Source organism: Ovis canadensis, chromosome 22 (assembly GCF_042477335.2).
Source record: "Ovis canadensis isolate MfBH-ARS-UI-01 breed Bighorn chromosome 22, ARS-UI_OviCan_v2, whole genome shotgun sequence".
Lineage (NCBI taxonomy): Eukaryota > Metazoa > Chordata > Mammalia > Artiodactyla > Bovidae > Ovis > Ovis canadensis.
Window position 1 is genome coordinate 39,894,978 of NC_091266.1, and position 61,827 is coordinate 39,956,804.

Below are 61,827 nucleotides of genomic sequence, written 5' to 3' on the forward strand. Positions count from 1 at the left end.
ATGTCTATTTTACTTGCACATTTTTAACAACAGCAGGAATTGAAATTGAGCATTTACCAGCGCAGGCACAGTGCATAGGGATTTTTTCCATTGCCTTTAGTCCTCGCCACAATCCCCAGATCAGGACTTCAAGGACCTTGACTTCATCATGAAGAAACTGAGGCTCGGAGAGGTTACCCGCCCAACGTCAGAGAGCTGATAAATTCTGGATCCAAAGCAAACAGGCATCGCATATTCTTCCCTCCCACTCTATTCTGGGGCTCGTTTGAGAGAGAAAAAGTCCAGATCGGGGCAGCCCAGCTTTCACTCTTTACAGATTTTCCCAGATCCAGAATGGAGGCAACATCCGCTAGCACAACCAAGAGGGTAGTGCGCAAAGGGCAACTCCGCCAAAGCCGTGGACTGACATGGATTTGGGGCTTGGAGGGCAAACCCCGAGGAACCATCAACCCGCTACCCGTTCTATAATCCACATCGCACCGGGAGCAGGGCGCCCGCAAGCCTCTTGGGCAGCCAGCTTGCGGGACTCAACGCGCGTGCGCGGGGCCAGAGGTGCCACCCCCGCGCGAGCGCGCGGAGAGCCGAGCGCGCGGCCGGGGGAGCTGGCGGGCGCGCTGCGGCGTCGGCGTCGGCGCGCGCTCAAGGCAGAGGCTGCGTGGGCTCGGGAGGGAGCGAGGCGGCGGCGGCTGCGCCCCAGAGCCCAGGGGACGCGCGGGCCTCGAGCCGCGGGAGCGGACTGCTGCAGAGGAGACCCGGGGCTTCCGGCCCGGGGCGGGAGAGCTCGGCCAGCCGACTGCTCGCCTCAGAGCCGCCAGCTGCGTCCCTAGCCCGGAGTAGCCGCCGCCCCTGGAGACTCGCTTTGACAAGGGCCTAACCGCCGCGGCCGCTGGCGTCCGGACCGCTCGGACCCGTCGGGCCGGGCCGGGTGGGGACGAGCGTCGGGGCAGGTGCCGCCCCACGAGGGCCGGCCGGGGGCCAGGCGTTTAAGCCGTGCAGCTCGCGGGCCGGGCTCGGCGGAGGGGCCGCCCGCGCAGCGCCCCCACCCCGTGGGCCGGAGGGGGAGTCGCGCCCCGCCTTCCCCCGGGACCGCCTGGCCGGAGCGGCGGGAGCCCGAACTGCCCGCGCCCGCCGCCGCCCGCCGGGCTCGCGCGGGAGACGAGGGAGGAGAAACTTTGCCTCTTATTGTTTTTGATCCTTAAGTGTGAGGAACTCTGTTGGGGAGGAAAAATGTCCTTCTTCAATTTCCGTAAGATCTTCAAGTTGGGGAGCGATAAGAAGAAGAAGCAGTACGAACATGTGAAGAGGGACCTGAACCCGGAGGAGTTTTGGGAAATTATAGGAGAATTGGGCGACGGAGCCTTTGGCAAAGTGTACAAGGTAAGAGGGAGAAAAGGGAAGTTACACTTGAGAGATCAAACAGCCAGCGGCCGGGAGTGGCACGAGGATTTCTTGCTCTCGCGTCCCGTTCCTGTCTTTGGGACCTTCTTTTGACTTCGTAAACGTACGTTGAAACTTTATTTAGGTTACCATCCGAGGAGTAGCTAAGACGTAGGGTTTAAGGTTGAACCAAATAGGGCCTGGATGTAGTTTAAAGAATGGTTGCCAAAGGGAGACAAGAGATGCAGTCTACTCTGTTCATCGTTAAAGGAAATGAGGGTGTTCTTTCATTAAAAGGAGGGGTCTGGTTTGGCCCTGAAATGTTTTCGTATCAGAAACTCATATTTTAAAGTGGATTTCTATTTTTCTGTTAAGCTGTTTGCATTCATTTAAAGTGGATTTCTATTTTTCTTTAAAGCTGTTTGCATTCATATATATGCTTATACTAAAATAGTTTCCTTTTGGGGTCCAGGGTATGTATTTGGTTGTATCTATAGGTTATGCATAACCAGTCTCTTGGGATGAGAGCAAAGCCATTGCTACTTGCAGACTATTCTTGAGTTGGTTGACAGAAAATTTCCAGAAGGAAACCTGCATCTGATACTAGTTTCTAAATATAATAAGCATTGACTAGAAATCCATTCCAGGGCCTAAGAAATGAAAAAACACATACCCCCCGATATATATACACAAATATTTTTTATACCCAGATATTCGTTTCAGTAGAAGGAAGTTTGCTGTTTCAGTCTGAGGGCATTTGTGTTAAATGTTTACTATCCTGTAAGGAGTATATGAATGATGTCATTGGAATATTTTCATCCGAAGGGTGAGGTTTTTATGAGACAGTTTTTAAGGGGAAGGACCCACAGGGTTGCTTAGATGTGAAATATAAATAACTTATGTTTAGCTTACTCGTAATTTGGCCCCCACAAAAGTCCTGGGAGACATGCAGGTCACTAGTATCTCCATTTCATAGATGAGGATGCTGAGACACAGAAATTGTTCACATTCACACCAGTCACGGCCTAGATTTGAACTCAACCCTTCTGACCCTGTGTTTATGATTAGTGCTTTTTTTTTTTTTTTAGCTTAAACCTCTGGTGGTAGAAGTGATAGCATTTTTCCTTCTTTCTAAGCACCATCCCACCCTGCCTTTGCACTGGCTCTGACACATCTCAAAGCCCGCCTGCTTAGTCTGAAATATCTACTCTTTTCTGTGTGCTTTCAAAACACATTGTTCACATTGCTTCTATGGCACCTGACACATGTTAATGTGTTTATGTTATTATGATAAGACCAGGGGCCCAATTATGGTATACATTTGGGTTACTTCTATTGCCTTAGCACATAGTGCATTTCTCTTTATATTTGTTGAAGTGAAAGAATGTGTGTTACCTGCTTGTGAGTGCTGTTGATGCTCTTGTGTGCTGTGAAAGTTGACAGAGTAAACTTCAGTACCTATTGTGGAGGGTATGGATTTCAACAGGAGCTTACAGTATAGATGTGTGGTAGACGGGCTTTTAGTGCAATGGGAAGATGCTTCTGGGAGTTAAGAATTGTGTTTTATTGCTGATTGTCACAGACGAGCTTTGAGGTCTTAGACAGGACACTTAATGTCTCTGGACCTCCTTTTTCTTAGCTGGAAAATCATCGATTTCCCTAAATGTTTAGATTCCTTTACTCATTAATGTTGTGTCAATATACAGCTATCTAGGAAAGGCATAATAAATCCTCAAGGCATCTGGGATCTGGAAGTTAGAAGGCAGTAGGTGATTATGGGCAGTTTTCATGGTATGAATGTTTTATTGAATAGAAACAGTGTAGCATTAAGATACTGGCTCTGGAGTTGGACTGTATCTTGGCTCCCTCAATAGCAACCTCTTGCGTTGGGTAAGTTACTTAATCATTCCATATCTCGTTTTTCTCATCAGTAAAACCTACTCCTCAGTATGTGAGAATTAAAGGAAATAATAAATGTAAGGCACGAAAAAGGGCTCAGGAAATGGCAGAAAATTACTGTCGTTATATTTAGAGCTTGAAAACGAAATATGGGATGGGACAGGAAAAGGGACCTAGGAAAATAGTAAAACCATTTTCTGGCCCAGGCAGATTGTGTTGACATGCTAATACTCTGTGATTTAATTCTTTCATGACATTGCAAAGTGAATATGTCTTCCTATTGTGAGATACCTATTGAAAATTTTCTGGAAAATAAAAGCCTTACTCCATGTGGTTTAACACTGTAAGACTGTGTCAAGGATAATTTTTGTGGGCTTCTTTGCATCTTCTCTTTTTGTCTCACTATTTTATGCTTCCAAGGAGTAAGCTGTGAACTTTTTAAAACAGAAAATTTAAAATTTAAACTTATCTCACCTGTTATGTCTTTTTCCTAACCTCTTTTCCTGTCCAAGATTCCCTAGAAAATTTAAATTTATAAACTTCCTTCCGGGTAGGAGGAAAAGCAATCAAACCGTACAATAGTATGTATAGTGTGCAATAGAAAGCTGTTTCTGAAGTTGATTCCAACTATCATATGCTTATAACTGTTTACAAAGATTAATTTCTAAATAGGCAATTGTCTTGTATATTTAGTTTCTTTGAAACGTTTTTTCATCATGTAGTTGTATTCTTTCCACTTAGTCCTGCACCACATAGCTCTGTGACAGTTACTTTCTTGCTTGAAAGAGCTTCCTGATTTTAAATTTATTTTCTCTTTTTTTAATAGTATTATTTGACATATAAGTGAAGATATGTAATATCCCTCACTTTTTTTTTATGTTTGGATTTCTGTTGCTTTTAACAGAAAAAAAGGAATGCCATATAATCATCTGTTGAATTGAAGCTGGGTTACTGACTTGCGCTGGATGAAAAGTGATTCATTTTATGACCCTGATGGGCATGCGCCTTTTTAAAAAATAGTGAAACATATAATCATTAGATTGAAAAGTACAACACATAGATGTACATTTAGCAAAGAGTAATAAAGTGAACTCAATATTAACAACATCAGAGTAAACGAATTCTGCCAGTATTCTAGAATCCTTTTCACCTCCTTTCTGAATTGATTCTGCTCTCCCACTAAAGGAAACCACTATCCTACCTGTAAGTTAGTCATTTCTTCGTTTTCCTCATAGTTTACTATCCAGCAGTGTATAACCAAGCATCATACCTTTAGTTTTGTGTGTACCGAGTGTACTTTGTGTCTTACCTCTTTCAGAATCAGCTTTAGGTTTGTGAGATTTGTCTTTGTTATCACTAGAGTTGCAGTTAATTTTAATTGTTCCATAGAATTCCAATATATGATTATATCACCAGTTATTTACCATTGTCCTGTTGGATATATCAGTTGTTTTCAGTTTTGGGCTTTTATACTGGTGTATGTATGCATGAATTTCACTAAGACTTAACTTAGAAGTAGAATTGCTAGGTTATAGGGTAGTGTATCTTTAATTTTACTAGACTATACCAGTTTACACTCCCACCAGCATCCTATGAGAATTGTCCTTACTCTGCATTCTCTCCACCATTTGATATTGTTGGAATTTTTAAGTTTTGACAGTCTGATGTTTTATTTTTTGTGTGGTTTTAATTCATCTTTTCTCTGGCTACTAATAAGCGTTTCTTTTCGTAGGATTGTTAGTAACTTGGATTTCTTCTTTTGTGCTTAGTGTCTTGTTCATGTTCCTCTTGGATGTCTTTTTCTTGTTTTTTTGTTGTGTGTTCTGGATTTTAACCATTTGCGGTTTATGGCTATTGCAAATACATTCTTCTGTGCCCATCTTTTCATTTTCTTTATGGTGTCTTTTTATGAACAAGAAATTCTTGATTTTAACATACTTCATTTTGTCTGTTTTTTTTTTTCTTTTTCAGTTAATGATTTCTGTATTGTATTTGAGAAATTCTTTCCTGGGGCACCCTTGCAGTTGTTGGGTGAGATGCTGCCTGATTCATGAATCACCTAATAAAGCCAGTTCGATTTTTGATTTAAAAAAAAAGGCGAGAAAAGTTTTCCTAACCTTAGATCATGGAGATAAATCGCTATCTTACTTCTAAGAGCTTTTATGATTTTGCCTGTAACATTTATGTCTACAACCCACTTGGTGAAGGTTTTTGCACATAGTGTGAGGTAGGGGTCTTTCACAGTGGGCACGCGGGTGTCCCATGGCTCAGCACTGGGGGGACTCCTCCTCACTGCTCTGCAGCTTGCGTCTGTTTCTGGGGTTTCTAGTCTCTTCATTGATCAGTGTGTCTGTTCCTTTATCAGTTTTCCACTTAATTAGGAAAGCATCAAAACAAATCTCTGCTAGAGAAAGACTTCCTTTTCTTCTTCAGCAATGTCTAGTGTATTCTTGGCCGTTAGGGCTTTCATGTACATTTTAGCATTAGCCTAACTGAGTTACACAAAGGGCTTCCCATGGGGCTCAGTGGTAAAGAATCCTCCTGCCAATGCAGGAGACGCAGGAGATGTGAGCTTGATCCCTCCCTGGGTTGGGAAGATCCCCTGGAGAAGAAAATGGCAACCCACTCCAGTATTCTTGCCTGGGAAATCCTGTGGACAGAGGAGCCTGATGAGCTACAGTCCATGGGGTCCCAAAGGGTCAGACACGACTAAGTGACAGAGCCTGCACACACACATGCACGAGTTACACAGGAAACCTGTTGTGCTTTTTTGAAGGAGTTTTATTGAATTTGCAGATTAACTTTGTGAAAAATAACATCTCCATAATACTTGGTCTTTCCATCTATGCATCTGTTTTATTTCTAGATCTTTTTAAAAAAAGTCTGTCAATAATGAATCATAATTTTCGCCTCTAGAATCTTAGGAGCTCAGACTACTTGGGGAGTGTCTTAAATGCTTTGTTTTTGCCATTGGGATTTCCTCCTTGTTTTGGTTATGTACATCCTTCAGTAGTCTTCTGAGAAATGATACATGGAAGGTTTATTTTTTTTTAAGACTAGGCCTGTCTGGATATGTCTCTATTGTAATGTCACACTTGATGTATAGTTTGGTTGTAGAATTCTAGTTCAAAAGTACATTTTTCTTAGGATTTTAGACTTTTCCATTCATTGCCTTTTGGCGTCAAGTGTTGCTCCTTAAAGTCCGTTGCCATTTTGTTTTCTGGTCCCTTGTGATCTTTTTCTCTTGATAGCTATTAGAATTTACATTTTATCTTCTGTGCATGGTAATGTACTTTGATATAGGTATTTTTTTTCTTCCTTTCATTTTGCTGGGCTCTTGGTTAGTCTTTTCAGTTCAGAGACTCATGTTCTTCAGTTCTGTGACATTTTCTTGTTCTTTTTATTTGACATCTCCCTGCTCACCTAATTAAATGTCTCTTGTTGTGGTCTTAGGATTCAAGTAAAAGAGTTAAATGGACACTTAATTCTTTTACTTGACCTCTCTCTGGAGCACTTGAGACCTTTGACCGTCATTTCCTTTAAAAAGCTGGCTTTTAGGTCACCATAGTCCTGATTTTTCTCATACCTCTGTGTCTGCTCTTCAGATGTTTTTGCTGGCTCTTCTTGCTCTTCCTGACTTTCAGTGTTGGGGTTCCACAGGGCTGAATATAGGCCCTCATCTTTTCTTTTGAGAGCCCATCTTCTCCCGTGGCTTCAGTTACCATCTACATGAAATTTTGGTCTCTATCCCGAGATCTCCTTTCTGAACTCTGGATCCACCCATCCAGCTATCTATTAGAGCTTTCCACTTGAATGTCTCACAGCTGCTGCTGCTGCTGAGTTGGGTCAGTCGTGTCTGACTCTGTGCGACCCCATAGACGGTAGCCCACCAGGCTCCCCCGTCCCTGGGATTCTCTATGCAAGAACACTGGAGTGGGTTGCCATTTCCTTCTCCAATGCATGAAAATGAAAAGTGAAAGCGAAGTCTCTCAGTTGTGTCCGACTCTTAGCGACCCCATGGACTGCAGCCTACCAGGCTCCTCCGTCCATGAGATTTTCCAGGCAAGAGTACTGGAGTGGGTTGCCATTGCCTTCTCTGTGAATGTCTCACAGATTCCTTAAACAGCAAGTAAAAAACATGAATTAATTGAATTCCTGATGTCGGTCCCAAGTTTGCTTCTCCTGTGTTCCTCATTCAGTAATTGTCATCTCCGTCTACCAATTGCATAGACCAGGGACCTGGAAGTCATTCTTAACATCTTCTACTTCTTACCCACCAGACCCAATCAATCACCAAGCCTGTTAATTTCACCTATAAATATTTCTTGAATCTGTCTCCTCCTTTCTTTCTTTGTTGTTGTAATACTAGTCATAATTGCCATTATCTCTTACCTAGACTACTGCAGCGTTTTGGTGTATTTGGGGGCTTCATATAAATGTAATCATACGTGTGTTTTGTGTCTGGAATCTTTTATTCAACATTATGAGTAAGAATCTGTCTCTAGCTGTATGTAGTAGTCCTCTCATCTTTTTTGTTCATTTGTTCTATAGTCTTGCAGTATATGAAATATTAAAATTGATCCATTCTACTTTTGATGGACTTTTGGATTATTTCCACTTTTTGTATATTAAGAATAAGACTTGTGAATATTGTTATACATGTTGATGTACATTTACATTCATTTCTATTGTATATGTACCTGGGAATGGATTTTCTAGGTTATCGGCTACGTGTGTTTTAAGATTCAGAACATACTGCCAGTCTTCTAAAGTGGTTGTACCAATTTACACCCCCATCAGTAGGGGATGGCAGTTTTCTGAATTGTTCTATATCCTCAGCAACACTTGCTATTATTATTAATACTGTTATTAATATTTTATGTTAGCCATTGTGGTGAGTGAGAAGTGGTTTTATTTACATTTTCCCAATGACTGAAAAAATTGAGTACCTTTTCATGCCTGTTGAGTATTTGGTATTTTTTCCAGTGAATTTTCCTATTTGTTGCCGATTAAAAAAAAAAACTTTATCAGTGTATATAAAACACACAATTCGCCCGTTCTATGTATATAATTTGGTGAGTTTTAATAAATTAGTACAGTTGTGCAACCATGACTGCAGTCTAGCTTTAGAATCCTCTTATGACCACCTGAAGCTCTCTTGTGCCCATTTACAGGCAATTCCTGTTCCCACTGGGGTTTTGTTTCTATGATTACTGATGGGATTGAGTTTCTTTTTATATACTTATTGGCCGTTTGGGTTTCTTCTTCTCCGAAGTGCTTATGTTAAAGTCTTTTGGGTTCCTTTTCTCGTTGGTTTATGGGAGCCTGTGTTTTCCTGATATTAATCCTCTCAAGGTCTATGTGGTGCACCTTCTTTTCTCTTGCTTTATAGTGGGTCTTTTGTTTCTCCTTATGATGTCCTTCTTTATATAGGTGTTTCAGATTTTAGTGTAGTTCAGTATATTAGCTTTTTATGCATAATTGGTACTTTTTGTCTTTAAAAATTTCCTTACCCAAAGTGATGAAGTTGTCCTTCTATGTTACATTCTTAAAGTTTTATGGTGTTATCTTCTATATTAGGTCTATAATTAAACTGATGTTGGTTCTTGTCTGTAGTATGAAATAGGGAGTCCAGTTTCATTTTTTCTCTGTAGATACCTAGTTGTCTCAACAACATTTACTGAAAAGATCACCCTTTCTGTACTGCTTTTCAGTGCCTCCAGCATATGTCAAATGTCCGTATACTCATGATATATCTCTCTGACATTCCTTATTTCTTTAGGATGAATTCTTAGAATTGTTAGGGCAAAATACATGATCATTTATTAATGTTTACTGTGAAATTAACTCTAGAGATATATAAACTTACCTTGAAATTAATTTTTAGTTATGCAAAGAATTTCTATTGATAAGGAATATTAACTTATTAGGAATAAAGTTAGTCTCTTTGGCCATCACTCTAATTATTGTTTCTTCTCTTCTCTCTGTAAATGTAACTATTTGGTTTCTGTATCAACTATCATGGTTTCTTTCTTTTTTTTTTTTTTCCTTCTGGTCGTGCTGCACAACTTGCAGGATCTGTTTCCTGACCAGGGACTGATCTAGGCCGTGGCAGTGAAAGTCACCACCAGGGAACTCGCCATCATCAGTTTCATGTATATGTTCCTCGATATTTTTCTGTATACTTAAATACATGTACATGGGTTATGCCTGTTTAAACAACCTAACAACGGTCTTTTTCTGTGCCTTTTTGTTCCTTGACCTTTTTCAAGGTTAGTTTTTATCCTTTTAAAAAATACTTGGTTTTTCGATAGACAAAAAGAGTATCTATTTCATTTTCCATATCTTTGATTTCTAAAGATATCACCATTTTAAAAATAATTGAATTATCCATATTCTGATGAGTTGTTTGTTTTCTTGTTGATCTGAAAGTACTTTTTATGACTGTGAAAATGAGCACTTTATCGTAATGGTGTATTTATTTTAGTTAAATTAGTTTATGTTGCTTTTTTGATATAAAGACATAGTGTTCTTTATTTTACAAAATCTGTCAGTTGTTTCTTTGCCTTTTCTCTTCTTCGCTTTCATGCTTAGAAAAACTTTCCCTACCCAGGAATTAGATACGTATTTATCTATATTTTCTTCTTGACTTTTAATAGTATATTAAGAATTTTAATTTTAATGCATCTGGAATTTAATTTTTTTCTGTGGATTGACATGAAGCTCTATTCACCCTTGTTGTTTAGTCACTAAGTTGTGTATGATTCTTTTGCAACCCCGTGGACTGTAGCCCACCAGGTTCCTCTGTCCATTGCATTTTCCAGGCAAGAATACTGGAGTGGATGGCCATTCCCTCCTCCAGGTTGTCTTCCCAGCCCAGGGTTCGAACTTGCGTCTCCTGCATTGGCAGGCGGATTCTTTACCACAGAACCACCAGGGAAGGCCCTGTTCCACCCGAAAAAAAAAACACCCTAAAATATGTTTTATCTGTTTCTAAAAATGTAAATACTATTCTGAAAATATTGCAGAGTATAAAGAAGACTATATACATATAATACCTTTTAGGTTATATCTGTTGGTTAACCTGTTAACAAAAATTCAAGGGGATACTAATGTGGTTAGAAGCTTGAACAGTACAAAAATGATACAATTGAAAAATGAAACGTTTCCGACCAGTCCTTTTCCCCAAAGTCAGTCACTGTAACAATATCTGTGTGTCTTTTCGGATAAAATTTTATGCCTGTTTGAGCATATGTATGAATGCTTGTTTGTAAAACTGAAAATATATTTACACACACACACACATGTATATACAGGTGAACTTAACTGCATATCAAATTGATAACATAGTCATACTGGAAAAGTGCTTGAAATAATTTTTGAGTAGAGTACTCTTGACTAGTGGGGTATATTTATTTATTTATTTTAAAATTTATTTTAATTGGAGGCTAATTGCTTTACAGTATTGTGGTGGTTTTGTCATACATTGACATGAATCAGCTATGGGTGTACATGTTTTCCCCATCCTGAACCCCCCTCCCACCTTCCTCCCCATCCCGGCCCTCTGGGTCAAGACTAGTGGGATATATTTGAAGGATAAAAAGAATAGTAAAGAATGCTTGAACTTGATTAAATAGGTTTATTACTAGTAGTGATATTGATGCTATAATTCTGAAAATACTTTATATATACTATAGGATAGAACAAATTAGTTAATATAGTTTTGTTTTAAGAACTAGGGTTATAACTGAGAGAAAGGGGTTAAAAGCTTGAAATGTAAGGAAGAACCCTGTGATGATTTTTGAACTAGAGGTTTTAGTTTGAACTTATAACACATTCACTTGTGTGCACAAGTACACACACACACAATCAGTTCAGTTCAGTTGCTCAGTCGTGTCTGACTCTTTGCGACCCCATGAACCGCAGCTCCCCAGGCCTTCCTGTCCATCACCAACTCCCGGAGTCCACCCAAACCCATGAACACCAGGACCCAGGACATCCTTTAGGATGGACTGGTTGGACTTCCTTGCAGTCCAAGGGACTCTCAAGAGTCTTCTCCAACACCACAGTTCAAAAGCATCAATTCTTCCACACTCAGCTTTCTTCATAGTCCAACTCTCACATCCATACCTGACTACTGGAAAAACCATAGCCTTGACTAGATGGACCTTTGTTGGCAGAATAATGTCTCTGCTTTATAATATGCTGTCTAGGTTGGTCATAACTTTCCTTCCAAGGAGCAAGCGTCTTTTAATTTCATGGCTGCAATACATATATACATATTCCTATTTTCTACTGACAAAGGCCTAGAAATGATGATAATTAATACTCCTACCTCTTGGTTTCTAAATACCATTCCCCATTAAAACTAACCAGGACTCATTGAAATGTCTGATCCAGGTCTAAACTAGAGAAGTACAAGGTGATAAAATTGAAAAGTAAAATCCTCTCCACTCCTTGTTTTTTCCCAGAGGAGCCTGGGATATATTGTATGAGAAAGCTCAAGGGTATAAGCTTTATGCTCATATGCTCAAAAATCAAAGAATATGGTCAAAAATTAATGGGGACGTGCCAAAGAATACAGGTTAGTTTGAACTACAAAAATATCAACAACAAAATAGTAACCTGCTAGAGGAATGCTAACTAGTTGATACATAAAGATTGATATAATTCAGAAAAACTCATGCAACCATACAATAGTAATTCAGGCAAAAATTATTGATGGATATTAAAATCATTGTGTGAAAGAGTGTGGAGGAACAGGGTTTCACCCCATAAGTATCATAATACCACCCCATATAACGTACCTTTACGGTAGAGAGAGCTGATGGATACCATCTTAAGTGATCAAACCTAGGGTTGATCAACAGTAGTAAGATAAGCTGTGTTTTCTGGTGCTACTCATTGGGAACTGTATAATCACCTAATGTTATGTTTTTTATCAAAGATATTTAACCTGAATCTAATAATGAAGGAACAGACAAATCCAAATAGTGGGACAGTCTACAAAAGAGTGATTTGAAAGCAAGGATGACAAAATGTTAACAGTTGGTAACTCTGGGTGAGGGGTATATGGTTGGTCACTGTCTGTTCACTCAATTTCTTTGTAGGTTTGGATTTTTCAAATTAGAAAAGGAAAGGATCATATTTTAAAATCCTATTCTGCACATTGCTTTATTTCACTTAACAATTCTTCTTTTCACATTTTTTTCTCCCTTTATATATTCATCATTTTTCTCTTTCTATGAAAGGAAAGTCTCTTTTCAGAATGGGTAACTACTTCTGTATTATGCTACTGCAGTTACCTGGTGTTTATTAAATACTGCATTGTATTTTGAACTCAATACCACATGAAGTCCAAATTCCTAGCATATATACATTTATGTTTTAAAAAAGGTAACTGAAACTTTGAATTGTAAAAATGGCTTTAATGTGCTGGCTTATCTTTTTTCCTTATAAAAATCTTTTGTGTTGAATTTCTTATCTTGACAGCAGCTTGTTTGGGCCCTTTACTTTTATAATTTAACATGGAGAATGTTTTTGTGGTAATGATCTTCCTTACCATTTGAAAGCCTTTATTTTTCTTGAATTAATTTCCAGAAGTAGTATGTCTTTGTCCTATTTCTAAATATTAAAAAAAAATTCTTTTTGTGTTCTCATTTTTTCAGCCTTTAAACTATGTAACCCGTGCAAATTCCTAAAGCTTATCTATCACACAATTATCAAAAATGTTGCAGTTTATTCATGCTGCTCAGTCAGCAAGTCCATGAAATAAATGGGAAAACTGTGTTATTTGAGAACTGGTAAAACATTTTAGAAACTGCTGATTTAACCAACATTAACTTATTATTGACACTTTGTTGTTGGTATCTTGACTGACCAATAACTAAGTTTTCTGTAAATAATGAGAGCAGTATAAATAAAGTAGTGTTTGGGAATATAAAGAGAATATTAAGTATATTCTTTTCTATTTTGTGGAATTCAGGAAATGGCATGAAAATGTGTTCTTTTAAAAGCATTTAAATTAATTAATTTGGCCACACCACGTGGTATGCAGGATCTTAGTTCCCTGACTAGGGATCAAACCCGTGCCCTCTGCGGTGGAGAATTCCTTTAAAAAAGGATATCTGTAATATTTTCCGCCTGTTAATGGAAGATTATATTGTATAGCTGATCCTCATTATTTGCAGACTCTTTATTTGCAGATTTATCTACTTACTAAGATCTATCTGCAGCCCCCAAACCTGTGCCTGCAGTGCTTGCACAGTTTGTGTACTCGTGCAAAGTTGTGTAAGATGTGAGTGCCTAGATGCACTCTTTTCGTGCTGAGATCGAACCTGGTAGTGCTCTGTCTTGCCTCACCTCATACAGAGAGGCCCAGAGGATGGAAGGAGAGGGGGCTGTGTACTGTAGTGCAAGAGGCTCCTGGTTGGGGACCAGCTGGATGGGGTTTGAACCCAAACTCTGGCACCTATTGTTGGAGCAACCTCGAACAAATCACCGACCATTTCTGAACTTCATTGTCTCTTTTGTGAAACAAATAGAATCTACCAGGGGGGAATGTGTGTGTGTATTTCTTCTAGGAGCAGTGGTTCAGTATTCACTAGTTCAGAGTTTGTAGTGACTCTGTAGAACACATGAGAATAAATAGTGGAAATTAACTGTGTATCTTTGCTAAGTTATGTTGAGTAATTTTGTTCTTATCTGATATTCACTCTTATTCCTACCAAAATCTTATCTGGGTTCTGAGACGATCACCAGGAGTAGCATGTAATATAAAACAGTTAATAGTATCTAAACAGTCTAAAACTATCTTCTTTCTCTAGTGCTATTTTTTTTCCCAGACTGCTCTTTGGAAATTTGAATATTTATTAACCAAATATTTAATATACAGTTCTCCCATCTGTCATCCTCAGCTCCAAACACCCCTTTCTGTGGTTCTGCTTTGTGATGTTGTTCTGAGATTTTTGCAGATCACCGTTTCTGTCTTGCCAGGTGCTCGCTTTTAGTTTTCAGAAGTGTTGAACACTACAGGAGGAGGTGAGAGAGCGCCTGCATCTTTCTGCTTCCTGTGGCTCCCTGTCTGCTTTGCTGTTATTTTGACCATCATCCTAGGGAACTTCTCACCCCAGCAATAGCTGTCCCAGATTCAGTTTGTATTCAGTCTGTAAGACTCACAGAGCTAGTCTTATCATAAGCCTTACAAACACCAGCTCTGATTGGCTAGTCCTCTCTTCCTCAAAAGGTACCCTGGTCTCACAAGATCCCTCTTCCAAGTTCAGAGACTCAGCAGCAGCTGAGCACCACTCTTTCCTCAGGGATCTGAGTTTCAGCTCTGCAGAATCTTTTCCTCCAGGTTGCTGAGTTTGTGTCATTGCCGTCTCTTTCCTTGGCTCCTGTGATTCGTGAAGATAAAAACATAGTGATTTTTAAGTGATCATGACTGATTTTTGAAAACTTTACCCATTGAAATTATAGCTCCTTTAAATTAACATCTGAATGTTTGTTATTTCATTCTTGTTTTTATTAACATTTGTTTAGTTAAAATTTTGTCTAGAATTTTCATGCTTTTTGGTAGTAGATGCGATTGTTTCTTTTTAATGCCTTATTTGCATTATGTCTGTTTAAAGTATGGTTTTGCACACATCAATTTATTTCAGTTTTGAATTTCAGAATTCTCTCAAACCAGATCGTGATGAATGTTTTCAAGCAGTATGTAAGAGGCACTATGTTTTCTAATGTAAATTTTATTTATTCTTTATATTAAACCAAATGGTACTATCGCTGACTTAATCAGTATATCCAGGGCAATGGAATAATGAAATTTGTTGCTACAAAGAACTGTAGAGATTATCTAGTATTAATTATTTTTCCTTTCATGCCATTCTATTAACAAGTAAAAGATACATCTTTAAAATCTCTCCTGCCATGAGTAGAGGCATGCAAAAGAAGGATGACTTTTTACCTCTACTCACAATATCCTTGGTCTCCTAGCACTGCTTGTGTTTTATAGTGTTCCTTTTCAAGGACAGTTGCTCTGCTCTCTTTCTTCCCAAAGTGTTACATGAAAATGGTGAGAGAAGGACATTTCTCACTGACTTATTTCCTGACTTGGGGGAGGGTGAGTTCTGTGTATTATTTTTTCAACTGAAGTGTCTTTCTTGGGTAAACTTAGTGCCATGTTTCACCCAGTTAAGATAGACCTTCAGCTTTTTAACGTTTCTGAAACTGGGATAAGTCCCGATTCATTGTTCGATGCCTTAACGTTGTTCGCCAGGTGGCAGTTGTGATATATATATCATTGTGCATTCTGAATGCAGCTGTATCTCAGTATCATACAGTTGCAACCCGTTGATGTTTCAATCAATAAAACATTTAAGAATGTTGTGAAGAAAGAATGTGAGTCCTGGTTGTCATCTAAAAGCTTCTTTTAGCAGCTGTTACAAGATCAAGAGAATATCAGCATTATGATTTCAAAATAGGAGGTAGTGTTCAAAGAAAATTTTCTAGACAGTAGCAGAGGAATACTTTTTAAAGAAATGCTGTATCACCAAAGCTTTTCGTGACCAGAGGATAATATTGTGTGAAAACACAGATATTAGATAATTCTGAGTGAAAAAGTGACTCAGAAGAGTCAACTGTGAAGTGTTTTATTTTTCCTGTATTTACAAAGATAATATGCAATAGCAATTTTTCTCTAGATCTATCCAAAAGAGCTCTTAAAAAGGAATAATGTGAAAATTCTAAATGACAAACTTCTGTCATAGTTTATTAGCAGTTTTTCTTTCTTTGCAGAACATAAGATAATGGGCTTCCCTGGTAGCTCAGTCAGTAAAGAATCCGTGTGCGATGTGGGAGACCAGCTTTCGATCCCTGGGTGGGGAAGATCTCCTGGAGAAGGAAATGGCTGCTGCTGCTGCTAAGTCGCTTCAGTCGTATCCGACTCTGTGTGACCCCATAGACGGCAGCCCACCAGGCTCCCCCGTCCCTGGGATTCTCCAGGCAAGAACACTGGAGTGGGTTGCCATTTCCTTCTCCAATCCATATTCTTGCTTGGAAAATACATGAACAGAGGAGCCTGGTGGGCCACAGTCCCTGGGGTCACAGAGAATCTGACATGACTTGGTGACTACACCACCATTCTCTGAACCCTAAATATTAGGGTTACTTTGTTAGTAATTAGCATTAATTTCTACCTCTGTTTTTACCTAAGGAGGTAAAATGAAGCAGAGTATACTAGGAGAATTCCCACATAGAAGCTTATACCTAGTTTAATTGTTCTTCCATTGTCATCTCCAAGATTAGGTAATAGATCCCTAAGAAATATCCCGTAGACTGATGTTTTAGTACCTTATTGCCTCTATAAAAATAATACATGTCCATTAAAAAATGTAAACAGTGTGAAAACTACAGAGAAAGTCAAAGGCATGTGAAACTGCCATCCCCCAATGATGTCTTTCCAAGTATTTCTTATATAGCTATCCCTATGTAAAAGTGGATGTGTGGTTTTTGTAAAATTGCATACATTTCCTGTTTAGTAAGTTGCTTTTCTTCCATTCAGAAATATATTGTGGTTTTTGTTCTATCTTAAGAAATATTAATTGATTAGTCAGTTAATTTTAATGGTTGCATAATTCTCCATTATAGAAGCATACTGAATGATTTAAGTAGGTTTTTGTTAATGGACATTTAGGCTGATTAAGTTTTCTTTATTATAAACAGTGCTTTGGTGAATGTTTTCTGCATATATATATTTATTTTATAAAATTTTCTCCTTATAAATTATTAAAATGGAATTGGGCATTTATTTATTAAGACACTTATTACTAGCTTTTGAAAGTTTGCTGTTTTTTCTTATAAAATTATAGATTTGCTGAAGTGATGGTAACATGCATAATGTTGAAAATCTCCTTTAAAGACCTTTGTGTGTGTGCTCGGTCGTTTTGTCTGGCTCTGCAACTCCGTGAACTGTGGTCCACCAGACTCCTCTGTCCGTGTAATTTTTTAAAAAACCTAGTTAGTATTTTTGACTTCCCTGGTGGCTCAGACGGTAAAGCGTCTGCCTACAATGCGGGAGACCTGGGTTCAATCCCTGGGTCGGGAATGTCTCCTGGAGAAGAAAATGGCAACCCATTCCAGTATTCTTGCTTGGAGAATCCCATAGACGGAGAAGCCTGGCAGGCTACAGTCCATGGGGTTGCAAAGAGTTGGACACGACTGAGCGACTTCACTTCAGTTAGTATTTTATGATTTGATTCCTAACTTTAAAATAATGATCTTGACTTCTGCTACACATTTGGAAACCTTCCCTTTGTAATAAATGGAAGTGAGAAGTTATTCAGTTAAAGAAAGAAAATGGAAAAGTTAAAGTGCTAAAAACAATGAAAAATGATTAAACTGATGGAAATATAGGGAAACTAGGAAGGGTAATGATTAAGATAAAGAAAGAGTTTTGGAAACAGCCTGGATTTGAATCTCGATTCTGCCTCTTTCTTCTTCCTGGCCTTGTGGAAGCATTTTAATCTCTCTAAGTTTATCCTTCTTTAAAGCAGGAATGCTAATATATCATGGTATCATTTTGAGGATTAACAAATAATAGTAATAATTCCAGGTAACATTTTTGAATTCTTTTTACTATGAATGGCAGGCAGTGTATTAAATGTTTACATGTATTTTTTCCCTTGGCAAATATCTGTTATATTAATTCTCACAAACTTGTGAGTTGTAAGTACGTTTTATTGATGAGGAAGCTAAGTCTAAGAGAAGGATTTTGTAAGTTGCTTAACGTAGTTATTAAGTGGCAAAATCATAATTTGAACCCTAACAGTCTGATCCAGTAGAACCTGCAACTTGAAATTCTATCTGTATTAAGCACTTAGCATGTATCTGTTAATATTTATGTTTAGACTACCTTTAAAAAATAAGTATAACAGAGAATGAGAAGATAAGCCACTGACTGGGAGAAAGTGTTTGCAAATGACATATCTGATAAAGGACTGTAATTTAAAATATATTAAGAATTCTTGAAACTCAACAGTTTGAAAACCTGTGGTCTGATTAAAATATAGCCCAAAGATTTGGGCATCTCACCAAAGAAGATATTCAGATGGCCAATAAGCATATGAAAAGATGCTCAACATCGTCTGTCATTAGGGAGTTGTAAATTTAAAGAAGCGGATACCACTACACACGTATTAGAATGACAGAAACCTCCACCAGCACAACCAAATGCGGGCAAGGGTGAGGAGCAACAGTTTGGTGCAGTCACTCAAGTTGTGACCGACTCTCTGCTACCCCATGGACTGCAGCACGCCAGGCCTCTCTGTCCATCACCAGCTCCTGGAGTTTATTCTAACTCATGTCCATTGAGTCAGTGATGTCATCCAACCATCTCATCCTCTGTCATCCCCTTCTCCTCCCACCTTCAATCTTTCCCAGCATCAGGGTCTTTTCCAGTGAGTCAGTTTTTCGCATCAGGTGGCCAAAGTATTGGTGTTTCAGCTTCAGCATCAGTCCTTCCAAAGAATATTCAGGACTGATCCCTTTAGGATGGACTGGTTGGATATCCTTGCCATCCAAGGGACTGTCAAGAGTCTTCTCCAACACCACAGTTCAAAAGCATCAATTCTTAAGCTCTCAGCTTTCTTAATAGTCCAACTCTCACATCCATACATGACTACTAGACTATTGGAGCAACAGGAACTCTCAGTCATTGCTGTTTGGAATACAAAATAGTATAGCCACTTTGAGTTCACTTCAGTTGCTCAGTCGTGTCCGACTCTTTGAGACCCTGGACTGTAGTACACCAGGCCTCCCTGTTCATCACCAACTCGTGGAGTTTACTCAAACCCATGTCCATCCAGTCGGTAATGCCATCCAACCATCTCCTCTGTCATCCCCTTCTCCTTCTGCCCTTAATCTTTCCCAGCATCAGGGGCTTTTCCAATGAGTCAGCTCTTTGCATCAGGTGGCCAAAGTATTGGAGTTTCAGCCTCAGCATCAGTCCTTCCAGTGAATACTCAGGACTGAGTTCCTTTAGGATGGACTGGTTGGGTCTCCTTGCAGTCCAAGGGACTCTCAAGAGTCTTCTCCAACAGTATAGTAGAAAAGCATCAATTTTTTGGAGTTCAAAAAAAGTTGGACTTTATAGTCCAACTCTCACATCCATACATGACTACTGGAAAAACCATAGTTTTGACTAGATGGACCTTTGTTGGTAAAGTAATGTCTTTGTTTTCTAATATGCTGTCTAGGTTGGTCATAACTTTTCTTCCAAGGAGCAAGCATCTTTTAATTTCATGGCTGCAGTCACCATCTGCAGTTATTTTGGAGCCCAAAAAATGAAGTCTCACTGTTTCCACTGTTTCCCACTTTAGAAGACAGTTTGTCAGTATCTTGCAAAACTACACATACTTTTGAAGTGAAGTGAAGTTGCTCAGTCGTGTCCTACTCTTTGCAACCCTATGGACTGTAGCCTACCAGGCTCCTCAGTCCATGGGATTTTCCAGGCAAGAGTACTGGAGTGGGTTGCCATTTCCTTCTCCAGGGGTTCTTCCCGACCCAGGGATTGAGCCTGGGTCTCCCGCCTTGTAGGCAGACGCTTTACTGTCTGAGCTACCAGGGAAGGTGGTATACTATACACTTACTTTTACCGTATGATCCAGTAATTCTACTCCTTTGTACTTACTCAGAGAAGTTGAAAACTTAAATCCACACAAAAAGTTGCATGCAGATGTTTATAGCAGCTTTATTCATCATTGCTAAAACTTGGAAACAACCAAGATGCCTTCAGTTGGTGAATGAATAAACATGCCTACTACATCGGTGTATCCAACTATTATGTAGCACTAAAAAGAAATTAGGTATCAAACCATGGAAAGATGTGGAGGAATCGTAAATGCATGTTACTCAGTGAAAGAAGCCAATCTGAAAAGGCTACGTACTGTACGAAAAACAGAAAACGGTGGAGACAGTAAAGAGATCAGGGGAGGGGTTAGGAGAAAGAGTGGGCTGAATAGGCCGAGCATAGAGATCTTTAGGGCAGTGAAACTACTCTGTATGATACTAACATGGTAGATACATATCATGTATTTTCTCCAGACCCATAGAAGGCACACCAGGAGTTCGTCCTAATGTAAACAGTGCACTTCAGATAATGATGATGTGTCAATATAGATTCCTCAGCTTTTGCAAATGTACCACTCTGGTGCAGAATGTTGGTAGTGGGGAAGGCTGTGCATGAACAGGGAAGGGTTGTATATGGAAGCTCTTTGTACTTTCTGCTACATTATATCTACTTTTCTGTACATTATATCTACTACTGTGGGCAAGAATCTGTTAGAAGAAAGGGAGTAGCCATCATAGTCAACAAAAGAGTCATAATGCAGTACTTGGATGCAGTCTCAAAAATGACAGAATGATCTCTGTTCATTTCCAAGGCAAACCATTCAATATCACAGTAATCCAAGTCTGTGCCCCAACCAGCAATGCTGAAGAAGCTGAACGTTTCTGTGAAGACCTTCAAGACCTTCTAGAACTAACACTCCAAAAAAGATGTCCTTTTCATTATAGGGGACTGGAATGCAAAGTAGGAAGTCAAGAAATACCTGGAGTAACAGGCGCATTTGGCCTTGGAGTACAGAATGAGGCAGGGCAAAGGCTAAGAGAGTTTTGCCAAGAGAATGTACTGGTCATGGCAAACACCCTCTTCCAACAACACAAGAGAAGACTCTGCACGTGGACATCACCAGATGGTCGATACTGAAAGCAGATTGATTCTATTCTTTGCAGCAAAAGATGGAGAAGCTCTATACAGTCAACAAAAACAAGCCTAGGAGCTGACTGTGGCTCAGATCATGAACTCCTTATTGCCAAATTCAGACTTGAAGAAAGTAGGGAAAACCACTAGGCCATTCAGGTATGACCTAAATCAAATCCCTTACGATTATACAGTGGAAGTGAGAAGTGGATACAAGGGATTAGATCTGACAGAGTGCTTGAAGAACTGTGGACCAGAGGATAGTGACATTGTACAGGAGGCACGGATCAAGACCATCCCTAAGGAAAAGAAATGCAAAAAGGCAAAATGGTTGTCTGAGGAGGCCTTACAAGTAGCTGTGAATAGAAGAGAAGCGAAAGGCAAAGGAGAAAGGAAAGATATACCCATTTGAATGCAGAGTTCCAAAGAACAGCAAGCAAAGATAAGAAAGCCTTCCTCAGCAATCAATGCAAAGAAATAGAGGAAGACAATAGAATGGGATAGAAATCTCTACAGGAAAATTAGAGATACCAAGGGAACATTTCATGCAAAGATGGGCACAGTAAAGGGCAGAAATGGTATGGACCTAACAAGCAGAAAATATTAAGAAGAGGTGGCAAGAATACACAGAAGAACTGTACAAAAAAGATCTTCACGACCCAGATAATCACGATGGTGTGATCACTCACCTAGAGCCAGACATCCTGGAATGCGAAGTCAAGTGGGCCTTAGGAAGCGTCACTTCGAGCAAAGCTAGTAGAAGTGATGGAATTCCAGTTGAGCTATTTCAAATCCTAAAAGATGATGCTGTGAAAGTGCTGCACTCAATATGCCAGCAAATTTGGAAAACTCAGCAATGGCCACAGGACTGGAAAAGGTCAGTTTTCATTCCAATCCCAAAGAAAAGCAATGCCAAAGAATGCTCAAACTACCACACAGTTGCACTCATCTCACACGCTAGTAAAGTAATGCTCAAAATTCTCCAAGCCAGGCTTCAACAGTATATGAACCGTGAACTTCCAGATGTTCAAGCTGGTTTTAGAAAAGGCAGAGGAACTGGAGATCAAATTGCCAACGTCCGTTGGATCATCAAAAAAGCAGGAGAGTTCCAGGAAAACATCTATTTCTGCTTTATTGACTATGCCAAAACCTTTGACTGTGGATCACAATAAACTGTGGAAAATTCTTGAAGAGATGGAAATACCAGACCACCTGACCTGCCTCTTTAGAAATCTGTATGTAGGTCAGGAAGCAACAGTTAGAAATCGACATGGAGCAACAGACTTGTTCCAAATAGGGCAAGTAGTACATCAAGGCTGTTTATTGTCACCCTGCTTATTTAACTTGTATGCAGAGTACATAATGAGAACCGCTGGGCTGGATGAAGCACAGGCTGGAATCAAGATTGCTGGGAGAAATAACAATAACCCCAGATATGCAGATGACAACACCCTTATGGCAGAAAGTGAAGAAGAACTAAAGAGCCTCTTGATGAAAGTGAAAGAGGAGAGTGAAAAAGTTGGTTTTAAAACTCAACCTTCAGAAAACTAAGATCATGGCATCTGGTCCCATCACTTCATGGCAATAGATGGGGGAACAGTGGAAACAGTGAGAGACTTTATTTCCTTGGGCTCCAAAATCGCTGCAGATGATGACTTCAGCCATGAAATGAAAAGATTCTTGCTCCTTGGAAGGAAAGTTATGACCAACCTAGACAGCATATTAAAAACAGAGGCATTACTTTGCCAACCAAGGTCCGTCTAGTCAAGGCTATGGTTTCTCCAGGAGTCATGTATGGATGTGAGAGTTGGACTGTGAAGAATGCTGAGAGCCGAAGAATTGGTGCTTTTGAACTGTGGAGTTGGAGAAGACTCTTGAGAGTCCCTTGGACTGCAAGGAGATCCAACCAGTCTGTCCTAAAGGAAATCAGTCCTGAATATTCATTGGAAGGACTGATGCTGAAACTGAAGCTCCAGTACTTTGGCCACCTGCTGTGAAGAACTGAGTCATTTGAAAAGACCTTGATGTTGGGGAAGATTGAGAGCAGGAGAAGGGGATGACAGAGAATGATATGGTTGGATGGCATCACCGACTCAATGGACATGAGTTTGAGTGAACTCCAGGAGCTGGTGATGGACAGGGAGGCTTGCCATGCTGTAGTCCATGGGGTCACAATGAGTCAGACATGAATGAGTGACTGAACTGAACTGCACTGTACTTCCTGCTTAGATTTGCTGTGAACTGAAAACAAAAAATAAAGTTGATTAAAAAATTATTATATTTATAAAGCAAGTATGCATTGTAATCGTGGACATAATGATACTTTTGTTTTTAGGCTCAGAATAAAGAGACCAATGTTTTAGCTGCTGCAAAGGTGATTGACACCAAATCTGAAGAAGAACTTGAAGACTACATGGTTGAAATTGACATATTAGCATCTTGTGATCACCCTAATATAGTCAAGCTTCTAGATGCCTTCTATTATGAGAATAATCTTTGGGTAAGTATTTTTGGTTAATCTGTAGGAATAGCCAAAATAAGTAATTGTCCTAAAGAGATTTATAAGTTGTGTAGACCTTTTTTTTGACTACCTCTTCTGTTCAGTTACTTATGCTACTTGAACAAGAATTGACCCATTGATGAGAGGGTGATTAACAACACAGCAACATATCCTTAGCTTCAGCAGGTGTTTAGATGTGTATTTCAGAATACTATATTTCATGTTTGACATCGGACCGAAATGTAGAAACTTGGTGAAGAATTTTAAATTTCCTAAATAATGAAATTAGAGTCCTTTTTTGTTTTGAATTAATATTTTTTTCCCAGTTGGAACTTCTTTCTTTCTTTCAATTCTTTTTTTTTTCTCCCCAGGTCTTTAATTTATTTATTTGTTTTTTAATGTTAGTTTGAAGTGTCTTATATTTTCTTAATTTAAATTTAAGTATTAAAATTTTTTTTTTTAACATTTCTTTTGTTTTGGCCAGGTCTGTATGTAAAATTTTTATTCATTTTTAGAAAATGTTAGGCATAAATATATAAATAAAATGTTAATATTTATAATAAGCACTCAGTCACTTGCTCTGCACCAATACTAATTTAATCAAGAGGACTTTTTTCAGTGGAGTTTTAGTTTGTCTTCTTGAAGAAATAAGCAAAGTATTACAAAAGAAGAGTAGATAGTATAAGCTATACCTGGTTGCGAATCAAAAGAGCTTTCCTTTTTTATTTTGGTGATGCTAGGCAGGAGCTTGAATAAATCAGTTAATCTTTATTAGTCTGTTTACTCCACTACAGGATAATAATGATCTGTCTCCCAAATTATTTTTCATATCATATAATGAATTTGAAAAACAACTTATTGTAAAAAATAAGCTCCTGTAAAAAATAAAGTGGTGTTCTATAGAGGAGAAAAAACTATGAATCTATACAATTTGTTAAGCTATGTAATTAACAGAAACAGCTAGACAACTGTGAGGGACAGTGGGAGGGAGAGAGAGACATGAGTTAATTGAAGAATCATAAAAATACAAAATGGAAGCGGTGACGAGGATTAGGAAGGAAAAATGCATGGTGGTGTGTACCAGGGAGGTTTGGGAAGGCATCCAGTGGGAAGTGATAAGTGAGCTAGTATCTGAAGCTCTTGTGTATGTTTTCCCCAAGTTTTTAGAAAAACTAAAAGCAACCTTTCAGGATGTATTCCTGTTAGTAAAGTTAAAAAATATACTTGTTCATTTAACCCACAATAATTACCTTAAAAAAGGAGATTATAAAGTCTTTGAGTGGTAAGGAAATGGATGTATAATATGGCCCTTAATAAAAATTCTGTACCTGGTAATTTTAGAGAGCCTGGGGCACTACAGGTGGCGGTGAACAGAGGTGCGCATACTTCCACAGTGTGCTCCCTTTGTGCTTTCTCACATGGATAGCAAGACTTGTAACTCTGTTTACAAAGACAGCCGTTATGGTTGTTAGCATAGTATTGTTTATGTAACTTAGGTTATTTGATAGCTATTTATCTATCTTTTTTGCTAGCTCGAAGGAAAAATACTCAGAGTCAGTGTTGTGTTAGACGTGTGCTTTTTTATTTGCCTGCAGATCCTCATTGAATTCTGTGCTGGTGGAGCAGTGGATGCTGTGATGCTTGGTAAATGCCTTTTTGTTCCTTACATATATATCTTAAATGATACTTTAAAAAAAGTCAGTGGATTTCAAACATTTATACATGTATATTTATCTTATTGTCAAGTAACATTCAGTAAGTTAAATTAGCCTAATTATTTTTGTATTCTTCAGTTCAGTCGCTCAGTCGTGTCCGACTCTTTGCGACCCCATGAATCGAAGCACGCCAGGCATCCCTGTCCATCACCATCTCCCGGAGTTCACTCACACTCACGTCCATCGAGTCTGTGATGCTATCCAGACATCTCATCCTCTGTCGTCTCCTTTTCCTCCTGCCCCCAATCCCTCCCAGCATCAGAGTGTTTTCCAATGAGTCAACCCTTCGCATGAGGTGGCCAAAGTACTGGAGTTTCAGTTTTAGCATCATTCCTTCCAAAGAAATCCCAGGGCTGATCTCCTTCAGAATGGACTGGTTGGGTCTCCTTGCAGTCCAGGGGACTCTCAAGAGTCTTCTCCAACACCACAGTTCAAAAGCATCAATACTTCGGTGCTCAGCCTTCTTCACAGTCCAACTTTCACATCCATACATGACCCCTGGAAAACCCATAGCCTTGACTAGACCATAATAAAATTTTAAAATTAAATGTTGCTTCCTGACCTGCATATAGGTTTCTCAAGTGGCAGGTCAGGTGGTCTGATATTTCCGTCTCTTTCAGAATTTTCCACAGTTTATTGTGATCCACACAGTCAAAGGCTTTGGCATAGTCAATAAAGCAGAAATAGATGTTTTCCTGGAACTCTCTTGCCTTTTCCATGATCCAGCGGATGTTGGCAATTTGATCTCTGGTTCCTCTGGCTTTTCTAAAACCAGCTTGAACACCTGGAAGTTCATGGTTCATATACTGTTAAAGCCTGGCTTGGAGAATTTTGAGCATTACTTTACTAGCATGTGAGATGAGTGCAATTGTGCGGTAGTTTGAACATTCTTTGGCATTGCCTTTCTTTGGAATTGGAATGAAAACTGACCTTTTCCAGTCCTGTGGCCACTGCTGAGTTTTCCAAATTTGCTGGCATATTGAGTGCAGCACTTTCACAGCATCATCTTTCAGGATTGGAAATAGCTCCACTGGAATTCCATCGCCTCCACTAGCTTTGTTCATAGTGATACTTTCTAAGGCCCCCTTGACTTCACATTCCAGGATGACCTGCCTCTTGAGAAACCTATATGCAGGTCAGGAAGCAACAGTTAGAACTGGACATGGAACAACAGACTGGTTCCAAATAGGAAAAGGAATACGTCAGGGCTGTATATTGTCACCCAGCTTGTTTAACTTATATGAAGAGTACATCACGAGAAATGCTGGGCTGGAAGAAGCATAAGCTGGAATCAAGATTTCTGGGAGAAATATCAATAACCTCAGATGTGCAGATGACACCACCCTCATGGCAGAAAGTGAAGAGCAACTAAAGAGCCTCTTGATGAAAGTGAAAGAGGAGAGTGAAAAAGTTGTCATAAAGCTCAACATTCAGAAAACTAAGATCATGGCATCTGGTCCCATCACTTCAAGGCAAAGAGATGGAAAAACAATGGAAACAGTGTCAGACTTTATTTTCTGGGGCTCCAAAATCACTGCAGATGGTGATTGCAGCCATGAAATTAAAAGATTCTTGCTCCTTGGAAGGACAGTTATGACCAACCTAGATAGCATATTCAAAAGCAGAGACATTACTTTGCCAACAAAGGTCTGTCTAGTCAAGGCTATGATTTTTCCAGTAGTCATGTATGGATGTGAAAGTTGAACTGTGAAGAAAGCTGAGTGCCGAAGAATCAATGCTTTCGAACTGTGGTGTTGGAGAAGACTCTTGAGAGTCCCTTGGACTGCAAGGAGATCCAACCAGTCCATCCTAAAGGAGATCAGTCCTTGGTGTTCATTGGAAGGACTGATGCTGAAGCTGAAACTCCAATACTTTGGCTGCCTCATGTGAAGAGTTGACTCATTGGAAAAGACTCTGATGCTGGGAGGGATTGCGGGCAGGAGGAGAAGGGGATGACAGAGGATGAGATGGCTGGATGGCATCACCAACTCGATGGACATGAGTTTGAGTAAACTCTGGGAGTTGGTGATGGACAGGGAGGCCTGGCGTGCTGCAATTCATAGGGTGGTAAAGAGTCCAACACGGGTGAGCAACTGAACTGAATTGAACTGATAATATGTGAAGACAGTAATATTTGTTACACTTTTTAAAAAAACATTTCATTGTATATAATCTTCAACAGTGACAATAAAGGTATTAAAGGTATATAGCCTGCTGATACACTTTCATGGTACAAAAATGCTTATTTGTTTACTTTTTCATTGCAGAGCTTGAGAGACCATTAACTGAGTCCCAAATACAAGTAGTTTGTAAGCAGACTTTAGAAGCTTTGAACTACTTACATGATAATAAAATCATCCACAGAGATCTAAAGGCTGGCAACATTCTTTTTACTTTAGATGGAGATATTAAGTTGGGTAAGTTTATTCTTTTAAATAAAACGTTTGACTTTATGCTTTGAGATTTCTTCCTGTATGTCTGTTACTTAATATTGTTCTGTTATGACTCAAATATTAATATGTGAAACAGAGAATTACGTTAAAATATGTAAAACATGGAGAATTACTTCATGTTAATTTTTTAAATTGAGGCTTCCCAGGTGGTGCAGTGGAAAGAATCCGCCTGCCAAACAGGAGATGTGGGTTCGATCCCTGGGTTGGGAAGATCCCCTGGAGAAGGAAATGGCAACCCACTCCAATATTCTTGCCTGGGAAGTCCCATGGACAGAAGGGCCTGGTGGGCTGCATTCCATGGGGTTGCAAAGAATCAGGTACGACTTAGTGATTAAACAGCAGTAGCAGTTTTTAAAATACTTCCTTGGCGGGAATTCCCTTGCAGTCCAGTGGTTAAGATTTGGTGCTTTCACTGCCAGTGGCCTGGAAACTAAGATCCTGCAAGACCTCCTGGCCTGAACTAAGATCCTCCTGGCCTCATGCGGTGAGGCCAAAAAAAAAAAAACTTGGGTAAATAATTATTCATTAACTCCCAGAATTTCTAAGTATAGGCACCTGATATAAAGACTCTTTAAACAATAAGAAAGGATGGATTGTTATTTTTAAAAAGACACACTTTTAAAAGACTGCCTAATAATTTTTCCCTTAAATTGTTATATGTAGAATTAATATTTATAAATATAATACATTTAGAAAATGACACATTATATAAAACCACTTAGTTTTGTCTTCATTTCCAGAACTCATCAGGTTGTTTTCTTTTTCCCTCTTTAGTTTTATATTCTATTTTGTAGATATGGTATCTTGGCTAAACTCACAAAGTAACTAAGTGTAAAAAAGATGCTAAATTAAGTATAAGGTTGAAAATAGTTTTTTTTTTTGCACTGAGGGAATAAATGATAATTTCATAAGGAGGAATAGATATAAACTTTAGATGGGAAATTAATGAATTTCATATATACACATACAGATGGAAGATACAGTCCTTTTTAAGTATCCCCAAGATATGAATTATAAAAAAACTCTGGTGATGAAGCCTAAATTTGAGTATTTTGGACAGATATTAAAAGGACAAAATATATCCAAAGGCCATGCTGATACCAGTGATCATAGTTCACTTTACTTTGTCATGACCTCTAAGCATGTATACTTTGATATACTACTAAATTTTAAATATTTTTGTGAGAAATAAATACAGGAAACCACGTTAAGAGTTGTGTAGCTTATTGACTTGTAGCTCTGTACACAATAGCTTTGTAATCACCACTTAGATAAAGAAATAGAAATATGTCAGGCACCGGCCACCCACTCCAGTACTCTTGCCTGGAAAATCCCATGGATGGAAGAGCCTGGTGGGCTGCAGTCCATGGGGTCACTAAGAGTCGGACATGACTGAGCGACTTCACTTTCACTTTTCACTTTGATGCATTGGAGAAGGAAATGGCAACCCACTCCAGTATTCTTGCCTGGAGAATCCCAGGGATGGGGGAGCCTGGTGGGCTGCCGTCTATGGGGTCGCACAGAGTCGGACACGACTGACGCGACTTAGCAGCAGCAGCAGCAGCAGCAGGCACCTTAGGAGCTGCGTCACGTGCCTCATCTCAAGTCACTGTCCTTCTCTTCTCCACAGGTACCCTGTATACTAACCTTTATGGTAATCACTTCCCTGTGTTTCTTCATGGCCCTATCACCCAGTGTTCATCTCTTGACTTTAGAGTTTAGACTTGTCCATGTTTAAAGCCTGCTTTTTCTTTTAAGTCTCTCTTAATGTATGGCTCATGCCCCCCATCCCCCTCCCCACCACTCCTTTCTTCTCTTTATGTTTTATCTGTGGCATGCATGTTCAGGGCATGCTTCCTCAAAGAAAGAAAGAAGAGCTCCGTATTACCATGGTTGTGACCCTCCAAAGGCCCACTGATAGTACATGAACAGATATACAGTATATCTGTGACATTAAAATTTCATGAGAGAGAGGACTGGGGAAAAATGTCTGCAAAGGCTCTTTAGGAGAGGTTAAAAAAGGAGTTGAGAAACACTCGTCTGTGCGACCTGAGCTGTTGGACCTGTAGTTTTTCTTATCTTGCGTTTTACTGGCTGCATACTCCTGATGACGTCAGTAAGTTCCTCTCTGTATTTCCCTTAATTTGCAGAGAAATCCAAAGACTTTTTGGCAAGAGTCTGCGTGGTTTTGTATTCTTCCATTTATTAGGACATGGTATTTTAAGACCACAGCCTGAGTGTCAAGTATACTTATAGTTTCTGGACTGGCCTTCCTTCTAGGCCTTTCCAAAAAACAGAGCAAGGCTCTTCTGAATTCCTACATATGTCCTATTCAAATTCATGTGTTAATTTTCTGCCTTTTTAAGGCTGACTAGTATTCTGTTACCAGCATATGTATACGCCATGTCTGACTTACTCATTCATCCATTGGTGGACACTTTGGTTGCTTCCACCTTTGGGCTTCTGTGAATAATGCTGTTACGAACATGGGTGTATAATATCTGTTTTGAGTTCCTGCCTTCATTTCTTTTGGGCAGATACCCAGGTTGTATGGTAATTCTATGTTTAATTTTTTGAAGAACCATCGTACCATTTTCCACAGTGGTTGCACAAATTTACATTTCCATAGCAATGTGCAGGGGTTCCAATTTTTCTACCTCCTTACCTGCACTTGTAATTTTCTGTGTTTTTGATGACAACCATCCTAATGGGGGTGAAGTGATAGTGGGTGTGAATTGGTTGTGTTTATTTGCTCTTGCATTCCTCTTAGTTTAGTCTTTGTTTCTAAAGTGATTTTTTATTCTGATTTCTCTTGTGTTCTGTCACCTCATTCATGAGTTTTAAAATGCTGGTATATGTTACTTTTTTATGTCTTATATTTTAAAGTCTTGTAGCTTGTTTTGAAATAGTATAATTTTGATCTATTTTTGGTACATGTTTTCTGTAAGTGTTCTAAAATCTTTATTTGAATACAGCAATATACTTTTGTATAAAATAATACATGGCATTAAAAATAACTATATTTTTGAAGATTTAGGATGCTGAAATAGTTTTGCATTGGTTGACATTTAAAATAATTGCATTTTATTTCATTAATTCATGCATACAGAATGTCTTCCATTTCTGTGACATTGTATTAAGTATACACAGATATTATAGAACCGTAGTATCCTCAGGAGCCATATATACATTACAGTAACCAAATTTTTATTATCAGATCACATTCTTGCAAATGGAAATAAATATGTAAATGCTATTTTAACAGACCAACATATATCTGCCACATTATTGTAAGTAGAACTGTGAAGTACTTAATAATGACCTTAATTTTCCCCCTTGCACAAGAATGAAGGTGGCTTCTTGTCCCTCCTTAGTTTATCGCCTGCTCTTAAGAGTACTTAGGGAGGTATGACTGTTGGCAGTGGACATTTGTGGTTTAGGTCTGGTTTTGGACCTCCTTGCCCAGTCATGTGTTGAGGGAAAAAAAGTTTAAAAGACTGTTAATGGGTTCTCAAAAAACACTGAAATGGAGTAAATACTGAGTTGACTGTGTGCTTAATCGCTCAGCTGTGTGCAACTCTTTGTGACCCCCATGAACTGTAGCCTGCTCCTCTGTCCATGGGGATTCTCCAGGCAAGAATACTAGAGTGGGTTGCCATGCCCTCCTCCAGGGGAATCTTCCCAACCCAGGGATCAAACCAGGTCTCCTGCATTGCAGGCCGATTCTTTACTGTCTGAGTCACCAGGGAAGCCCAAGAATACTGGAGTGGGTAGCCTATCCCTTCTCCAGGGGATCTTCCTGACTGAGAACTCTAACTGGGGTCTCCAGCATTGCAGGCAGATTCTTTACCATCTGAGCTACCAGGGAAGCCCTCATAACACCACATTAGCAAGTGTAACATCATTCTGTAGGCAGTAGGCAGCTACCAAGGTGTTTTAAGCAGAGCTACCTGGTCAAAAAAAGAAAAGAAAAAACTATATAATAGATACAAATAATTAGAATACAGGGCAGGATTTCATGAGTTTTAAAAGTTCTACTGCCAAAGCATCACAGAGGTTAAAATTGCATATATTATCAGTGATAGTAGCTGCCATTTATTGTGTGTATTCTGCAGACCTTGGGGCATGAATACAGATACTAGATCTTTGGTATTTATTCAGTTTTGAGAATTGTGGCATGTCAGATGAAATTTTAGGAGTGAAATGTATATGGCATGAGGTAATTTATGCAGCAATAGCAATTTTGTGTTGCTGTTAGTGATTGAGCTCTAAGCTGAAAAGGAGTAAACAACTGATAAAGTTATGTTGCTGTGCCCTATGATTTAAATCAGGAAGCATCGTTCCTGAGTTCTTTCTTATGATGTAATATTATGAGGAAATTAGTAAGACATACGCTGCCATTTGGGCTTCCCCGGTGGCTCAGCACTGAAGAATCTGCCTGCGATGCAGAAGACGCAGGAGAGGCGGGTTCAGTGCATGGCTGGGAAGATCCCCTGGAGGAAGGCATGGCAACCCATGCCAGTATTCCTGCCTGGAGACTCCCATGGACAGAGGAGCCTGGCAGTCTACACTCCATGGGGTCCCAAAGAGTCGGACACAATTGAGCACGCAGGCATGCTGTCATTTAAGGCTTCTTTGGTATAATTTCTGTCTTTCACACTATAGAAAAACTGTCCTTCAATTTAATTGTAACATGTAGCACTACTTGACATTTATTTTGAAGTGGATAGATTGGTCTGTTTTAAAAGTACTATTTTTTTTGTCAGTTCTGGAGAATTTGTGATCTGAAGATGTGTGAAGATGGTGGTGTTAAGTGTATTAATGATGGAATCTTTTCTGTGGCAGTTTTTTTGTGGGGAGGGTGGGGATATGGTAGAAATAGCGTGGTCAAAATTAGGGCAATAGGGAAGTTACTTCTCTTTCCATTTTGTGTGCTGTGCTTAGTCACTCAGTTGTGTCCGACTCTTTGCAACCCCATGGGCTATGTAGCCTGTCGGGCTCCTCTGTCCATGGGGATTCTCCAGGCAAGAGTACTGGAGTGGGTTGCCACTCCAGTTCTATTTTGCTTACTCTTAACAGTGATCTTATTAAAGACTTGATATGCTTTTCCCTTAAGTTGAATATAGCAAACTTTGGTTAAAAACTATCAGTAATACTTTTGTATGGTTATTTGTTTCAAGCGGATTTTGGAGTATCAGCTAAAAACACAAGGACAATTCAAAGGAGAGATTCCTTTATTGGCACACCCTATTGGTATGTATCCAGTTTTATGGATTTGCTGCATCAGTTATGTCAGCAGTTACTATCTGTTAATTTTGTCCACATGTTTGATTATACCGTCTGTCTTTTATGTGGTTTGTGATCACCATTTTAAGTTAAACATCTTAATTTTCAATTCTCTGTCTTCATAGGATGGCTCCTGAGGTAGTCATGTGTGAAACATCAAAGGACAGACCCTATGACTACAAAGCTGATGTTTGGTCCCTGGGTATCACTTTAATAGAAATGGCTGAGATAGAACCACCTCATCATGAATTAAATCCAATGAGAGTGCTGCTAAAAATAGCAAAATCTGAGCCCCCTACATTAGCACAGCCATCAAAATGGTAAAATATTCCTAAACAAAACTTTTTAAGAAGCAAAACTTGAAGATTTATTCTTCCAGCTTTCCAAGGGTATTTAAACTTAGGTACATGGTACAAAGGTTGTATGAAGTAGAAAACTGATATTGGTGTATTTTCGAGACTTAAGGATCATATAAACTCTTATAATTAACTTTCCCCATCAATTTGAAAATAGCAGTGATTGGAGTTCTACATGAAGAAGTATTTTCTGTGAGAAGCTGAGGCATATATGTGATCTGTCTTTGTGGAGTTTAATATAATAGAATTTTTGTGATTTTTAGCTTTCTTATGAACATTTGACTGTATCTCAGTGACTTAAAACTGTAAGCCTACTTATATACATGTGACTTGTATTTATAAATGAATGACTTATGAATATTAATATTCTCATGAACTAGTTTTATGCTGAGTTAATACTGTTACATACATGATAGAACTCAACCATGGTTTCTCACAGTTTTGATTTTAATAACAAGAAAATAAAATAGAATGTCATTATTAAAATTTTATTTTGAAGGTCTTCAAATTTTAAGGACTTTCTAAAGAAATGCTTGGAAAAGAATGTGGATTCCAGGTGGACTACATCTCAGCTACTGCAGGTAAAGTAGGAGTATGATGACAGTGGCAAGCCATGTAAGTGCTGGAGCGTCTCTTTAGGATGAATACAGATTCAGACTCCTTCAGTTTTCCTGTGCAAACACAGGATACATTGTAGTAGTTAACATTTACTTTACAAACATGTGCTCCCCTTACTAAGAGGCATTTACCTAGCTTTTAAGTAATTTCTCCTACGCTTTTCTGATTCAGTTTGTGTTCTTTTCATTTTGTTTAGTTATTTCCACTTTGTCAATCACTTCCATTCGGTTTCTCCATTACTAGAAAACAAGTACCTTGCTGACAGGGGCCGTGAGCTAATTAATTTTTTTTTAGTGTCTCTTGCAATGAGGGTAAATGTTCAGTAAATATTGCTAACTTTAAGAAAAAATGGTGTTGAAGTGATTGAATAATTTTGTTTTATAGCAGGACTTGTTTGTAATATTTGAAATAAAATTTTGTCAAACAATAGGAGAGGTAGACAAGTAGAATGACAGGTCCTGAAGCAGTTACTAGCAGGTTGAGTTATTGTGCAGCTCCTCCATTATGGTTTTTAGGTTGCTGTTTATCTGGAGGGAGAAGCAAGAAACATTGCCTTTCTGTCTATACAAGTATAACCTTGAAATGCATTTTCTCTTGTTTCACTTCCTCCACACTGGAAGGCCTTAGTCTGTGCCAAACGCTAAGTGCAGAGTATGGAGATGAATAAAATATCTTCTTACTCTTAAAAACATTAGAACTATGTAAAAAAAACAAACAGGTGTTTATAGACACTTTTAACAGAACTCTAAAGCTTTTTAAAATTATTTTATTGAGGTTTTATATGAGATGTAAGCATACTATTATTTTTTAAGAACTAGTAATGTATTTGAAACTTGGTTTACTTTTAATTTAGATTTTAGGTTATGAAATTTTCAGACATGCAGCAGAGTACATGAAGCTATTACCCAGAAGTAATGTATTACCATTTTTGACATAATTCTTTCAGATTCTTAAAAAACACTTGGAGATAAAGTTGCAGGCCGCCCCATTCCTGTTCAGTTCCCTTCCCCGCCGTCTTATCCCAGATGTAGTGTCATCTGAAGTTGTTTGTATTTTTCCTATTTACATGTCAGTGTTTTTACCACATAATAATGTATTTTATATATATGAAACTCACTCCACAAGCATTTCAGTTGTTACTGAGTGTGCTCTTTTTAATGATCAAACAGCATCCTTTTGTGACTGTCGATTCCAACAAACCAATTCGGGAGCTGATCGCAGAGGCGAAGGCTGAAGTCACAGAAGAAGTTGAAGATGGCAAAGAGGAGGATGATGATGAGGAAACAGAAAATTCCCTGGTCAGTGTTTAAAAAGGAAGTTGTGTTTTGGCGATTTTCAGAGTTGAGTTATGAGTTACGATTCCACGTATGTCTAAGAATTAATTGATTGGGTTGTTGTTGTTTAGTTGTTCAGTCGTGTCCGACTCTTTGGCAACCCCGTGGACTGTAACCCATGAGGCTTCTCTGTCTGGGATTTCCCAGGCAAGAATACTGGAGTGGGTTGCCATCTCCTCCTCCAAGGGTCTTCCCAACCCATGGATCAAACCTGTGTCTCCTGCATTGGCAGGTGGATTCTTTACTATGGAACTACCAAGGAAGCCTGATTTATTGGGTAGCAATACAAAAACCTTTAATTTAGAGGTGAAGATTTATTAAGTTTGCTCCTTGCTTTCAAGTTTGTGCCTTGCTCTCCATTTTTGTCATATTTATTATGTGAAGATTTGTCAGTTCTTTAAATTATTTTTATAATTTTATCAAATTTTACTGAATAAAAATATTAAATCACTATATATATGAATTCATCTTATATACATACATATATATATACACAGACACATATATATGAAATATTGTTTTGGTCATCATCTTGAAATTAACGTTTTTAACACTAAAACTGTATAAAATCTTTTTTTAGCCAATACCTGCCAGTAAGCGTGCCTCCTCTGACCTGAGTATTGCCAGCTCTGAAGAAGATAAGCTTTCACAAAACGCTTGTATTTTGGAATCTGTCTCGGAAAAAACAGAACGTAATACTTCTGAAGATAAATTTAACAGTAAAATTCTTACTGAAAAACCCACCAGTGATGAACTTGAAAAGATTGGGGTGGGTACTGATGAACATGTTAATGATACTCATTTAGAAGCTATGGCTGAACTTCATAGTAAAGCAGCAGTAATTGAGGAAAATGGAAGAGAAGAGAAGAGACCCAAGCTTGAAAATCTTCCTGATACAGAAGACCATGAGGCAGTGGACATTAATTCCGTCAGTGAAGGAAAGGAAAATAACGTAATGATAACTTCAGAAACAAATACTGAACAGAATCTGAAACCTGAAGAAGAAACAGATCAGGAAAAGCAGCAAATGCTTGAAAATAAGTTTATAAAATCTGAAGAAATTGAAGATACTACTGTTCAAGCAATGGATTTAGTTTCTGAAGAGACTGGAGAAAGAGAGGCAGATATTCAGGCAATTGAAAATGAAGTTGAGTTTACAAAGGAAGACGCCCAAGAGAAATTGGGAAAAGATGACAAAACTGAAAAAGACATGATCAGTGATACAAGCAAAGTGATAGGAACAAATGAGGCAGAAGACGTTGCTCAGAGGGCAACTGAGAGCAGTGCTGAGGATGCTCAGCGTAGTGATGGGAAAGAAGTGGGTGGCGTAGGCCAGACATTAGCAATCAAGTCCACAGAGGGTCCTGAGGCTGGTGGTACTGGGGAAGTTTCTGTTGAAGAAGGAGTTGAAACTAATGAGGCACACAAAAAATCTGTAGACGGGAAAGGTGAGGAACAACTAATCAGCAGTTCAGAGAACCGACTGGAGACCAGTGAGGAAGTCGGGACAAATGAAGTTGAGATTATTGAATCAAGTGGCACTGAAGGAACAGAGGTCAGAAGTGTAGTGACTGATACTGACCAGAAAGCTTTAGAAAGTGAAACTCCGGATGTTCATAAAGCTGCTGCTCAGATGGACGCAGAGCAAAAAGAAATTCCATGTGAAGTGCCAGTTAAAGCAGAACCTCAAGTTATTGCCGCTTCACAGCCCAGTGAACCTCAGCCTGTTCCAATACCCAGTATTAATATCAATCCTGAAGATGCAGAAAATAAAGGAGAAGTTTTATCAAAAACTGAAACCATGTTACCAGAATCTGAGAATCAAAAGGAAAATGATACTGATTCAGGCACTGGTTCCACTGCTGATAATAGCAGCATTGACTTGAATCTGTCCATCTCTAGCTTCCTAAGCAAAACTAAAGACAGTGGATCAATATCTTTACAAGTAAGTGTATATGGGTCCGTGTTTGGATTTTTCTTTGTTGTTGTGGCAGTTGAGAGTTTATGTAAAACTGATGACTTTCAAACCAACCAACACTAAATCAGTGTAGTATTAACCCTATAAAATTCAGGGCTATGAGAGGAATCAATTAAAAATAAAACTAGAGAGATTCTGGATGTAATCATTAAATTTTTGGGTAGTACCTACCTATTTTTGCCAACTCAATATAAATAGTATAATAAATTGCTTACTGGTATTTGGATTTTCCTACTGCACATCTCTTGCTATAATTTTAGCAAGAATCAGAATATTTGAAAGAATAGAGGGCTTATAAGAATGATCTCTTTAAAGAATGTTTAGGATTTAAACATCCCTTGGTTTACTACTGGCCATGCAGATGACCACTCTTAACTCCTCAGTCATAGCCATTTCTACTGCTGTGTAAATCATTATGGGAAAACCAAACCAAACACTAAAACCCAGAATGCTTGGAGCTGTTAGAGCATAATTCTCCAATCTGAGTGTGCTTAAAAAGGTAATCATTAGGAAGAGCTATGTAGAAGTATGGAGTGAGGCCAGAGAATCAGTGTTTGTAACAAAAGATCCCATGGAATTCTGACACAAGTAAGCCACAGATTGCTTAGAGACTGGATTGACAGGTGGCAGAAAAGCAGGAACTTAGAACTGGCCTTAGGGATAGGACTCCAGGGCATGACTGATCCGCCTGCCTATGTGCCCCAGATATCACCATGTATATTGCTTAGATGGTCTTCAGTTTTTAGTTTATTTTGTTTCAGTGCCTGAAATTCCATTTTTCTGAAGTTCATTTACAGACTTAATAGTTACAGTTAGCCTTTCCAAAAAAAAAAGCAAATATTTCTGAGAATTAAGGCGACATTAATTGTGGATGCTTTAGTAGGAACCGAAGAAATGGAAAATTTGGAGGTTATAGGGAGGTAGGTTAATTTTGGAGCATGCCCACTTTAGGTTTTAGAAGATGTCTGGATAGGGTGGCCATAGTCCAGGGCTTAGGGGAGAGCAGTGTGAGGATACTGGAACCCTAGAGAGTAGAACAGTAAGAGGGTGAAGACTGCAAAGTGCCAAAGACCAACTTAAAAATTCTAATGCCTTTTAAATGTAGTATTTTGACATTCTCCTTTTGATCCCTCTGCTTTCTAACCATTTCCACCTATTACAACTAAGTAATTACCTGTTCTCAGTATTTACATGTTTACCGAGATGTGTTTATAGCAGTGTTACATACTTCTGTTGTTTCTCTCTGCCTTTAAAAAACATTTGGATGCCAGTTGAGGAATGAAGAGTTTGGTCTTGATAAAGAATTTCAGGCAGTAGCTAGCTGGCAGATCTGGTACGTTGGGTGGTGTGGTGGAGGTGCTGTCTTTCTAGTAACTCTAAAATCACTCCTCCATCTCTGACCCTGAAATGAAGGAGGGCTGGTGATATTGTTGATTAAATGAATTTTGAATCTCAGTTGTGGCAGTGTTTTAAAGTTATCTGAGAGCCTTTTCAAAATAAAAGCCTCAGCCTTTTCAGACTTGCTGATTTAAATTCTTTTGAGGGATGTGCCCCAGGAATTCATTTTTAATGGCGTTGTGTTTTTGAAACAGAAAAACAGAGGTGTCCGAGAACCTACAAGGTAAAAAGAGGAAGAAAGGATGGTTAACATGTAAAGATTGTACTAATTACTCATTTTTGTGAATTGATCATTACCACTTGTGCCTAATTGTGATGTAGTATAAAAATTATACATGCATATCATCAAAATGCATAATTTCACTTGAAAAAGATTGGTTTCATCTGTAAAGTCATGTGACAATCAGATGAGGTGTATTTGGTATAATTGGTTTCAGAGATGTCTTACTGCTTTCTGTTCAGCTTTGTGTGTGTAGTCTTCATAGCAGTTAGTTCCGTTTCTTGTTTTTGTTTTTTTAAGAATATGTTTTCCTTCTCTAGTATTCCCCATATAACGCCTAACTAAAATAAAATCTTCCTCAGGAAACAAGAAGACAAAAGAAAACCTTGAAGAAAACACGCAAATTTGTCGTTGATGGTGTAGAAGTAAGTGTAACAACGTCAAAGATAGTTACTGATAGTGACTCCAAAACCGAAGAGTTGAGGTTTCTTAGGTGAGTAGAGAAACAACGTGATTTCAGCTGGTTTTGTGACTTCTCAGGTCTCTGCAGAGTCTGAGAATAGAGAAATGAGTAGTCTTGGCTAGTTTTGAGTTATGTTTTACTTTTCCATTGGAAGAAAATGTTAGTTTTCAAGTTTTTTCTTGTAAAACATTACTTCAGTGGTGTAATTTTTGCTCCTCTTTTTCTGTTGTCACCATTAAATTTTATCAGACGTCAGGAACTTCGGGAATTAAGATTTCTTCAAAAAGAAGAACAAAGAGCCCAACAGCAGCTCAATGGCAAACTGCAGCAACAGCGAGAGCAAATTTTCCGACGTTTTGAGCAGGAGATGATGGTAAAGTCTTGGAATTTTGTACCATTTTGTTCATAAAGAAATTTACTGCTTAAAAAAATCACTGCTGGAAGGTTTTATAACTTTTTCTCTGTTTACTAGATTTCTCTGGCTTTGTGATGTGTTTTTGGCCTTTTCTCTTTGGTGTTCTGGATGTTTTCTTTTTCTTTTCTTCCTGTTTTAGGCCATTTGCCTGACTTACAGTGTGTTGGGTGTCTTCATTTTTCTTTGATTAAAATGTCATGAAAATCTGGAATCATGAAGCTAATAGGTGGTTTGCAGATTTCTATTGCTGGACAACTTTTTATTGCTAAAACTTTACCTCTCAGAATCCAAGATTTTAAGCTACTCTAGAGCAGTTGTTTTCAAAATCGGTTGAGTATTAGAACTTCTTGGGGGATTTTTCAGAATATGCTTACTTCTCTGACTACTAGTTAAGCTTCCACATCCATTTTCACAGCTGCTGGAGAAGTTAGTGCTAACTTGTCAAGGGTAATTGTCACTGAGTCTTTAAATTTTTACTTTGTGTCCAAAGTTGGAAAAGGAATTGTTAACGTGATATAAAATTTCAGTAACCTATGTTGAACATCTAGCTTAATGTAGGTTAGAAAAAAGGATCATTTGAAATGTTATAGGATTCATGGTTGATTATAGTTCTTATGTTTTATAATTTTAAGTGGTAAGGATTGTTTTGTGTGAAGTTTGGCATTGCTGATTTCATTTGTTGGGTCCTAACTGAGAATTCCTAAGGAAATAATGAGCTTTTGTTTTCATTGAGTATTTTTGCAGTATATTCTGTGTTTTCAGAACCTTACAAAAACTGTGTTTCTCCTCTCCCCATATTTTCCAAATATTTTGCTTTTTAATTTTTTAAAAGAAAACACTCTTTACAAATAAGTACCTATGTCTAAAATTGCAGTGTTATTCAAGTATTATATAAACAGGAATCTTTTGTTGAGAGAATAGCTTTATAATTCTAAAAGGTTTGTTTCAATGAAATAGGATGTTTATTTTAAGACTCTTGATGAGGAAGAGTAATTCTGAAAATGACAAGTAATGGTATGTTTTTAAAATAGACTTCAAATATGACCTTTGATTTATCAAAAATTGTATAGGAAAAATATTGAAATTTTTCTTACTTTAGTATTTCATAGCAATTGGATATTCTTCTGGATTGTCTATAATTTTTGAATATTCTATACTTATATAATAGAAGAAAGTATTTTCCTTATTAGAAAAAAGTGAAAATGCTCATCTTTTTGAAAAATTTTAAAAACATGTTTTAGTGAATTTGACTTGTTCAGTATTGCAGAGGGTACGGATTTTATCACTAAGTTTAAATGCCAGTTATCAATATGTGCTCTTAGGAAACATTTTCAGTATAACAAGTTGATATGAGCATTCATGTTAAATGATCTTGAGCTACATCATTTTACAGAGCAAGAAACGACAGTATGATCAGGAGATTGAAAATCTAGAAAAACAGCAGAAGCAGACCATTGAACGTCTAGAGCAGGAACACACAAATCGCTTGCGAGATGAAGCCAAGCGCATTAAAGGTGACCAAGAAAAAGAGCTGTCCAAATTTCAGAATGTGTTGAAGAACCGAAAGAAGGAGGTAAGTGTAACTGCCCTTTTCAGTGTACACGTGTTTAAGGAATAAAGAATAATACTTGTTAGTTAAGTGGCACTCATTCTTTTTTTTTTTTCAGTCTTCCCAGCAGTCATGTAGGGTAGCAGTAAGGCCAGATGTTACCTAGTTTTACTGCCAAGAAAACTGGAGTAGAGGTTTTATGACCTTTTCAAGTTCACAGACACGCATTAAATATCCAGCCAACCCTTGAGACAAGATTTCAAATTGAGTCTAATCCATTTTCCTTGTAACCTATCATTCCTCCTTTATTAATGCAACGTTTAAGTCCTGACATAGTGATGTTTTTTTCAAGAAAACATGCTATGATCTATTTGCAGATGGCAACAGTATTTTAATTTAGTATTTATTTGCAAATTTAATTCATGCTTAAAAATTATTTTTCTTGATTATCTTGAGTACCTTTCTCAGATACTGTGTCCAAACAAAAGCTGAATAACCTGAAATTTGAAATAATATCTCCAAGTTTATCAAAGTGTGAGATACTTTGAAGAATCACAGGTGGAAAATATCTGTAAAGTCATTTGACAAGAATGAATTTTTTCATTTTTCCTGAAACTGTTCCATATTGTCATAGAATCTGTTGTGTGGTATTATTTACTATGAAAGATTGTCATTGTTTCAGAAAGTGCATTTACATATTGTATTAATGTGTCTTTTTCTTCCCCAATTAAAATAAAATTAAGAGAAATTTTACGTATTAGCAGTTTTGAGAGATAATTTTATAATTTATTCTGATCCTTTAGTGTAGGAGGAGAATTTATCTTTTAATGATATAAAAGACCCCTTGGACAATATTATGATCAGATTTATTAGTTTTGGAGCAAACTAACAACCAAACTAGTGAATACGTTTTCACCTTTGTTGCATGTCCCCAATACTCAGATTCATTGATTTTAACAGTGAAATGCAGAAAATGGAATATCATATTGTTGAACTTCAGGATCTGGTTTTAAAAGGATAGAATCAAATATTAGTCATACATTCTTTGATTTCTGTAGGTAAAGATGAGTGAAATGGTATATAGCCATTTGATGTGGCTTCCATTTCTAAAAATTACTGTTTTGTTACTGTTGATTTTATTTCATATAGAATTGCTTTATATACCATGATGTATGACTTTATTGAGACCAAATGTTAATTTTTCTTAAAACCATGGATAGATGGATAGTTTTTATTAAAAGGTTGTTTTCTAATATCAGATTAAATTTTAAAAATTTTGTAGGTAAATATATGATTTAATTTTAGAGATAAAAATGTTTCTAGTTATTGTTACTGTTTTGGAGTAGGAGAGGTTTAGCCATTGAACGAGTTTGAGATTGTGATATGCATATTTTAAATAATTATGTATTTTTTTCCTTATTGCTAAACTTCTTGCATTTGGGGAGTCTCTTCTTTTTAATGGTGATTTGGTTTCATGAGAGATTACTGATGGGAAATTTTAAATACACTTGTTAAATCAAAATCAGTCTCTTTCACAGACCATAAATGGCATGTGGTGATTTGGAATCTGGTTGCTTTTGGTGCTTCTACTTATAAACACATGATCGTCTTTCATAGTTGGATTATAGATTTGTTCTTAGGTGGAATACACATCTCGGATTTTGAAGTGATTAAAAGAAGGAGCTCTAAAATACACTTTATTTTATAATATACTTTATCTGGTGTAATAAATCATAGCATACTAAACTTATTTTTTGAGGGCTTTATATTACAGATTTTAAAGTTGACAATTGATTTTGGCTTAATTTATCAGCAAAGGAGAATGTTATTCTAATATAACCCCAAAGTTTTCAAATATGTTCATTTTTATCACACCATGCATAAAATGGTGTTTTATAAAAAAAGAAAACAGTGTGCATTTATTTCTCCTTTGTGTTATTCTAAGGCTTACTATTTTTCTTTTGATCTCATTAAGTGGATTTCATTTAGAATTATTTCATTGGTTTTATCAAGCCAATCATGAAATGTTGCAGTTTTATAAATGAATGGCGTTAGTTTTCCTTATATCCAGGATATCAAACAGTGTCAGTAGACAACGTCAATAGATACATTTGTAATTTTATGATCTTTCAAGGTCACTTAGGTTTATCACCTTTAGTTCAGCGTCAGTGCTGCAAGTAATTGTTTACTGATCACCTTCGAATTTAAGAGAGAATGATATGTAGGGATAATTAAGTAGCTAATTAACCTTTATATGGTGTAATGTCCCTTTCTGCACTATGATTAAGCATGTTCTATCCTTTCATTCTTTTTCTTCAAACTAACACCTGTGCTAATGCATGTTGAAAGGAACTTTTTAACAGCTTTATCTGACTTGTAGCTTGTCTGCTCACATAAATGCTTGCTGTGGAGAAAGTATTTTTCCCCACCTCCTGCATGCTTATACACTGTAGGTTATAAATGAAGTGGAGAGAGCACCCAAAGAGCTGAGAAAAGAGCTCATGAAACGCAGGAAAGAGGAGCTTGCACAAAGCCAGCATGCTCAGGTAACAGCAGCAGCTTAATGCTACTAAAAACAGAAAGCGGCATTATTCTCACAGCTCAATAAACCATGGTTAAAAGGGTAAATTCTGTACTTATTATATGATGTTGACATCCCCTCAGACAAAGGGTCCCAGGGCATTCTTTATGTAGTACTAAATTCACACTAATGGTGACATTTAAGTTGCTAATATGAAATTAAGTGAAATGTTTGGAAAGCTGACTGCAGATGAAATAAATGTGTATGTTAATGTATAATCCACTGTATTCTTATTTTAATCGTGATGGAAGCTTACATTTTTAAGTGGTAATGTCAATTTTTAGGACAGAAAAATATAGAGGGTGAGTATATAAGCTTTGTGCGTACAAAAAGAATGCATATTAAAAGGCCATTAATTTGGGAAATCCCCTGTTGGCCTAGTGGTTAGGATTCTGGGCTTTCACTACTGTGGCCTGGGTTCAATCCCTGGTTAGGGAAATAAGACTCCACAAGCTGGTAAATGATAATGTTAAATGGTAGATCATACATTTATTACTGTTAAACTCAACAATATAAGCTACTTAAAACCATATTTTAAATATTAAGTATGTTCTTTTTGATTCAGAATCTAGCAGTTATAAAAATAGATAGTTGTTACCTAAGTAAACTTGATTTTAGGTATGATAAGGCTGAACCTGTTAATGGGTAAATTCTTTACAAAGCTAGATAAATTGGTATTTTCAACAGAATTTTCTAGAATTACCTCACATTACTCTACGAGGTCTTTTATACTTGGGATCATCTTTCTTTTAATTAAGTTTGTACTCAGCCTGGAGGCAAAGAGAGAAATGAGCTCAGTTTGTAGTTACAAATGTTAATGGAAGGGAGAAGAGACATGGAATATTTATTATTTGTTGCTTTAAATTGCCTTTTTAATGTGGGTTTTTATGTAGTTTAAAAAGTTGGTTCCCAGCCTCTTGAATTTTGTAGATTCATGAAAAGGAATATAGAAACCAACAGAAACCTCTAGGGACCATGACCAGTGCACTGTCATTAAAATTTTTTTTGTTGTTTTTTGTCAAGGCAGGATATTTGAAACTGTCATTTACTTGTCACCATCATTTCAAACTAGGAATTATTTTAACACCATGAAAAATAAGAAAAATATCTTAGAATTTTAAAATTTTAATAAAACTAGGCTATTTAAATAAATTTAGTTTTTTTTTTTTTCTTCCTGTGAGTCAAAATTTTGTCTTGGCCTCGTATGGGAGTTCCTACAGGCACACCTCTTTTCATTGTTCTTCGCTTCTTTGTGTTTTTGCAGCACTGTGGGTTTTTTTCCCCCACAAATTGAAGGTTAATGCAACCCTGCATCAGGCAAGTGTGTCAGCACCATTTTTCCAACAGTATTTGCTCGCTTCATGTCTCTCTGTTACCTTTTGGTAATGCTCACAGCATTTCAGACTTTTTCATTATTGTTATATTTGTTATGGTGATCTCTGATCTAAAATCTTTGATGTTACTACTACAACTTACTGAAGGGTCAGGTAATGGTCAGCATTTTCAGCAATAAACTACTTTTTAATTAAGGTATGTATGTTGTTTTTTTCAGACAATGCTATTGCATACTTTATTTAATAGAATACAGTATAGCATAAACATAACTTGTGTACTTGGGAAACCAAATAATTCATGTGTTTTGCTTTATTGCGTGGACTAGAGCTGAACCTACAATATCTCCAAGGCATGCCTGTCATCAAGGTGGTAATAGCAGACACAGTGTTTACCGTGTGTCATACTGATTTCACCTGTATGAACTCATGTAACCTCACAACGCAGGAGGTAGTTGCCCGTATGACCCACATTCTGCAGGTGACGGAGCGAAAGCGCAGGAGGTTGAATGACTCGCCAGGTTCACACATTGGTTAATGTTGGAGCTGAAATTCCCATCTAGGCACGTTTGCCTCCCTGTCTCACACACTGCGCCATGTCATCCTGCCTCGTATGTAAGCTGCCTGTTCTGTGCCTAGTCTGAACTCTTACTGGCTGGGCCAGTGGTCGTTAGCCATGTCTTACTGACAGCTGAAGAGGAGGTCCTTGTTGGCCCCACATCTGTTTTTGGATAATTCAGATTTCACTCCAGAACAACAATTTGGTTTTACCTTGTGAAGGGATATGGAGTTTAATTCCAAAAGGCAGTGTGTCAGACTCTATTATAGAGTCAAAAGTAAGAATTTATTTATTAATTAATTTATTTTTTTTAAAAAAGTAAGAATTTAGTGTTGACTGAATCAGGTAATCCAGTGCTTTAATAGTGCTTTAATAAAACTTTGTAGGTGATTTTTCATATAGTTTGCGATGCCAGCCTGTATTTTCCGACTAAAGCTAAAATCAATAGTAAATTTCTTTCTGTAAATTTAATGACAAATTTAGTAATTAACTGATTTCAGAAGTATTTATATTTAGCTACTGCTTTTGATGAAGATGCTAGATTACAGAGCCTAATATTGTAAACTTTTTAAAGACTATGGATAAGAACCATACACATGTGAAACTAGACTCTATTGGATGATCTAGTCCAGTAGTCTTCAGACTGTACTCCCAGGGGCTGTTGAGTTTGGAAGAAGCACATTGCGAATTCTTCAGAAATGAGAACAGTAGAGCTCTGTACCCCTACGTCCAGAGCAGTACCACTTTTCATCTGTTTTATAAACTGTTTTGTTTTTTTTTTTGGCGAATTTTTTAAAAAGAGAGTTCAGCTGGCTTAAAAAACAACAGCAGCAAACTAGAGGTTGGAAACCACTGATCTAGTTCAAATCCTTCATTGTACAGGCCCTTTTGTTAACTGACTTGTTCCAGGCCTCGGGAAGCTCAGCGTTTGTATAATTACTCTTTCCATTTACAAAAAGTCTCTCCGCTCTGTTCTCACCTGGGAGGCGCTGTATTCTGACCCACAGGGCGTTGCTCAGGCCATGATTCACTCTTTTCAGCTGTCGTCCTGCGCAGTCTTCAACGCCCAAATGCAGGACGTAAGTCCCCCGTGCCTTACAGGAGGATGCCGTCTGTTCTACCTGCTTTTCTTTGGCTCACATGTGCCTTTTCACTGTTAGTTTCACTTGTTATAAATCTAGAAGATTGATAAATGACAATGTCAGTAGTAATAACCCTACATGAGCTTTATAGTACAGTATTCTTTGAAGAGTGTTCACATTTAATTCTCACTGCCAACCCCCTAATACGGAGGTGGAGTGTACCCATTTTACAGATGAAGAAATCGAAGCACAGAAGGCTAAGTGATTTGCCTAAAGTTGCAAAAGAGATTAGTGGTAGAGCTGGAACTAGAACACGTCTACTATAGTGTTCTTTTTTCTGTCTACTCCACCACAGATTTTAATCTGAGATTTTCATCTTTTTTCAAGAAATGTCTTCCCAGTAGTTTTTTCTGTGTTTTTGCACATGTGAGAAATTGAATGCTGTGATTAGATTTTTATCTTCGTGTGAAGTGACGTTTTGATTGCATATATGTTTATGTAGATATTTTAATTATGGTTATGGTCAGAAAAGCCATGCTGAAAGTGGTGATTTCAGTTCCATTTAGTTTTCACTATTCAAATTGTCCCATTATGCATAGTGGGTTGCTATTCTCCATGTTGCAGTTTTAAATTAAGTGTGGAATTCCAGGCTGTATTCTTTCTCACAGTTTCTATAGGGGAACGAGTAGCTTATTTAACACTATAATTCTCTTTGTGATGTTTGATATACACAACTGGAGTAGATAGAATACAGCTTGATTTCAACCCCTTCTTCCCCCTCTCCTGAAATTACTTATTTATCTTTATTATTGACAGCCATTGGACTCTCTCGTTTTCTAAAAGAGTAAGCAAAATGTTATTTTATGATGAGAGGGAGGAATTAATGAATTACAAACACTTTTCTGATCATTACCATTTTACACTTTTCTTTTAAGTTAAAATGATCAAATTCTGTATTAAAATAGCCCCACATATCATAATTCTTCCTTATAGTTTCCTAGAACCCAAAGCTGTATTTTTAACGTTTACCGTTATCGGACTAATAAAATTCCATTATCAGAATTAAAACTTGTGCATTTAAAGGGCGCTCATTTTACAATTTATATGTCCATTTTGAAATTGTTATTCCTAGTGATAGAATTGATCTGTTGTTATTTTATTAAAGTGAATGTAGTTTGTGCAGTTTTTTTGGAATGTTAAGATCACTTTTCTTTTAGATCCTAAGTAACTTCTAATTACAGGTTCCCCTGTGAATGGATTATACTCGGCTTTTGAAGTTAGGAACTTTAATGAAAGCTCAGTGATAGTAAATCTTCATTTCTTTTATGATAATAAAATATATTAATTAGCATGTAAGGAACCCTTTGATCTTCCCTGTAACTCAGATGGCAAAGAATCTGCCTGCAATACAGGAGACCTGGGTTCAATCCCTGGGTCAGGAAGATCCTCTGGAGAAGGGAATGGCAGTCCACTCCAGTATTCTTGCCTGGAGAATCCCATAGACAGAAGAGCCAGGCGGGCTACAGTTTGTGGGGTCGCAAAGAGTCGGACACAATGGAGTGACTAACACTGCCGCTACTGCTAAGGGCTCAATAAATAGGAGTTAATTATGTTGGTGTTGAGAAAGAGGATAGATAACTGTGATGGAAGTCAAATCTAAACCATATTTAAAATCAATATAAAGAATACCTAATGAATAAGGGACCCGTTTAGGTACTTTTAAGCTTTAATATAAAAAATCAGTTGCAAATATTTTGGCCGTGTAATCATCCACACTCTGCTTAATTATTCAAGCCCATAGCTCAGTAAGGCAGTTGGTGTCTTTGCAGACTTGGAAGATGAGGAAACATTTCCATTTTATGTGCCTTGATTCCTACCTGTTGATCTTCGTTTTATTTTCTGGAGGAGCATGGTGCTAGTTCTGCCAGCTTCTAGATAACAGTCTTCACTCTTTTTTTCCCTCTTATACACTGGCCACTTCAGGGCTTGCTTCTGCAGTTCTTTGTCATTCACTTTGAATCTTCATTTCAGGATCCTTTTATTCCTTGCATTGCGTTCTCTGTGGTTTACTTTGGAACTTTTGAAAGTATGTTACTGAGGGAAGGGGCCCACTATGCTTTATAGGGACTGACAGATAAAACTAAATTGGGACCAATAGAGTGGAAGCTCCTTGAAGGGAATGCTGTCTTTTATTGATTTTAGTAACCATGTAAGTAGTACGGACCCCAGCATTTATTAAGTGCTTGAAAAAGGTTTTCTTTAAACTGAACTCTTACTTGATTTCGACAAATACAATAATATAACCAAAAATTGCATTGACAAGAAATCACATTCACTTTTTTAATGGCACTGGTTTATACAGTTGACCCTTCAACAATTTGGGTTTTGGGGTGCTGACCCTCTATGCAATCGAACATTCACGTAAAACTTTACAGTTGGTCCTCCACATCACAGTTCCATATCTGCACAGTCAGCCAACCACATGATGTTTAGGACATATTTAGTGAAAAAATCCACGTTTATTTGGACCCATGCAACTCAAACCTGTGTTGTTGAAGGGTTCACTGTGTTCACCTTTTTATTTTCACATAGGTACTTATTCATCCAATCTTTTAAACTTGATTTCTTTGTCTAAATGTAATATTTATATTTATGATAATTTGGACCAATTATTTTTGTCCACACATATTTTTTTAAGTTATATATGCAAACTAATGATAAAAATACTGAACAAAATAAAATTTTTGATGTATCTGCAGGTTATATTGTTTATTAAACAAGTTTACATATAGAAATTTTACAGTGAAATTAGAGAATCAGTTTAATTTTTATTATAAACGATATTTACTGTAAGAAAAGAGAAGCTTGAACAACTTATTTTGTTATAACTGCTTATAAGATAGGATGGAGATTTTGCAATCTTATTAAATAAATCTAATTAGGTTTGTAATAGTCATTGAGTTCTTTTCTTTTTATGTGACTGTAGTCAAGTTGGCATTTGTAATTTTTTTTGTATAAATGCTCAGCATTAATTTTATCTACAAAACTGACAATGTACATTGTGTCTTTTTAAATGACACATAAATACATTTCTTGTCCCCAGTACAAAAGATCATAATTGATACAAAACTCTACTGGTAGTTGTACTCCTTAGAAACAGTTCACTAGTCTTTCTGCTGCTGTACATTTGTATTCATGCTAAAATACAAATCACAGTGCAGACGAGACAGCAGCATTGTGACGACAAATTAACAGGATGTCATGGATGGTGAGACCAGATTCTCATTTCCAGAGAATCAGTAGCAAGAGAAGCATCTTGAGGAACACTGCTAGGCTCACTCTGCATTGAAGACCAGGCTGGTAGTGATCCAGATGCTTCCAGATTCTGTCCAAGGCCTGAAAAATGGTTCCAAAATGAATCCTGAGGTTTTATCATCTCTTAGATATGCAAGAGAAGGGATTATAGGTGAAGTGCTGCTTCAACCCTAAATCTCTAAATCCACACTCAAATTGATAAGACTATCCCTTGAATTAATTGCAAGCTACCATAACTGTCAAATGAGGGATAGAGATCCAATTGGTTACTTGAAAATTTTGCATTTCTTCAGTATAGGTATTGTTACTGTTCCATCCACAACTGTATAATCTAGCATAGCAACCATAAGTCCCTTTAACCTTTCCTTTCCTTATACAATAATTGAGAGATTTTTAAAAAAGCATAAATTTGGCATTTGAGCAAATAGTATGTATTCAGTAAATATTTGTTGAATGAGTGACTCCCAAACATGTTGGTGGACTTCTCTGATTGTAAAGAGTTTTGTTTGTAGAGTTATATAATGTAGCTCGCTTTCCTGTTTCTAGTTCCTGCTTCTCTAGCAGAGCATTATTTCTCACTAAGCCCTTAAAGTGTGGCTCTTCTTATGCACAGGCTGGAGACGCAGAAACTGTCTTTCTCTGCTAGTACAGCCACGGTGTTGCTCCCTAACTCTGTTAATAGAAAAATACAGACTTTAAAGTTCCCGGCTCCTGGTTTACTTGTTTGTTCTTTATTGCCTCTCTCCCTAAAAGGCATTCTTCTTCATTTTTATTGTAGCCACACTCTAGTGGATTGAATAGTCAGTTTTAGAAGGTGTAAATTTATTTTTTTCTCGAAGATGTCAGCATAATTGGGCATTTTAATCATGAGTAGTTTATATAGACTTCTCTTGTATGTATTATTCTTAGTAGTGAGTTCACAATATTAAATATTCTAGTACTTTCTGGTCTTGAGTTGGGTGACAAATATATGATATGCCTATACTGTATAATTTTGGTGATTTTTAAATCTAGTTAACTTTAGAAACTTGGTTCAGAAATCTTGTTAATTACTGATACATACAGCCACATAGATAAATGGATGTTTTGCTCCATAGATACTTACTGACTGATGGTTAACCATGTCTATTAGGAACAAGAGTTTGTTCAGAAGCAACAACAAGAATTAGACGGCTCTCTGAAAAAGATCATCCAACAGCAGAAGGCAGAGTTAGCCAATATTGAAAGAGAGTGCCTGAATAACAAGCAGCAGCTCATGAGAGGTACATGAAATATGTGGCATATGTATATACAGGATATGTCTTGAAACATTGCAGAGATATACCTGGGAATTATTTGAATGCTTTCTTTTCCTAGAGTGGTAGAGGGAAAGAAAAAGGTAAATAAGAGGAAAATACTGTATACAATTCAGAACAACTGCAAGACATAGAATTCCTTTATGGCAATAGAAGTGAACAATAAAAGTGAAGTAAACATATAACCCCTAAAAAATCTTTTTGTCCAGGTGATGCTAGAAATACACCTAAGTAATTTTAGGTGCTCCTAGTAAGGACTTCCCTGGTGGCTCAGACGGTAAAGCGTCTGACTATAATGCGGGAGACCCGGGTTCGATCCCTGGGTTGGGAAGATCCCCTGGAGAAGGAATGGCAATCCACTCTAGGACTGTTGCCTGGAAAATCCCATGGACAGAGGAGCCTGGTAGTCTACAGCCCATGGGGTCGCAAAGAGTCGGACACGACTGAGTGACTTCACTTCACTTCACTTATACCCTGTAATGGTATACTTAATTGGCTACATGATAGAATGGAATTTTAAGCACTTATTTCCTCGAACAAATACTTTGGGTATTTTTTCTTTCTCATTGAGATGATTAAATGGAATTTTAGTGTTGGGAGTGGGGCATTCTTTGTTTACAGGACATTAGAACAGAATGGAAAGTGGTAATGGATATTATCTTTACATTGGTAATATTTCTTTTATAGCTCAGAACGTCTGTGTGTATTAATTAGTGTATTAGAACACTTTTATGTAAATATTAAAACAAGGACCAGCGTACATTCATGAAAAGAGCAAAGTGACATTTTGAAAATTACCTTCTTCTTCCAGCTCGAGAAGCTGCGATTTGGGAGCTTGAAGAACGACACTTACAAGAAAAACACCAGCTGCTCAAACAGCAACTTAAAGATCAGTATTTTATGCAAAGACACCAGCTGCTTAAGCGCCATGAGAAGGTTAATGAAAGGAAATTTGTTCACTTTTTTGTTCATTTTAAAGTTTGCAGAGCTGTTTATTTTTGAAACTTATATATTTTACAGAATAAGTTTTAAGTGTCTTTTCTTTCTTTTGTCCTAAAATTTCTTTGATGAAATCTGGAGTAATTAATTATATGTTGATCATTATTGCAAAACTTCTTTTCTACAAATTCCAAGAAAGGTAACTAATAAACAGTGCTTAAAGACCTGTTACACATTATAGTCTTCAACTTGTCTCTCAAAGGTAGCTATTTTGGCTCCTTTTTAATTCAGATATCTTAAAAATGTGGACTCCCTGTATTTAGTATAAGAGAGTTAACATAAGACTCTTATTACTATTAGCTTTATTTTTCTTATAAATTTTTTTTTTTGGCCTAATGCTTTATTGATCAGTATGTAACAAGGGAGAGAATAATTTGGGGAACAATAGCAAAATGACATGTTTGAGCATACTTGTGGGTACTGGGTATTAAATTATCTCTATATCACTGGATTCTGAAACTTTCTTAGGAAACAGAACAAATGCAGCGTTACAATCAACGACTTATCGAGGAGCTGAAAAACAGACAGACTCAAGAAAGAGCAAGACTGCCTAAGATTCAGCGTAGCGAAGCCAAGACGCGAATGGCCATGTTTAAGAAGAGTTTGAGAATTAACTCAACAGCAACGCCAGATCAGGACCGTGACAAAATTAAACAAGTAAGTAAGCAGATTACTGTCTTCTTTTTTTAGGTATAGAAGTTTTGGATGGTCTTTAGAAGTACCACATAATTGTGTTGTAAACATTGGAGCCACTTTGGGCTCTGTAAACATATGGCTTGTCCTAGCTCCCTCTCCTCCAGTGCTGGCCACCGAGAGCTGCTGTCTCCCATGCCCCACACAAGATCCAGGGCTAGATTAATCCCAAGACCGGCCCTGGGAATAAGGCGATGTGACCAGCTTTACAATCAAACATACGGCCTCACTGTACTTCTGTAGTCACAGTTCCCACACACAGATTAACTGAGGTCACTAAGCAGATAGGAGAAACAAGGATTGAATCAGCAATCTCTGCCCGCCTCCCTACCCCCACCAAAATGTAGACTCCAGCTTTGAGTCCTAGCGTATTATTACTTGTAGCTTTAGTTTATTGTACTTTAAGCTTTGTTAAATTCCTTAATTACACTTTTGGAAGATGCAGAAATTACATTGCCTATTAACCATATTTGTTTTTCTTTCTTATAGTTCGCTTCTCAAGAAGAAAAGAGGCAGAAAAATGAGAGAATGGCTCAGCATCAAAAACATGAAAATCAAATGCGGGATCTTCAGCTGCAGTGTGAAGCCAACGTCCGTGAGCTGCATCAGCTGCAGGTCAGCTCCAGAAGCCAGAGAGCAGAGCTGGCAGCAGAGGCGCAGTGCCGGTGGCTGGCGTTGAGGAAGCGATAGGTGCTCACAGTAGGCCGCACATGGCTTGAGAAGATGCCAGAACTTAAAGGTTTTCTTTCCTCTGTAGACCCAAAGGAAGATCAGTTTAGTATCACAGGCACCTGTTGAGATTTTCTACAGCCGTGATTAGTATAAACATGAAGCTAATTTATGATATAGGAAGTTGCATCTTTCAAAAGTACTGTTGAGAATTTTTAGTATATTTTGCAAAGAAGATGAACAAAGTTTTGAAAATGATGTAGGCTGTTTTGTTACGTTCTGAATTTTAAAATTCTTTTTATCTCAGGATAAATAGTTATTTTCTTCAAGGTTTTTGAAAAAAGTGATCAATATATGAGAAATTTTCTCCTAATATATAATTTCTAAAATGTTTACAATTTCAAAGTAGTGTATATACATTGTGGATATCATATATACTTAATTTTCTAGAGCAGAAAATAGTTTCTAATCCCGTGTTCTGGTACCATTGGATAAAATGCTTGCAAGGTGCCCTCTGTAGTGTCAGTTTTGTGAGTAAACCTTAGAATGGGAAATCAGGATCAAACTAATTTGTTCTTTCTTTTTTTTTTCTTTTTTTTTCTAGTTTAGTTCTTTTTTTTCTTTTTTTAAATTTTAATTTTTACTTTATTTTACTTTACAGTACTGTATTGGTTTTGCCATACATTAACATGAATCTACCACGGGTGTACATGAGTTCCCAAACATGAACCCCCCTCCCACCTCCCACCCCGTGTCCTCTCTCTGGATCATCCCTGTGCACCAGCCCCAACCATCCTGTATCCTGCATCGAACATAGACTGGCGATTCGTTTCTTACATGATAGTATACATGTTTCAATGCCATTCTCTCAAATCATCCCACCCTCTCCCTCTCCCTCAGAGTCCAAAAGTCTGCTCTACACATCTGTGTCTTTTTTGCTGTCTCGCATACAGGGTCACAAACTAGTTCTTTCTAGTCAAGTTCTTTTTATATGGTAAGTAACAGATCTAGCCTCTAAACTTGCCAAAGTGAAACTATGACTCATTTCATAATTCTTGGTCCTTGGTTGTTAGAAGAGAATTTCAACCTCAGTAATAGCTTTATGTTTGATGGATATATATTTTTTTAATTTTGGAAGATAATTGTATTTGTGAAAAATTGCTAATGTGATCTGAAATTTTTTTAATTCAAACTTTCTTTTCAGAATGAAAAATGTCACCTCTTGGTTGAACATGAGACTCAGAAACTAAAGGAGTTAGATGAGGAACACAGCCAAGAATTAAAGGAATGGAGAGAGAAATTGAGACCTAGGAAAAAGGTAATTTTAAAGCTTTATACACTTGCATTCGTCCTCCTGGCTGTTGGCCCTTTACCTAATATGTGTCAGGGACGGGAGACACAGAGACGAGGAGTCCAAGTCCCAGAGGTTCAGAGTCTAGTTGACAAGCAGCTGCAGATCAGCAGGGGCGTTTCTCTGAAGGAGGTAAGTGCCCGGTGCAGAGCAGAGTAGCACAGTGTGCCAGCAACAGAGGAGGAATGCTCCAGTCTGCCCGGGGGAGGCAGGAGGCGTGCGAGAGGAGATGCCTTGTGAGCCAAATGAGGCTTGATGGATGAGCAAGAGCTTGCTGAGAGGACAGACAGATTGGAGTGGGATGGGGCAATGTAAGTACAGAGAAGAGAAAGAGTGAAAAGGATGTGTGCAGGAGTCTCATGTAGCTCCCTGTCACGGTAGGTGAGAGGGAGCGTGTGCCTGTGTGTAGGCATTAGGGAGGGAGAGAAGGAAGGGATGACAGCTTAGTCTGGATGGGTGAACTGGAGCCAGATTATAAGGCCCTTACGTGCTGTGTTCATTGACAGTCTAGTGAAGTAAGAAAGGCTTCCTACCCCACAGCCAGCCAGCCATCTTCCTTGTGTGCGCTTGACTCCCTGCTAGCCTGGCCCAGCTGGTCAACCATCTTTGAACTCTGTCTTTTCTATTCCTTATATGATTCTCTCTCTTAGCTTTAAACCTTTATTTTCTCTTGGGCTTCCTGCCTGCTATACATTTCAACCATTCCTTTCTTCCATTCATCCAGTCAGTTAATCAAGGAAATAATATTTAGCTCCTACCATGTGCTAATAAAACTTTCTAGAACTGACCAAGTCAGCTGATAGGGTGGCTTTTTAACTTGAATTTTGTTTATTGTTACGTTTTTGAATAGGTGGTACATTCATGTGTTTCTGAATTCAAAGGGTACACACAGGGATGAAAGTGAGAAGTCCCTTCTCCAGTTCCTCCTTTCACCCTTTGAAGTCTAGCTTTTGCTTTAAATTCCTCCCCAGCTGAGCTGGTTGACAGTGGTCACAGTCCAGTGACATTATCCCCCTGTTATTCTTAAAAGTCTCTTCTCACCTGGCGTTTGTGACATAGTCTCTTCTTTCTCTGTGCTTTTTTTTTTTTTAATCACTTTTCTTAGTCATCAAGTCACCTGAAAGGCAGACATTCCCCATTTTGCATTCTAACCTCTGCTCTTTGCATGATGATCTTGTAGACTGTCCTGGCTTCAGCTGTGGAAGCTGAAGGACATGTTTAAAGACAATTCCAAAACTTGTATAGAATACAAATTCTAAAGTGATGCAAGTCTGGGTTCAAGTCTCAATGCTGACACTGGTTAATTTTTTCTGCTTAACACTTCTGAGCCCTGTTTTCCTCATGTGTAAAATGAGGATGTTACTGCCTCCCTAATTGGCCTTGTTAAGACAGTAAACAGAAGCTGTGTGTGGACAGTACTTGTCAGTTCTTGTATAGTACTTAAGATTTGGTCAGGATCCAGTGAATGTTTGTTATTGCTGTAATTTTATTGTTTTTATTGTGGGTTCATGCTCTCACTTCCCATGTCCCCTCTGGATGTTCCATTCCTCCTCATTTTATTCCTTCTGTTCCATTATCATCTCATCAGAGGTTTCTTTTTTGATGACTGGGCATAAAATAGCTTCAGTGCGCACCTTGAACACTCCTCTGTCCCCTCACCTTTCTTTGTTTCTCTTCATAATATTTATCCCCACCAGCCGCATTTCTTTATTGTTTGTCTTCTCTCACCAGAATGTAAGCTCCTTGAGGGCAGGGGCATCATAGCTTTGCTCACTCTTACATACCCGGTTTCTGGAACAGTTCCTGCACATTGTAAATGATCAGGACGTGCCTGTTGAATGTTATTCAGTGTTGACTAAAGAGTGTAAACTCAGTGGAGGTAAAACTGAACTCAGTAACCCTTTTAATTCATCTCCATCTCACCTTTCCCCTCTCTCCAGTCCTACCCACCATCGGGTGTTCTTCCCGATATTCCTGTCCTCTTAACTGGCATCTAGGCTAGAAAGCTGAACTATCTTTCATTTCCATCAGACCCCACGTTCAGGCAAATAACACATAACCTGGACTCTCATTTCCTAATCTTTCTCTCCCTTTGCTGTCTTCCTTCTTAAAATTGTTGGTAATGTCCTAATGGCCCGTCTGGGATCTTGTTCCCTTTCCTCTCTTCCTCCTTGGCTGCCGTCACCAGAGTTTATCCTCAGGAGCATCTCTGATGCTGTCGTCGTGGTATTGGTAAATCTTTAGTTTCATCAGAACAGAATGTGAACACCTCTCTTGGACTTTGAAGCCTTCACGGTGCCACACTTTGGCCACGTCAGCCCTCCTGACTTGCCTCCTGCTTGCCACCTTGTTCCCAGTTCCTGGTCCAGTGCTGGGTATGCTCACCGTTACTCACAGCAGCTCCAGCTTCCTGCCTCTGCACTGGGTCAGCTCACTCTCCCCGGGGTGTCTTCCCCATCCTGTCTGTTAAATTCTTCTCTTTCCACTGAAACCAAGCTCACGGTCTTCCTGAGAAACTTTCCTGTGTCCTTCCGTCTTTTCCTGTACTTTGTTTTCTGCAGCAGGACTTCTCCTGAGTCACTTGTCCACAAAGTAACTGATTACCTCAGATACTTAGCAAGTACTTAACATAGTTGTCCCACACTGTGTGTGAAGATGAATCTGCCGTAGGTCTTACCTTTAATCTGTGGTTCAGTGTGGAAGAGAAGACATGCATATCAGCAATCAAAATAAAAAATAGAAAATGCTGAAGTTCCATGTGGAAGAGACAGACAGTAGTTAATAATAAGTGCCATCTGTTGAGTGCCGAATATGGGTTAAGTGCATTATTAACACATTTAATCCTCATGTAACAACCCAGTGAGGTAGATGGTGTTATCGCTGTTTCACAGCAGAAGAATGAAATGGTTCTGTAATATAGAGAAGTAATTGAAGTTTCATGTCGCTGAGCCAAGACCTGAACCCAGAGCTGCGCAGCCTGTGGTCCTAGCTGTTGAACAGTGTCTTCTTCGTTAGGATAACATACAAAGACTTTGGGGCAAATAATTTTATCTTGACTGTTGCAGAGTAAATTCTATTTGTAATACTAGTGCATTATTTCTTTCTCCCTTCCTTTTTAAGACACTGGAAGAAGAGTTTGCTAGGAAACTACAGGAACAGGAAGTGTTCTTTAAAATGACCGGGGAGTCTGAATGCCTTAACCCATCGACACAGAGCCGGATTTCCAAGTTCTACCCTATTCCCAGCTTGCATTCCACTGGATCATAACAATGGGAAGCATGCTGTGGTTGGGTTTGGCTTTTAAGTACGTCATTCTGTTCTCTTCATCTTTAGCCATAGTCTATCAGAGAGCTCATGAAGACAATCACCTGCCTCACCTTCTAGGTGTTTTTTGTTTGTTTTACTTGTTTAGTAATGATGAAGGGAAAGGAACTAAGACAGATGCTGGGCCATGTTGGCAAAGTAGCATCTTGCAGTAATTCCCTAAGGTGATTTTTGTATATACTCTTAAAAATTGTGTTATTTAGATACTGTTACCTGAAAGTTATTTAAAGAAAACTGTTACGTCATTTAAGTATTAGTAAATATCTTTTTACATGACTTAACTTCTCAGTGATGTCTAAAATCTATAATTGAAGCTCTCTACACTGTGGAGAATTGTAATAATTTTGGGGAGTAAGTAGCTCTCATGAAAAAATTTTGAGTTGCTCAAAATATGATATTGATTCAATAAATAAATCTATTATCTTTAAATGTTAGCATTGGACTCTTAAAAGAGAAAAATTATTTCAGTAATTTGTCTAAAATAATTACTTGTTTAGACATAAACTAATAACTAAGGTGCTAGCTTTATTATATAAAATAGTGCCTAAAACACTAAATTTCAATTCAGTCTAAAATAGCATTTCCTCCTTTTGATTCAACAGGGACAAAACACCCTTAGCATTAAGCATTACTGTTTTTTAAATCTTGCTCGTATTACCATTTGATAGAAATTTTCATCCTAAAGTATAAGTTGGAAAGATGAAAACATAAAAGGTAGCTGCTAGACGTCCAAATTGAAAATATAAAACTCACCAAATTAAAAAAATATAGATTTAGCTATCTCAGCTTATTTCCTGAAGTAATACATGAGCTGGTTAAATGGCTTCTCCCATCTTAGCAAATTCTGTTTAAAATTCTCTCATAGGCTGGCGGGCTCTGAGTTATATTTATGAATATATTTTTCTGAAATTAATCTCAAAAGAGGCATTTGTTCAGAGTAATTTTGAAGGAAGAATTTAAATGAAATATTTAGGCAAATACCAGAAATGACTTTCTATTGTTTTAAGATAAAGTCATTCATATTTTGGTTTTGTTTTTTCCATGTTTAAATTATTTACATGATCTGAGTGGGAAAGTCCTGAAACCTTTATCCTGTAGTTGCTTGATATGTGTAATTATTAATGAAATGTTCACTCTAGTCCCTCTTGAGGGTTAGATTTTCAAGCACGTGTCAGGTCAAACAGTATTACAAACCATATTTTGAGGTTGTGAGACAGCACATTTGTAGATGAAGCTTGCTGCCTGCCGTTTGCAGCTTATTAATGAGTGCTAGGTACCAAATTGTAGAAATGTCAGTTTTTAGTTATGTTACAGTTGAGGCTGGTGAAAAATGCAAATGAAACTTTGTGGGAACACTGATTCATGTTAAGAAAATGTAAATATCTGTAGCACTTTCTTACAGTTAATTTGAAAACTTTGAATGCTGAACCTTATTTTGTCAGTGGTTTATAGATGATTTAAAAATGCATGTGATTTTAATTTTGTAATTGTTTTGACAAGCATAATTTACTTGGACAACTTTGTAGGTAGCCTTAACTTCTGCCCAAGTTTGTTTTTTATATAAATATATATACATATATATATTATGTATGGTTGTAAATTCATACACTTATCACATGAATGTGTTACTGTATACAAAACTTTTAACGCTTTATTCTCAAATGCTGGACTGAAAAATGTTTTGAAAGCCTTTTAAAAATATATATATATATATATATCTTTATAATGTTCAGGATGATGGAAATTGTTTATATTGCTATGATAGAAATGACAGTATAATGTTACCCAGTGTATTTAATGATTTATTTGAAGGAGAGGAAGAAGGTTCTCATACCACTTCCTCCTTTGAGATTTTCAGTACATTGACTTTTAAAAAATGAATACTTCAGGCAGTACCGTAGACATTTTTTCAGTATCATTTAAGTGATATCCTATGTGCTGAATAGCTTATGGCCCATAGTTAATTTGGTCTGAATATTTGGTTCTTTTTATTCCTTTCAACTTGACAGTCAGAGCATTGAATAAAGGAAAGAGGCTCAGAGTAGAAGGACTGCCCCTCTGCCGAGTTTATTAGCAGCTCTTGCATCTCTGTGAAATTGCCCTTGGGTTCCTTGTTCACACTCGAGTTCTCTTTTAAATATGACCAGACCATATTCATGTGGGAGCAGGACTACAGAATGATGCATATGTAGAGGTAGAACCTTCGTTTTAATACTTAGAGTTACATAAATCTTTTCCAAAAGTGTTTTGTTATAGACCGTGCTGTTTGTGCCCATCCCTGCCCCCTTCCTGCCGGGCCCTGTATTCACATACAGAAGAGTGGTCTTTCTCTCTTCCATGAAGTGTACATAGGAGGCTGGGGAGGGGCAAAGACGCCTTTGAAATTGAAGAGTACAGTCAAATCCGTTCCTGATTTGGTGATTTTGTTGCTGTGCCAGAATGTGCTAGGAAATGTGTGAAAGCAGTTCTCCGTGCGTGCCCCGTGGTTGCTCAGCCTCGCCCCCGTCCCTGCGTGCTGTGGACGTGCTGGCCACCACACTTCTGCAGGTCTAGCTCATGCAGCTCGTTGCACCAGGTTGCCTTTCCTAGTCCTGTCAATCCATGGTTAGGAGTGAATTGCTGAATTAGCTGCTATGACTCTATGGAGTCAGTTAAGCTTTTTCTTACCCTTTTCTGTGGGGAAGCTATAGGGTGGGTTAAAAGGAAATTTGGAGTGCTTATACCTTGCTGAAAATGTTAAAACTTCCCCGTGACAGGATACAGCAAATTGTAATTAAATGTAAACTAGAACCAGAGCTACCTCTAAGGAGTGTTTCCTCAAGCACAAAGCTCTCAGGCATATGAGACTCACTGTCACAGAGGGCCTCTGATTTCTTGAGCATCAGTGAGTTTCAGAAGTGACTGTCCTTTTGTACTCTCCTAGTTCCCTTGTAACTACAGTTTTCCCCATTCCACACTGTGCTGAAATGACAGAGGCTCTTCTGAGAAGCCAAATTCTGTCAAACGATTGATTAGCTCGAGATACTGTTGACTAAAGGAAAATGTAAAGCTGAGGCGGAGGAGGAGAGCTCTTCAGTTCCAGTTCCAATAGGCTTCTGATGGAATAAATCCATTCTTTTCTGGGAAATGATCTTTTATAGGAAATGGGATGTTTTCGATGCTTTTCTTAAGTTGAAGGCACAACAATTAATGCCACTCTTGTTGCTACCCTGTGACCGACATGGTTTTGATATAGCTTTAAAACTTCTGCTCCTCAGCTTGGGGTAGAGTGTTACACCAGTGTTAAATGTTGGCTGTAGCTTTTTGTGG

General features: G+C 38.0%; 1 protein-coding gene across 2 annotated transcripts; it reads left to right on the top strand.

Moving 5' to 3' along the window:
- Positions 1–557: 557 nt before the first annotated feature.
- SLK (STE20 like kinase) lies at positions 558–58,952 on the top strand. Of its 2 annotated transcripts, XM_069567039.1 has the most exons (19): positions 558–1,377; positions 23,370–23,534; positions 25,130–25,178; positions 27,517–27,666; positions 32,883–32,955; positions 33,114–33,308; positions 33,844–33,925; positions 35,132–35,260; positions 35,877–37,241; positions 39,255–39,385; positions 39,605–39,728; positions 41,164–41,343; positions 43,773–43,865; positions 51,320–51,449; positions 52,294–52,418; positions 52,950–53,138; positions 53,664–53,789; positions 55,048–55,161; positions 58,315–58,952. In XM_069567039.1, the coding sequence occupies exons 1-19, from the start codon at positions 1,228–1,230 to the stop codon at positions 58,459–58,461; spliced, it is 3,717 nt and encodes a 1,238-aa protein (XP_069423140.1). In that variant the 5' UTR covers positions 558–1,227; the 3' UTR covers positions 58,462–58,952. The 2 variants fall into 2 exon arrangements, with proteins under 2 accessions (XP_069423140.1, XP_069423141.1); XM_069567040.1 differs by lacking the exon at positions 43,773–43,865.
- Positions 58,953–61,827: the final 2,875 nt, after the last annotated feature.

Bases quoted from the DNA above. Each gene is read 5' to 3' on its own strand.
- SLK (XM_069567039.1), top strand. From the start codon at position 1,228: ATGTCCTTCTTCAATTTCCGTAAGATCTTCAAGTTGGGGAGCGATAAG. The intron at 25,179-27,516 runs GTAAATGCCTTT...TTTTCATTGCAG, and splicing joins AGTGGATGCTGTGATGCTTG to AGCTTGAGAGACCATTAACT. The intron at 39,729-41,163 runs GTAAAGTCTTGG...ATCATTTTACAG, and splicing joins GTTTTGAGCAGGAGATGATG to AGCAAGAAACGACAGTATGA.